Source organism: Camellia sinensis, chromosome 8 (assembly GCF_055761805.1).
Source record: "Camellia sinensis isolate YWXY chromosome 8, ASM5576180v1, whole genome shotgun sequence".
Classification (NCBI taxonomy): Eukaryota; Viridiplantae; Streptophyta; class Magnoliopsida; order Ericales; family Theaceae; genus Camellia; species Camellia sinensis.
Genome location: NC_138968.1, coordinates 55,638,259 through 55,710,347, shown reverse-complemented (window position 1 = coordinate 55,710,347; position 72,089 = coordinate 55,638,259). Strand labels below are relative to the sequence as shown.

Sequence of the window (72,089 nt, the reverse complement as noted above, 5' to 3'; positions counted from 1 at the left end):
TTTAATCCACCATTTGCATGAATTAGAATATATCCATCTGTAGCAGTTCCATTCCCTACAACAAACAACAACTCACAAGTTAGGATGCCAGGAAGTAAATAAAATGTGGAATTGTAATTAAACAATTGAAATCTACGTAACAAGTTGTGGTGTTGAAACTTGTGTGGACATACTTGTTTCCTTAGGTGACCGATCTATGCATTTGAAATGGTTGTCACTCATCGGCTTCCTCCAAATTTCAAGAGTCTAACAAGTAGAAACGAAAGTAATAGAGGGATCATAATTAAGTAATCAGAAATAAGATCCCAATTAATCAATTGGTTACTAATTCAATTAATCCGAATCATGCATTTCATTAAGAGATAACAGTTTATTTCTTGTCACATAGAAGACCTTTCTCCCTAAACTATGAACTAATAAGTAAATAAATAAATAAAAATTGACCTCAATTGTAACCACTAATGAAACAAATTAACACTATTTCAAGCCTAGCCCAAGGGGTAGACCAATGGTCATATAAGCAAAAGGTTTTAGATTTCATTTTTATTCACCATTAAGGTCAATTTTGTATTTATCTTTGATAATTGCTCGAGAGGTGTACGATAGGAAATTACACTACACGTACCTGGGGACTAGTCGAGCGAAGTCCTGAATGCCCCTGTGATAAAAATAAAAATAAATTAATTAAAAAGACAAGATTTCATATGAAAAGGACCTAAACCATAAAGTTAAATAACTTCCAAAAGTATAAATCAACAAAACAACACCGTCATAGCAATTAGAATTTAAATAGTGAAACGAGCACTAGTAAAAATATAAATTTCACTTTGGCAATCCAATCCATCGAGCATCTCAACAAGACAACCTTAAATTTTGTTAGTATGATCTAGTAATAATTTATCATGTAAATAGAAGATCAAATATTCAACACATCTTAGTTCATAATTCATCGAAAAACCTGAAAAAACAAATCTAAACTCATACCAAAATCAAAATGAAAACATAGTTGGCTATATAGAAACCGAACCAAAGCCACAATGCTGCATTACAAAAATATTAGGGACGCGAATATAAAACAAATAAATATTTTATTTATGGAAAAATTTATGATATGTACCCTAGAAAGGGGTACATCGTAAGAAAGTTATGATTTTTTATGATGAAAGTTATAAATGCTTGTGGTGTATGTTATGTCAATTTGTGATAAAGGTTACGAATGATTGATTTATTGTGCACCCTAAAGTGAAAATAATACTTTTTGTGGTGAGTAAAACGTTGTACATTTTCTAGGTAAGGAAAGTTATGTCGTTTTATGGTTTATATTACAACATTATGTTGTGCTGTTATAAAGTGCATACCATATGCGCCCTTCCACGGATGCGCATAGTAGCATCTCCATTTACTTATATATAAGTTTGCGAGCGCCTATAATTGGTTCACTAATTTATTTTTGTGCACTTGGATGTTAATTATGGAATATAAAAACAAGTAATTAAACAAAAAAAAAAAATTAGTTTTTTAATCAAAAATAATGTTATGATAATCACTTATTTATTATTATTAATTTATTAGCTCATGTATTACATTGCATTAGTAACATAGTGAACTATAAGAAAAACTAATGAAATCGAATAGAATCAACCATTAGAAACCAATCAAAATTTCATGTTTTGGTCAAATTGATTGCCCAAAAGATATAGCATGTTTCGGTTCTAAAAAGTTTTACAATAATACGAATCAAAATATTATATCCAAAAAAAATTATATTTTGATTCTTTGAGCATTACAAGATAAGTGACCAATGTTATATGTTTCAAAAATAAAGGTTAATGAAATTTTTCTTTGCTGATCAAAAAAAAAAATAAATAAATAAATAAATAAATAAAGGTTAATGAGGCACCATTTATAAAGTAGCCATGTCCTCTCTCTTCATTTATTCTCAATGTGGGATTCCATATGCCGTATTTTAATAAAAATGTTTAATGACTTCTTTGAGTATCTCATTTGCAATAAATCAAAAAATCAACAAAACTTCAACTAACAAAATTAAAGTTATTGGTTGAGTGCTAAATTTTTCTTCAACCTCGATGGAATTGAACTAATTACATCCTTTTATCATTGTGGATTAGGATTATCTATTTTACTTTTCTCTACAATGATCTTATTGTGATAATCTTACAGTTCATGTTTAAAGTTGAAACAAAATGGCATCGTTTTGGAATATATCGTTTAAAATGTAAGGGCAGTAATTTAACATTATTTTGATTTAAGGTTAAACTTGAACTGTTAGATTATGTATTTTGTTGACGTGTGTCAAGTTATAATAAAAACCATGGCAACATTATTATAGAGAAAGAACGATAGAGAGAATGTGGTAATCTTCTAACACCAAATAATTTGCCTATATCTACACATAAAAATTCAAAATCATATTGTAAAAAGAGTGTTTGACCGTAGACTGATTATTCATGAGATTGGCAGGGTGGCCACCATCCTCCACCACAACATTTTGAGGCATTGCAGAACCATCAATGGTCCCTGGATGTATCAGAAAATCATTCGCGCTCGTCATTTCATCCAATTCATGCATGCCATTCATGAGTGCAAATTTCACAAATGTGGTAGATGCCACCAACAACATTAGAGCTCGAAGAACCCACCGGTTCAGGTTTCGTCCTGGCCTCAAAAATTTTAACATGGAATGTACCCTCTTTCGCAACACGGTGCAACAACCCACCACCACTGGAGAGCGATGGGGATGGCTCTGCCCAACAACATACCCACTTCCCGTACCATCTTCTTCTACAAATTCAACGCAATCCACTGTTCTTCTTCTCGTCCTACTACCGCCACCACCGGTGGTGGAAGGCTTGTTGCTTCCACCCTTCGTCGGTGACATATAGAAAAATGTAAAAAGAGAGAGAGAAAAAGAGTCAAGAGGAAAGAGATGAAACGAGAGACATGGGATGAGGGAGTTGAAGAAGCTTGTTGTGAAGAATTGGTGATTGTTTTGTTTCCATATTCTATTTCTCTCGGTTATTACTAACTTCCAATTGAACTATTGTTGCACCTTTTTCTGAATTTGGCTCCGAGATATGAGGCCATGCATCTCTCTCTCTCTCTCTCTCTCTCTCTCTCTCTCTCTCTCTCTCTCTCTCCATTAGTTTTTTTTTTTTTTTTTTTCTTTTGTTGGCAAGCCAAAGAAAGAGAATCTTTAGGGAAGGAAGGCCATTGACACAAGTGGAGGCTAGGGTCAATTTATGATAACTAGTCATAGGATCATTTTTTTGTCCTCAAATCTACATTCATTGGATCATGTCTTGAGATTATCACACTTCTAGATTTTCAATGATCTAATAGATGTTAGTGTTTTAAGACAGATGGACAGAAAGATTTGGGAATAAAGGATCATTAGCCCTAGCGATAGGATATTCCAAGCATCATTGATTAACTTGTAAAGATCATGCCCAGGCACTCCCAAAATGAATAGTAGATTGATATATTTTGAGTTTGAATACTCTTGTGTTTTCTAGGGACTTCATTAGTATATATGATTTGTGAATGATTTTGTGTGTTCGAAATTTACTTTGTAGGAATGAATCCAATGTGACTTGCCACAGAGGAGTTTGTCATCGTAAAATAAAAAAAGGTAAACAAATGCTAAAGAGCAATTTCTATTATTTATGTTACATTTAATTGTATTTTTTTTTTTAATGTATGACATTGTCAGAAAAATATTTCCATTCAAAATACTACTATGTGGCCCCAAGAATGAGAGTTGACTATAACTATTCTATCCTTGGTTTTATATGATTCAACTTTGAGTGTATGTACAAAATTGTAAAAAATTAGCAATGCATTTCAACCTTATCTTTGCTTTAAAAAAATTCCTAACTTAAATATATGTAAGCTTTGAATTGGATTTTAGGTTGATTGTACATATTCAAATCTCTAATTTGAAATCTAAGAACCGCCAATTAAGTCAATATATATTAAAAAAATTTCATTTTATTGTACTTTTGATGTGAGACTTCACAACTTCACACACGTACTAACTAAAATTGTTTATTTTGTTTGTGGGAGCCGAATAAGAGAGGACTCAGATAGGCCGAGTACACATTTACAAAATCTAGGTATATATTATATTCGCCCGTCTCTTGCGTTCTAGGTGTCGAGTATCCTAATCAGCCATAAAGCTGGTTGAGCGGAGGGCCGAATAAAAGTAAGAATACAACAAATAGAAGGCCGAATGAACAATCACACGACGGATTAAGAGCAGGCTATATCCTGAGGACCAGAGGCATATATAAATAAAGGAAGAGCAACCAAAAAGAGGTATGTGAGAACTAATACGCTTAACTTAAGATACAAGTAGCCAAGAGAGTATACACTGATTTATCTGTCGGAGTGCTAATTCCGGCACCCCCAACCGGAGTGCTCATTCCTTTTCAGGTTACTAGCTGAGAATCTCGAGCGTCTCATTGGATCAAAAGAATATTTCCAAACCACCTTCCCTACATTGTTCAATTCAAATTTGAAGTATCATTAGAATCACCCAACTTATTAATCAAAATTTTATTTGGCTCCAATAGGAACTTGAGAAATGGTTTAGCACTTTCAAGTGCCCACAATATGGTGATTTTTGACAAAGATGATATCGTGATTCATAGCCTATGTTTGGATACAGTGTTAGAGAGTGAAAGATTAAATGAAAGAAGGGCTAGGCCCAAGGTATGCTTCAAACAAGAGAAGGAGATTATTCAGGATGCAAATCAGCACAGTCAAGCTTTGGGGTGTGCAAACTAAATGACAACCCTACTGCTGTTAAGGCTATTTCCACTTAAGATATATGGCGCTCCTTTGGCTCTTGTCATTTCATTCAATTTGATTGGCATAGATGTGTCTCTTTAGCTAACAAAACATGGTCGACTTAATTGGTCTTTATTTTCCAGTATATCTCTCATGCGCAACTTTCTCTTATTAGGCCTAAAAGGATTCAGCCTTTGGAATTGGACCTAGTTTTTGACCTGTTTCTTTTGATTAGCCCAATCTTGGGATTCTTACTCTCACTTTCAATTTCCGTCCAGCCACGACTTGCTCATTTTTGATAGGTCTGGGACTAACGTCAAAACAGTTGTCCAACATGGAATTTCGTATTTATAAACCTGATATTGGACTGATGCTTAATGATCACTTTGTGGTCATTATTCTACTCTCTTTAGGCCATGTGTTGAGCAAACCCAAAAGGTCACTCTTGGGTCATAATGGCATCTCTCATCCCTCTTTAACTTTCCTTAAAGAACCATTTCAGGACTGTACGTTTGTTTGGTGCCTCTCTACTCTCATTTTAAATTTGTTTTATCATATTCCAGGTGTACTCTTGTATGCATCTTCAACAAGCCTTCATATTTGTTGATTCCTTAGACTTAGTAGCATTCATCGATGTTGCTTCACTTTTTTCTTTTGTAAGTTGCTACTTCTCTCTTTTAATTTTAACATTTGAGATTATTCATTTTTCGCTTTGAATCATGAGTCATCTCATGAAGATGCTAAGTTTTTGTGATGAAATTGAGCATTTTAGGACTTGGTTCAATATCTTAGACGATGTCGTTATTCAAGAATGATAACAACATCCTTAAGGGCATTAAGGACCAGATGCCTTGGCCTTTAATCATTATTGTCGAGGGTAGTATGTATTTTCCCCTTCACCCCTTTTGAGGGAGGTCACGTCCTTCTATAGCCTTCCCAATTTCTAGTTTGTTTCTAATTTTTTTTCATATTGTTATGGGTGGTATTGCCCTAAGCAATCTTCTTGGCGTGATCTTGGTCTTCCTAAGATCTACTATTGCTACTATGGATATGCAAAATATCACCCAATCTACTAAAATTGCCCAATCCGCACCGATCTACCTGCTAACCATAGATTAATTTGATCCACAGTTTAAAATTTATAATTCGTCTTTGAAACTACTACGTCCTGCTATAGTTAACACCTATATATATATATATATATATTACTTCCAATGAAATATCAAAGTAAAAATCAATATGAGAGAGATTTGAGATGTGAAATTTGGTACAAATTACAGTTATATATATGAAAATTATTATGCAAAATTAGTTAGTGTTATATATATCTATATATAATTATACAAATTAGTATTATTTATTTTGTAAATACTTGACAATTGTTTAAGATTATTCTTCAATCAACTAATAGGTTGAAACAGTTCAAACCGCAGTTTGGTTATAGATAGCAAGTTTGCCAATCTACTAACAATGGTTTGGTTTTAATTTTATTCTCAAACCACACTGAATCGCACCATGCACATCTCTAATTCTTATAACCTTGGTTGGACCAACAAAAAGGGTTTGAAATATTATTTCAAATCCTAAGTGGTGAAATACTAGCTGTGGGCATCGTATCTTTTTCAAGTCTAAGGCCCATTTCCCATACAAACGTTGGACTAACTTGCTTTAACAACAAAGAGTCGCCACTTAATTTTTAAAGAGGAATTAAGAAACATTTAATGACAAAAACTAAGTTAAAGACCAGTCTGTCATAACCAGAAAATTTCAAGAGTCGGGTGCTTAGATACAAAAGGAGAAGATCATTTACATGAAAGCACCCCATTTTGCCTAATTCGAAGATTGGCCTCTACTCACTTCTATTTTATGATTTTAGTAGTTAATTATTTCATACAATCTAGTTCAAGCCTAAAACCTTTACTAACCCTAAAGCTTTGTGATTTGAATAAAAAGGAATGTCGTCTATTTTAAATTTAAGGAATAAAGCCATATTTTCAAAAAAAGGGTTTTTCAATGAAAAAGCGGATTTTATCAATCCATGGCCATAAACCTAACTCAAAATGAACAACATTCACAAAAAACATTCAAAACAACTAATTTTGCATATAAGAAGGATTTAACTTGGATTATTGAAAAGGACGATGCAACAAGGACATGCATATGTCATGAGGATTTAATGGACTTACCCAGATTCCCACCTAGGCGTCTTTCATGCAAAATAGAAAATAAATATGGCCTAAACATACAATTAATCATACAATAATGAACCTAGGCCCGTTTTGTGGCCACTAGCATGATGCTTATGCAAGAAATGAAAAGAAAGATAATGATATAAGCTATCTACATGATTATTCAAACCGAGCCTAAAACATGGTTTCTATATGATTACATGGTCCTAAATATGTTGTTCTAATGAAAAGAAAGAGAACATGCCAAATAAAACAAAAAAAACAAGAAAAATAGGCAAACTGCGTGATGAGATAATGGATGAATGCTTAAGCTATGACTAACTACTGAAAAATAGGGTATAAAGGCTCTAAAAATAGGAAGAGATGAGAGCTTTACCTGCTTGTTTTCAACAATTGAAGAGCACGAGAAGAGCAATCAAGAAAATAAGGATTTCCTTGCTTGTAGGCCTCCCTCAAGTTTAGGTTCCGAGCTTTGTTCAAGTCTCCAAGCCTTAGAAAGTTTTGATTACTTTAGGTTACTGTTAGGGTGAAGGAATTTTCGGAGTTAAGGGTGTAAGAGAGGGTCTCTCCCTCACAAGCTCTCAAAATGTCCTTCAAAGTTCAAGAATTGCTAACCTTTTAAATGAGGGAAAATGGTGCTTTTAGAAGCACTCTTAGCTTAGGGAGGAAGCTAGAGGAAGCTGCTAGGGTTGAGCATTGGTTTCTCCCTAGCTCCTCTCTTAAATTCTGCATTGCCATCCTTGCAAAGTTTACATTTCTGTCTGTCGGGGGAAGGTGCGACCACACAGAGGAAGTACGGCCGCACAATCTAGCTACGGTCGCACCATGGATGTGCGAGCACATATACGGCTAGGGGTCCAGGTGTCAACTTTGCAGGTTAGGTGCAGTTTTGCATGGCTTTTGCCTACTTATGGCCGAATTGAGCCTAAATTGTTCTTAGATCGATGTTTTTGATAAAATCAGTCAGTAATTTTGGAAAATACAATCAATCCAAGTGCAATCGGGCCTCTCTTACTTCTTAGGGTTTAAAATTTGGCTTGTGGTTGAAAGTTTAGGGGTATTTTGGCCATTTTTGCAAAAAAGTTAGTTTTTGGCTGAAATAAGAAGTAACAGAAACTTTAAGCAATTTTCAATATTTTAAGGATGAAGGTATTACCATTTCATTATTGAGAGGCCTACAAGCACCCAAAGTCTTAGGGTCAGTTAAAATTGGGTGTCACGATCAATGATGATGCTTTATTCAACTACGTCATCCTCGACGAGCTACAAAATTAGAAGTGTCTTTCATGCCATGAACATACCTTTCTTACTCTGAGGATTTCGAAGAAACTATCTTCAACCTTTCTTCTGACGCAACCAACACCCCAAAAATCAACACCTAAACTCCATGTCTTACAACCCCATTATCTTACAACCCCACCTACCTAAAGCTATTTCTTATGTCGCATCTAACTTGAATCAAATCTATTCATTAGGAGATGATAAGGATAACCCATTTGATTTCAAAGACATGAAGCAAGTTAGGGAAGATCTCGCTTAGCCTAAAGCTATAATGATGACTCAATAGACCCTGAATGGGACTTTAAGTACTATTTGCAAGATAAAAATATCCACAAATATAATTGGCTTGAATTAAACGTTATCATGCATACCTAAGAAGGCCGCAACTCAACTATGAACGAAGAGACTTCCTTTGAACTCATGAAAATCATTATTGCATAAATAGAAGGCATATTGAATAACCCTCGAATTCTAGTCACCATTTTATAATAATAATAATAATAATAATAATAATAATAATAAGAAGAAGAAGAAGAAGAAGAAGAAAAGAATCATGTGGGAAAATCTGAATAGAAATTAATTCCAATGTTGTATCTCTTAAGTTAAAAGGGTGTGTCCTTTTGTAGGGTCATAACTTTTAAAGAATAGTTGCAACTATTTTAAAGAATCACAGCATAATCTATAAATTCCATCCCCTTCATTTTAGGTATCGAATTCCAATTCGTTTATACCATCTTCTTCCTCCTTCTAAATTACTCTACATATTTTTAAAAGTCTAGAGAGTGAGAGTACATAATACAAATTGGTTTGATGTGCACACAAAAAGTTGTACACTTTTTGTGTGTGGTGATCATGTATCTTGGAGGCAAGACGCCCATCATCACAACTACCAGAGGTGTGGGTAAATTTATGTCTTAAAGACATAATATTCAAACACTGGCCCTAGTCACAATCTATTATAACTTTTGCAGAATTTTTGTAAGGAATTCTTTTGTTTTATTTTATTATTTATTTGCATTAAATTGATTTTTTCGAAAATATTTTTCAACAATTTTGAGACAAAAATTCATATCTATTTTACAATCTTTGTTTATACAAACTTCGTGATTCTAATTTAATTTTTTTTTGGTTAAATTTTTTTTTTTTTTACGAATTAATGTTCGTACAAAATTTGTTTCTTGCCTAATGTAAAACTTCAATATTGTTTACTGATTCTATTTACTGGTAATAGAATCCATAAACATTATTGGTGGCTTTTATCTAAAATTGTGTTTCAGTGGAATTTTGTTGCTTGTTTATCTTTTCATGTACACTAGTTTTTACAATAATTGTTCTAGATTATTTATTACTATTTTTCCAATAATCTTATGACAAATATACAAAATTTAATTATACAAATTTTAACATTTTGGATAAACAATTTTGTAAAAATGTTTTCCTGATGTTGTAGAACATAGAATTCATTGTTTTCTAATTTCCAATCTTTCATAATATAGTTTTCCAAAAGGTATTAGTAGGTCGCGGCTTCCCTTATTGTGTATATTTTATCAAATTTATTTGTGGTATCTCTTATTTTGGATGTTGAATTACTAGAAAGTCCATTACCATAGTTAGAACTATCGACCATATATAGCATGTAATGCCCCAATTTCTATAAGTATGCATAATGTTTACTAAATCCATCATCATTTCTTTATTTAAATATCCATTCAAATTATATATGCGGAAGCCAACATAGTGCTCATTATTCTCTGATACTCATAAATCTCCTTTCATATTCATCATTTCATCAAGTGAGATGAACAAAATATATCAAATGCATTACATATGTAATATAATTACAAAACAAATCTATATCTCAATCAAAATGCCCTAAGGGCTTACATTTTTCAAGGAATAGGACCTTGTTACAAAAACAAGGGTTTCTACTTGTACAAGTAAGCTCAAAATCTATACAAATCCAACAACAAAACAAATAGCCTTCTTGCTCTAAAACATCATTCTCAAGCCTTCAACGAGGCGATGTCATCTCACTTGTACCTAAATATGTTTTTCCACGAAGGGATGAGCACTAATACCTAGTAAAAATAATATTACCAATACATATGAGATTAACATGTGTATGATCATGAATTCAAGTGATTCCATTTCATGTCAAAACGTTTTACATTATCATGAATGCAATGATGCGAAGCTTTCCAAAATAATTCGAGTTCCATTCATTCCATAAACCAATTATTAAATCGTAAATAACACCCTGGAAATTCCTAGGCGATGTGTCTGTAAGTAGTCTATTCAGAACTACCAAAATTCACATTTACTAGCTATTTACTAGAAGGGTAATTGGACACCTATGTAACACTTCATACTCCTTGGACTAGTGGGATTGCCCTTGACTCTTTTATTATTGTAATTAGAGCCTCTTTGGTTGATTTTAGAGTATTGATTGGGGTAGTATCATAATGATAAAATAGGATTGAACCAAAAATATTGATTCGGATAATTATCCCATGGGTAGTCTTCACTCTTTTATCTTTTTATCCACACTTTGAAACTGGATGTGAGGCTAAAACAATTGGAAAGCTTGTTTCCGAGCTTTCTAGTCTTTGCATCCACTTGGCTACTCGAGTCTTGGCTTGGCCACACTCTAATAAGTTCTCATCCCATCTCCTTTTTTTTCATAAAACAATACTGGACTTAGCTTTGTTCACTCCACAATCATTGAATCTGAATTTGGAAGTGACTGCACCCTTTAAAAGTAAAATCAAGATGGGAATTTATGATTTAACCAACCAATCTGCACATTGCCCTAGTCCTGTTCTTCGAAGAATTGAAGGCTGTCCAAATCTTCTTCAAGATCCGCAAGATCATCCAACCCTTGGCTTGGGTCGTCTTCCCTAACCACATTAATATCAACTGAGGTCGGCAGTACTACCTCAGGCCTGGTTTGAGTAATGGGAGCAATGTAGTGGCTTGGGTCATACTCCCCCTTAGATAATTCCCCGGGAATTTCCAACGACAGACCGGCACCTCCCTCCGAGGTCAAAACCTCATTTTCTTCAGGCGTTGTCACCATAGATTTGTGAGGCTCGAATTATGGGTTGGATGTGTTCAACATGCACAAGTATGTGCCCTCATAGATGAACAACATCGGCTTTGGTAAATAGGAGGAGATAATGTAGACGCTTGGGTAGAAGGTGGGCGGTAGTATATGGATGAGGTTGATATTTCTGGGTGGGAGGGACTTGGTTATGGACAGGGAGTGGGTTGGTGGTCACATTTGGCTTTTGGGGTAAAGCTATGACTTTGTTGTCGATGAGATCTTGAATCTGATGACATAGGTGGAAGCACCGGTCTGGCCGTGCTGTTGATGGAAAACACAATATTTGGTGGGATCGTGTTTGGAGGGTCTGGAAGTGGTCCAGGGTCCAGGGGTTTCAGATGCCCTTTTTTGATTAACACATGCGTGACTCGAGATAGAGTCATGTAAAGCTAGTTGAAAGTTCTACCCAAAGGTCGAGTAGGGTTGGAAGTTTGTGGGCTCATATTGGCAAAGAGGTCGGCAGTTTTAGTGGTAGTGACAACACTCACCTCTGAAGGCCTCGCAGCTGTGCTACTTTCGGCAGCATTGGAACTACGAATAAAAGGTCTCTTGGCCGGCTCTTTGTCCTCTGTAATGATGCCATGTTTCATTTTGTCTTCAATCTAAACTCCCATTTCATGAAGTTCCTTGAATGTGAATAAGGGGAGAACGATCATCTTCTGCAGCAGCTTGCCATGAAGATATGGACAACCATCTGAATTTGGTCCTTTTCTGAGGGTCTTGTGAGAACCCGAATATACAAATCAAATAAATAATTAAGTAATAATTATTTTACAATCTCAAATATTTTGCTTGTGAATCTTTAAGTGCAAATTAAATATTATTGGAGGATCTTTTAATTAATTTTAAAACCTAAAATAAATTTATGGTGAAAGTCTTTAATTTAGAGGCAAGATTTATTATTTAAAAAAAAAAAAAAAGAGGGCAAATTAGTAAGAATATTTTAATCTAATAATATTGGTATTTTATTTAAATTAATGGTGAGAGAAAATAAAATAATATAAAGAGATAATAATTTAAAACCTTTTATTTAAATATATAAAAAAACAACCCTAGTTTTCCTAACAAAAGCCCTAACTCTTATTATAATTGTTTTTCACAACACTTTCAACATATAGCAGCCACGAGAGAGAGAGAGAGAGAGAGAGAGAGAGAGAGAGAGAGAGAGAGAGAGAGAGAGAGAGAGAGAGAAGGGGGGGAAAAAGTTGCAATCAAAGAAGAACTTTTGGGTGTGTGGTAACTTTCTTCTTTCTTTTATTTTTGTTCTTTATCCTTATTCTATTTTATGATTTAATTCATTGATGGAGAGGTTGTAGGTGTATATATTTTGTACATATATATACTGTTAAGAAATTTGAGGTGTTAAATTCATGTATAAAGAATGGGTGTAATTCTTAGTTCAAAAATTTTGCATAGAATCACAAACTTTAAAAATCAAGAAATCTTATCAAACGGATGAATTTTGAACTGAAATTTTTACAGTAGATTAATTACATATTGAATTGCATATCAGAATTTTCTAAAATTTTTGGGAGTCAAAATCTATATTAACTGTTGCATTCAATTCTGTCCAGAAAACTGGTGTTAAACAATAATTTTGGAAGTGTTGTTCTCTTTGGGTATAAATCCAAAAATTATAAAATCAGCGTCATTAGAACCGGTTACGAGTCTAGTTTCTTAAATTTTTGACCTTGTGTTGATTTCTCTTGTATACTAAGAGAACCATTAATTTCTTTAAAGTGTTGTAGAAAACAACCTGTTTGGATATAATTAATTGTAAATAATTATTTTGATAAGCAAATCAAGTGAAACTAATTGGGTTTGAAACTTAGGCTATATTAGTTGATATCTAAAGGGTTTTGGAATTTTTCGAATAGTGTGGAGTGGGTTTTGTAATTTTCAAAGTTAGCGAATAGATTGGAAAAGTTTGTTTAAAATTCTGTTTTATCTTAAAGTTGCTTTTAATTAAGTTTCGATTTGAACCCACGTCTTGGGTGATTTTAGACCTTGAAGAACATGAGCTTAGGTAATATTTAAGAGTAACGATGAGTTGGGTTGAGCTGTGTTAGTGCAGTTTAGTTTAGGGTTACTTAGTTTATTATTCTTTTGGTATGTTTGAATTAGTAACAACGTGTAGTTTTAATACTTTGTTTAGGACACTAGTTGAACTTTCATACTTTATTCGAGGATTATATTGTACCGTGTTCAGGTGAGTAGTTGCATGCTACATATTTTTATAAATGTTCCCCTACCTTGAATTGTTGGAAAATTAAATTGTTGTTTCAGAACTAAACTGTTTTGATAAATTATTATAGTATCAATACAATTAAATTATTTCTGAAACATGTGTAAACCTGGTATACTGTAAACTATTTGTTTTGGTCTCATATTTATAATGGTGAACTACCATGTTCTGCGAAAATTGAATTGTATTGATTATCGGGACCATCTGTATATTTAGTCCAAGGAAATTATTCCATTGTGTGTGGTAACTCTGGCCACTAGGGAAAAGATCTGAGCTGGGCCGTGATGACTCTAGTGCTCAACGATTGTAAGGAAAAGACCTGGGTTGGGCTAGGTGACCTTCAATTGGATCGTCTTAGAGAAAAGGCCTAGGTTGCCACCCCGAGGATGACTCTTGGTTCGATATTGGATCCAATGGGCTTACTGCCTTGAGAACTGTGTGGCATGTTACTTGTTATTCTTAGTACCCAGAAAATTATCGGTGTTCATGGTGTAATCTGTTTTAAGTGAAAAATGTCATTTATCATGTTCTTGAGAAACATGGGTATTTTAACTGTTGAACTATGGAACCTTCTTTTTGAAACAGATTATCTTTATCAAAATTGTATGACAATCTAGTTTCTGTGATATATATCTTATTTTGGAATTGAACCCTGTTTTCAAAACTGTTTTTACTATCCATGTTGCTACTCACTGAGCTATTAGCTGACTTAGTTGTTTATCACTTCCAGGTGTTTGAAGGACTTAGAGTGGACTTATGGCGTAGAAGGGACTCAATTGCATGGACCTCTAAGACATTCATTATTTTGTTTTAGCTTGTTATGTTAGTTTTGTGTATACATTGTGGTTGGATTTTGTTTAGAATTATTTTATTTTATGGGCGGTTGGTGTTCCATTTAGTATATATTTTTGGAAGTTGGTTATGGCTGGTTTTACCATTTTATCATTGTGACTTGTCACTGGTTTGGGTTTTGTTTTATTTATTTCTGGGCTATTGTCACATTTATTTTGGGTTCATGTTTAGGCTTACGTGTGCCTTGAACTAAGTCCCTGTGGGCCACGACCGATCATACCCAGGTTTGGGGTGTGACAGTCTAGTAGTCATCATTGATGCCTTGGCCTTCCACCTAGTTACAAACTTAGAGAAGCCCTCCTTCGGTTTCTGACGCGTTGCTTCAAGATCACGCGTTGTGACCTCGATTTGCGTGTTGTAAGAGTATTGAGTAATGAAAGACTCGGCCAACTCCTCCCAACTCTGTTTCACAAAGTCCTCCAATTTAGCGTACCAGATGGCAGCTATACCTGACATGGTTCGGCTGAAGAGTGACAACTTTTGAAGTTTGGCTAAACCCATTGGTCGCGGGATATCAAAAAACAGACATAGATGTACCATTAGGTCTCCAGCGCCATCGAAACGGTCAATATGCGGCATTTTGAACCGCTCCGGCAAAGTAATTGCAGATTCAGTATATCCATCCTCTATATCTGGACTGGAGTTAACTCCTTGTGCATTCTTGAACAATTTTTCTAGTTTGTTGACCTTGAGCATGGTAGAGTCAACCTAAAATTCAAAAGGTGCCTCAGTCTGGTAAACTGGAGCTCTAGACATCTACACTGGAATTGGGTCTGCCTAGACGGGAAAAGATGGAACAACCTCGACTTATGGATCCTGAGCTGTAGCAACATTGGCAGTGGTGTCGAGTATAGGGATAGCCATATTAGGCGTATGGGAAGTAGAAGCCGCAGTTGGCTGCTGCTGTTGTTGTTGCAACCTATTCGTGACCTCGACTTGATGGGCCATGTCGTTTTGGAGTGAGTCGACTGACTGCTGAAGACACATTAGTAAGTCCTCCAAATCTAATGACGGATACTAAGCCATTCTAGGAGTAGGTGATTGTGCTTGAGGTGTACTGAGTATAGGTGAGCTGAAGGGTGATTGCTGAAATAACTAAACTAGTGAACTTTGTCTGACCCTTCTTCGTCTTACAACTGGTGATAGTGAGGCAAACACTGGTTGTCCCTGAACAAAATCTCCGACCTTACAAAGTCTTTCAATACAGGTCTAGAGTATTTAAGGGATATCAGAACTTTCTAAAGCTATGGTTTTAGACTACCTAGCAAAAGAAATAAAGAAAAAACAAATAAAATCAGAAATCAGAAATCAGACAGCACCTCAGCCATAATTGTATCAAAACAGACATGATCATAGTTGTAGAACTATACTTCCCACTGAATTCTGCCCCATAAACTGACATCAACTGTACCACTGATATGATGCATTCCTGTACAGTTTTACTATAAAGCACATACCAGGTAAAGAGAGCCAAAACACTCCTATGAGGAGGTAGGATTACCCTGTCCTAGTTTTTGGCATGATCTAGGGTTTCACTACTTTAATCAAGTGGTTTCACAAAAACCTGCATACGGGTGAGCATCATGTCCTATGTTTGGAACAATTACTATGGCTTTACTATATGCACTAGGCTGAATGGTCAAATAAATACTTCAGCAAGATTACTTAATATACCTCTCACATCTAACACCGAGAAGTGCAAGGAGGATCAAGCGTTACGGCGATAATCCAGATCCAAGGGTTGCGTTTCCAACATGGTAGAGCTCGCGACTAGCCAGCTTTTTCACAAGCTTTTTAGGCAAGCCTCCAACATGCCATCTAAGAATAGCAGATGAAAAACACAGTGACTGAAGAGCACCATGCAAATACAATGCAATGAACATATATCTGTAAATAAAATGTCATATTATGAAGTTCAAGTAGAGTTCTCTAATTTCCTCACCAAAGTAGCAAAAACTGTAGCTGGTTTTTCGTGCTCCTCGGAGGGGTTTAGTCTCATCGAATATGATAACCCTATAGTTTAGACTCCTGTGGCTCTAAATCTGGTTTCATAAGTGCAATGTGAAACAAAAAAACACAAATGAGAGTTCAAATTTGGCAATTCTTTAGAAAATTCAATTATCATCAGAGATGCCAGAAATGGACTACATTGCTTGATTTCAGAGTCGCCACCTAAATATTTTTAAGAAATTTAGGAAACTCGTGTCTCATGTCAAAGGCCCCCTGTCCATCATAGCCAAAGTGTCTCGGCTCGGGAACTTAGATATGAGAGGGAAAGGTCATGAATTGAGCACCCCACTCACCCGATCAAAGATCGGCCTCTACTAATCATGATGTGATTTTTATGGACAATATATGCTCATGTTCTGATTATTATGCTAACTTACTATATAAGGCACTCAAGTATAGACTACATCACCCATTTTGGAATGCTTTGATTTCATGTTTGTTTTAAAAAAATAAAAAAATAAATAAAAAAAGTTTTGAATATGTGCTACTTGAAAAAGCAAGCTCATATATACATTAATCAAGATCATCCGAACAGTTATTTCAAATAAGCACTTAGCCTCATGGTAGTATGCTTGATATGGCAACACAAACACTTATGCAACATGCTAAAGCAAAAAATGCTCACTTAGTACTCAACCGAGACAAGCCAAAGAGAAGCAAATAATTAGAAAAATACATGCTCTAATATGCAAGTGACTAATGCAACACAACAAAATGCAACTGCTAGGTTTGGTTTATTTTAACATGTCATATGGATCAACTCAAAACATGTGACAACGCACATATTCAAGTAGGTAAGAAATGACAACAATGTTAGAGTGATGAATTAAGCATGGCAATGATATGAAATGAAAAAATATGATGCTACCACGATAAGCACATAAATAAAATGGAGAAAAAAATGAGGGTTAGAAGACATACAAAATATTACAAGTTTACCCTCGTACAAGAGGGTCCGAATGTATATCCTAATTAAGCTAATTATTACAAATCCCAAATGAATAAACTTCACTAATTAATGTTACCACTAATTAATTACAACATGCTAATAATAAAGTGCTAATTTAATGGACTTGAACGGGAGGCGAGGAGCCACATGCGCATAACTGAGAAAATCCTCCCAGAAACCTCTCTGTTTGCTGCCAGAATCTGCTCTGTTTGTAGTCAAAAAATTATTCTGTTTTGGCCTCAAATTCTGCGCTGTTCTACTGTAAAAATGCCACTGTCTGTACAAAATAGGTGGCCGGTTGGCCTTGAAAAGTGGTCGGTTGTACCGAATGATGGTCGAGCGGCCATTGCTTCTGGGAAATATTCTGCTGCCACAAAGCAAAAATAGAGTATTTCCAAGAGATGTTTATCCTCTTTGCCCTTTCTTATCGTGAAGATGATCAAGGGAGGAGTAAATTCGATTCACAAATCATCAATTGTAGCAAATTTGTTGCGTGATGATCTTAGAAACGATATAATAAGAGCTTAATAAATTAAACAAAAGATAGACAATACCTCCTCCCTATCATGGAGTTACCTCAAGAGAAGAGGTAGACATTGCTTCGCGGATCATTTAAACATCACTAAAAAGTATGCAATGATTCAAGATGCAATAGGCTCAATATAACATCTGATTGAACCTAACCTAATTTTATTACCTTTTTACCTATTTTTATTAGCTTTTTTTACATTACCTTTCCATTTTTTTTTCTTTTCTTCCTTTTTTTTCAAAAGTGATAATTACATCCACTAAGTCCAAAAGTAATAAAGAATAGCAAGCACGACTTAACCAGAGAAATAAGTTCTTCAAGCCCTTTTCTATGGGGGAAATTACAAAGGAAGAATCAAACTTATTTACAAGCCATAATGAATTCCGAGTCAAACCCAAATGAGCGATAATGGATATTCAAACTCGAAAAGAGCGATAATGCCTAGTCAAACCCAAAATGAGCAATAATGACTCTAAATCCAAACTCGATAATAAGCTATAATGAACATTTTCTTTGTGATTTCCAAAGGTCTAACTAGGAAGTTAGTCATTTAGAAGCAATGCACCAGTGATAAAGAAAAATATCAAACAAGAGGTCGCATTTAGCATAAGAGAGATGTAATGCCCTGGTAATGAACATCCGAAGAGATTAAACCATTTAGCATGAATGGTCTCTTTCTTATGCCTTGAGCGATAATCTTTCGTTTGATCTAACTTTTTAATCCAAAGAAACAAAAAATTGAGGGAGATTGCAGAGTGCTAATGGAAAGTGGGTGATTACAATAGTGTAAACATTGATGAAAGCTGTAAAAAAATTGGAAGAAAAGACTATCAACTCAAATAAATTTTAAGCTATGGCCTATACACCAATTCATGATGACTTACAACAACATAAGGATAATATTTAAAGCATAAATTAAATAAACACTTAAAATAGCCCCTAAATAACACAAGGATAGTATTCAGTGTGTTTGGTGTGAGTTTTCTGGATTAAGTTTTTTGAAAACTGAGTTTTTTGATTTTCGTATTTTTTTGTTTTTAGTGAATATTTTTAAAATTTTAAACATTTTTTTTTACTTTTTTAGATGTACCTTACTTAGATGTATTTAAAAAGTAAAAAAAATGTGAAAAAATATTTTAAAAAATTAAGAAATACATAAAAATATAAAAAATATACTGAATTATTGTATTTTTTTTATATTTTTGATATTTAGTGAATTTTTAAAAGATTTTTTTTTACAATTTTTTTACTTTTTAGGTGTATTTATGTTAGGTGTGTCTAAAAAGTAAAAAATTTGCATAAAATATTAAAAAAATTCAGTAAAAACAAAAAAACATAAAAAATAAGAAAGTAGAATTTTCTGAAAACTGTTTTTAGAAAAATAGAACCAAACATAGTGATTGATGCTAATTAAGTCATTAATTGACATTAATTAATTTGTAATGAAAAAATGAAATAATTTTATACTAATTGATACTATTAATGAAAATAATAATTTTTGTAATATTAATTACATTAACTTTTATTAATGAAATAACTTTTTTAAAATTAAAACTAAAAAAAAATGCCAAAATAATCATTTTTATATCATATAAGGGCAAAAAGGACAATTACACAGTAAAAAATTATTTTACAGCTTATCAACCAAACATTACTCTGCTGTTTAAATTCATAATCCCACAACTGCACCAAACAAGTTAGACCATCTCCAATGGTTCACCAAAACTGATATCAAATTCAAATTTTATGAAAAAACCACTGTCCACAGCTCCAACGGTGGTACCAAATGAATATCAAATTGAGATTTCATCAAAAAATTTATCAAACTGACGACGAAATATTGATTTCACCAAAACACTGTTGGTGACCGTTGCAAGGGGGACCGGGTCGACCAGTCGGTTGACTGGTTGGTTGACCAACCGGTCAACCAGTAAAAGATTCAAACAGTTCAGGAAAAAAAGTTCAAACCGTTAAAAAAAAAAAAAAAAAAAAATTTGCTTAACCGCTCAACTGGCCGGTCGACCACCCGGTCGTCCCGAAAAAAGTTCAGAAAGTTCAAAAAAAAGTTCAGACAATTCGCAAAAAAAAAAAAAAAAAAAAAAATTTTTGCCTAACCGGTCAACCGGCCGGTCGACCACCCGGTTGTCCCGGAATAGATTTGGTGAAAGGTGAACCGTTGGAGTGAGTGGTATCAAATTTGGTGAAATAGGTCATTTTTATCTCAGATTTAGTGAAAAATTTAAATCACCGTTGGAGATGCTCTTAATAGCTTATATTTAAAGTTATAATTTATAATCTATTAATTAAATTATAATTTATAATCACTTTTCTATAAATCTACTAAACGGAGTCAATGTGCTAATACCAAACAACCACTAAAATAATAGTGTGCAGGACAGAATTCTCGTATTTATATATTTTGTTTTTCTCCCTATTTTGATTCAAATTTGCCTTAATTCCTTCTATAATTATAAAGGGCACATGTACACATCCCATAGTCTTTTCCATATAAAAATGTAAGCATAGAGAGGATCGAGGCACGCGTTTACCTCAAAAAAAAAAAAAAAAAAAAAAATCTCTGGCTCTCTCTATTTTGCTTGCAGAGGACAAAATCGTCGTCGGTCGCCCTCAAAACTCGACACCCCTTTTAATTTCTCACATAAAAACACATACCTCTCTCTCTCTCGCTCGCTCGCTCTCTCTATTGTTGTTGTTGTGTTGTATATACCTCACACAGTTTGTCTTCCAATCCTCCTCGTCTGTGATCAATTTTTCTCTCTGCATTCACTAATGGTCTTGAGATCTGTCTTCGTCTTCCTCCTTCATTCGTTTCTCTCTCCAACCCTAGTAGGCAGATCTAATCTAATGATTGTCTCATCTAGTGTGTGGATTTGAATTTGGAAGAAGCCCTGCCCTGCCCTACCCTAGAGGAGAATTGAATTGGATTGGATTGGATTGATTAACAATCATAATAATAATAATAATACAATGTCATCAATGAAGGGAAGGAGCAGGGTGTTCACGATGGGGCTAGTGACGTCGTGGTACTCATCGAACATAGGGGTTTTGTTGCTGAACAAGTACTTGCTGAGCAACTACGGGTTCAAGTACCCGATCTTCCTAACGATGTGCCACATGACTGCTTGTTCTCTCCTCAGTTACATCGCCATTGCCTGGTTGAAGATGGTCCCCATGCAGACCATCCGATCTCGAGTCCAATTCCTCAAGATCTCCGCACTCAGCCTCGTCTTTTGTGCCTCTGTTGTTAGCGGTAACATCTCTCTTCGCTTTCTCCCCGTCTCTTTCAATCAGGCCATTGGTGCCACCACCCCTTTCTTCACTGCCGTCTTCGCCTATCTCATTACCTTCAAGAGGGAGGCTTGGCTTACTTATCTCACTCTCATTCCTGTTGTTACTGGTGTCATCATCGCCAGCGGGGTATCAATTCTTTTTCTTTTTTTCTTTTTCTTTTTTTTTATCAATTTTTTCATTTCTCCTTCCTTTTTATCCCTTATTTATTTATTTATTTATTAGGGTGAGCCAAGCTTCCATCTTTTTGGATTTCTAATGTGTGTTGGTGCTACGGCTGCAAGGGCACTTAAATCGGTGCTTCAAGGGATTTTGCTTTCTTCTGAAGGGTAAATCATTTGCTCTTCTGTTTTTACTTTTGCAATGCAATTTAATTTGAGATTATTTATTTCGCGGTTGAATTAATTCTGAAAGGATTATACCTGTGTTCAGGGAAAAGCTGAATTCTATGAACCTCCTCTTGTACATGGCCCCAATAGCTGTTGTGCTTCTACTTCCTGCAACACTCTTTATGGAGGAAAATGTAGTTGGTATCACCCTAGCCCTTGCTAGAGATGATATTTGGATCATCTGGTATCTGTTATTCAATTCTGCCTTGGCATATTTTGTGAATCTCACCAATTTTTTGGTCACCAAGCACACCAGTGCTCTCACTCTGCAGGTCTGCCTCCCCTTCTCAGTTCTTGTGATTCAATGAGGTTTCATGATTGCTATCAGTAGTTATTACTTGTTTAAGATTAGTTTCTTGAATCAAAATAATTAGTCTTTGCACACTAATCAGAGAAAGTTGGTATTCGATTGTATGAATTGTGAGATCATAGTATTAGTAATATATATCTAGGAATGCACTTCTACAGCCCTTCCTCTTATATGGTGGTCCCACACATGTGAAGAGGGGAAGGCCGTGGAATCATGATCAACTGGCTACACATTTTACCCAATTGATGCTTGTTTCGATTTGTTGATGTTGCCATATTTTTTATTTCCTTCATATGTAATTCTTTTTGCTATTTTAATATTTTTTTAATGATTATTGAGTAGATTGTTCTGTAATATTAATACTGGAAAGGAAATATCAAAGGCTGTATAGAACATATATCCACCTTAGTTTGTATAATTAGATTAGAATGTGTGCACAGGCAAGTGAAACCCAACAGAGATAAATGTATTTTTTAATATTCATTAACATAGTTAATTTTCCACGTTCCCATGTCTTGCTCTTGAAGACCTAATGGCCATGTCAACTAACCATGGCTGCAAGACATCAATGTGAGTATGAATTGTTGACCGCATATCTAAAAGGGCAAGTTAGGCTGAAAGGAGAGGAACCCTTTAATTGCTTGCTATTGACACGCTTTTCTTTTGGAAGAAATTATTATGTGATGAATAATCAATGAGTAAATCTTGCATGTAGGAATTATTTGTTACTAAGAAGCATGGATACGTGACACAACACGTACATGTTGACATGATTTTTTACTTAAAAAATGCAGGTCACGATATGTAAGGGATATTTACGAAATATATAGTTTATATATTTATTATATATTATATATAAGAATAAACAATTATTATGTCATGTATACTAACAATTGACTTTCTCTGATCAAAATGTATTTGTCATGTAAATAAATTTGTAATTCAAAGATAATAACAAAATACAATGTAACACTAATTTCTAATGTCTAAATGAGGAGAAGAGAATTAGTGTAAATTTACATTGTTTTTCTTTTATCATTGAATTCGCAGTTATTTTATTCAAATTTGTGGAGTGTAATGTGCTTCATATGTGTCTAAATGATAGATACATGTTTTTCAAATGTCTGAAATGTATTCGAGTTTAGAAACTTTTTTAAAAATTTAAGACATGTTTTGACATTTTGTTTGATAGTGTTGAGAATTGTCCAACAAGGGTCATGTCGTGTTAGTGTCAGGCATGGTGCCCAACACGACACACCACCTTCTTAGAAATGTCTATGCTATTAGGTATATTTCATATACACCCAATCTAGCTAATAAGCCATGTTCTGTGTTTAGGTTAAATGGATTTGAACCTAGGCATCCTAACTTTACAGTTGTCTTATAAGAATAACGGACGTGTCCATGTCAGACAATACATGTCACTCCCCGACTTTTATTATTCGAGTACATTACCAAATCCAATTATAATCATTCTATTTAGTTGAGAACAAGAACAGGAATAAATAATAACATTCTCTTACGACAACCATGATCATATAAATAAGACATCTTACAATGCCCTTAGGCTTACATTGAATAATAATAAATAAAGCAAAAGAGATTTACCCTTATACAATACATGGTACACGGCCAACAAGTAAAGGGCCCTGTGGCCAACAATTAAAAGACTTCAAATCATACACGATTCCCCCAGCCTTGTACCTGAAAAAGTTTATCAACATGTGGGATGAGCACTAAACCCAGTAGAGATTCCAAAGATCCTAACCAATCACAACATATAGATAAAAATGATCATGAATTCATCAAGACATACCATTTAAGTAGTGTGACATTTAATATCCAAAATATGCATATATAACTGTGTTTTTCTCAAAACATTTCTCTTGACACAATTCAGTATAAAATCATTTCTTCTCGTTCATATTCTCATCATTACTTCCAAAAGAAAATGTTATAAACCTCATTCTTTCTTTGATAAAACTTTCCATGTTTAACAAAAAAATCACTTAAACAACCGTTCTGAAAATATGACCCCACATGCAAATCATAATCCCCATCCGACCTCTCAATACACCACAAGCCTTCACATCCCAACATATATCTACAATCTTCCCTGACCATAGGCTCAAGGATTTAAAAAAAGACTGGTATGAAACCGTTAACACATATATACATTCAAACGAGATAACCGAAGTAATATATACTACCAATCTCATCTCCACAATATGCAAACCGACAACACATATATATATATATATCCAAAACGAGATAAGTGAAGTAATACATACTATCAATTCCATCTCCACCGACCTACAGCACGGATGGCAAATTCAACAATACCAATAACGCATAACACTTTACCGCTATGAAGCACGGACACCTCTCCGAGGGCTCCGTACCAGTGTCAGACATGTGTCGGACACGGACACGCGTCGGACACGCAGTGGACACGTGTCCGACACGCATGTGAGAGTGTCCCATTTTTTTTTTTTTTTTTTTTACATCTGGACACGTTTTGGACACGTTATAGACACGTTTGGGACACGCGCGGGGCAATTTCACAGTTTAATAAAAAAATTTGGGGTCAATCTGAAAATAAACAAAAGCAGATCAAATTTGCCCTAATCTGTTTAGCCCTAATCTCTTCGAATTGACTATGGAATAGAAGGTAAACAGCTGAGAAAGAGAGAAAGAAAGAAGACCTGACTTCGTCGTACGTCGTCTCTCGTCGATCGTTGCTCCACGTCGGTCGTCGCTCCACGTTGGTCGTTTGTCGTCTCTCGTCTGTCGTCGGCCGTCTGTCGTCAGTCGGCGATCTTCGATCTTCAGTCGATTTGCAGGTACGACTCTTCGATCTTCTTCGATCGCACCCTCTCTCTTCGATAGCCCTCTCTCTCTCTGTCTCATATCTCTCTTCGATAGCTCTCTCTCCCTCTCTGTCTCTGAATTTCTTTTATTTCATTTTTTTTTCCTTTTCCTTTTATTTCTTTCTTTCTTTTATTTCATTTTTTTTTCCTTTTCCTTTTATTTTGATTTTGATTCTGATTTTTATTTTTTTTTCTTTTATTTTTTTTCTTTTATTAATTTAATTTTTTCTTTTCTTTTTCTTTAATTCTGATTTTGTTTTATTTTATTTTTTTTTCTTTTATTTTTTTTATATTCTGATTTTATTTTTTCTTTTCTATTATTTGAGGATATAATTTTAATAATGTATGTTTATTAATTTTATTATAGGGACCAATTATTAATTCTGAAACAATGGCTACGGGTGGTAGTTCTAATGATATACCTGATGATGATTTTGATGAGAATAAACCATTGTGGAAGTATATAACTAAATTAGCAAAACCTGGGGAAGGAGGAGGAAATTACCAATTACAATGTAAATTTTGTAATAATACTTTCAAAGGTTCATATACAAGAGTAAGGGCACACTTGTTAAAACTCCCAGGAAAGGGAATTGGTGCTTGTAAGAAAGTGACAAGTCAAAAACTTTCACAACTACAAAATGAGAATGATGCTGCTGAGCTGAGAATTAAAAATGCTCTTCCCAAAAATGTACCATTGCCTCCTTCCACTGTATCAGTGGGTAGTAGTTATGCTTATGAATCAAAGAAGAGTAGAACATGTGAGAGTGGGAGTGGGAGTGGGAGTGGGAGTGCGCCTGGGAGTGGGAGTGGAAGTGCTATTGAGAAAGCATTCAACTTGAAGGATAGAGAGCAATTGCATTTTGAAATTGCTAGGATGTTCTACTCGGGGGGGGTACCTTTTAATCTTGCAAGAAATCCTTACTATGTTAGCTCTTACACATTTGCTGCAAATCATAATATTCCTGGATATTTGCCTCCCGGTTATAATTTGTTACGAACCACATTACTTCAAAAAGAGAGGGCAAACATTGATAAATTGTTGCAACCAATTAGGGGCACATGGAAGGAAAAAGGGGTGAGCATTGTTAGTGATGGTTGGAGTGATTCTCAAAGGAGGCCTTTGATTAATTTTATGGCAGTGAGTGAAAGTGGGCCTATGTTCATTAAAGCAGTTGATTGTTCTGGAGAAACTAAAGACAAATATTTCATTGCAAATTTGATGAAAGAAGTGATTAATGAGGTTGGGCCAAGTAATGTGGTTCAAGTCATCACGGATAATGCTCCTAATTGTAAGGCAGCCGGACAACTCATTGAAGCTCAATTCCCTCATATTCTATGGACTCCTTGTGTGGTGCACACATTAAATCTAGCTTTGAAAAATATTTGTGCCGCAAAGAATATTGAGAGGAATGAAGTCACATATGAAGAATGTAGTTGGATTACTGATATTGCCGGAGATGGTTTGATGATTAAGAATTTTATCTCTAATCACTCAATGCGATTGGCTATGTACAATGAATTTGTGTCATTGAAGTTGCTTTCGGTTGCCGAAACACGATTTGCCTCCACAATTGTTATGCTCAAGAGGTTAAAGCTTATAAAACGTGGTCTTCAAGCAATGGTAATTAGTGACAAGTGGAATTGCTATAGAGAGGATGATGTTGGGAAGGCAAAATTTGTGAAAGAAAAGATTTTGGATGATGTGTGGTGGGATTACATTGATTATATTCTTTCCTTCACGAGTCCTATATATGACATGCTTAGGGCTTGTGATACGGACAAACCTTGCCTTCACTTAGTATATGATATGTGAGACTCAATGATAGAGAAAGTGAAGATGTCAATTTATAGGCATGAAGGGAAAAGAATAGATGAGGAATCTACATTTTACAATGTGGTGCATCAAATTCTCGTGGATCGTTGGAATAAAAACAATACTCCTCTCCATTGTATGGCACATTCATTGAATCCAAAGTAAGTACCACATTTAAATTTGTTTTACATATTTCATTTTAATGGACTTATCTAGTCTTTCTTGAAATAATTATTTTTCCTATTTTGGATTGTAGGTATTATAGTGATGAGTGGCTCCATGAGGATCAAAATAGAGTTCCTCCACATAGGGATGAAGAGGTGACACGTGAGAGGAACAAGTGTTTTAAGAGGTATTTTGAAGATATCACGGAGCGAACCAAGGTGATAACTGAGTTTGGAAAATTTTCGGGTTATGTTGAAGCATTCTCAGAGTATGATTCCATTCATAATAGGTGGCACATGGATCCTTATACTTGGTGGTGTGCATATGGTGCATATGCACCATCTCTTCAAAAACTAGCTTTGAGATTGCTTGTGCAACCTGCCTCTTCATCTTGTTGTGAGAGAAATTGGAGTACTTACTCCTTTATTCACTCAGTGAGAAGGAACAAGATGGTCCCTCAACGCGCGGAGGATTTGGTGTTCATTCATAGCAATCTTCGTCTTTTATCAAGGAGGAGCTCCCAATACTTGCAAGGAGAGACAAAAATGTGGGATATTGCCGGAGATAACTTTGACTCACTTGATGATATTGGAATGCTTGGGATAGCTAACCTCTCACTTGATGAACCGGCTATGGAGGCGGTCCTATTTACAGATGAAGGAGAAGATGGAGGCGGTGGTGAAGATGTTGTAATAGTTTCCTCTACTTAGGTTGATATTTATGGATTTTGTAATAGTTGTTGGTACATTGGATAATTTTATATTTTGTGGTTTGATTTTCATGCATTTTTGGTTGGTAGCTTCGAATGACATGTTATGTATTGATGGAATGCTATTTTATATTAATTGTGAACGATATATATGATGTTAAATCAATTAAATGTTTATTTTTTATAATTTTAATAGTGTTATTTTGTATATTTTATTACCTTTATTTGATTTTTTTAAATAATTTTATGACATATAATAAATAAAATTAATTATATATATTGAACGTGTCCCCGGCGTGTCGTGTCCCCTATTTTTTGAAAATTTGCGTTTTTGCGTGTCCGTGTCGTGTCGCGTGTCGTGTCGCGTGTCCGTGTCCGTGCTTCTTAGCTTTACCGGCGTCATCCGGAAGGAGGTGCTCCTTAGGTCATACTTTACCGACCGTAAACCGGAAGGGAACGCAGAACCTATCACAATTCGCCATGCTTTGCCGGCTAAGATACAGCGGGAAATGGACCCCTTTTTCATACTTTACTAGGCGCAAAGTGGAAGGTACGAGAAAACCTCTGTCAAGGCACCACACTTTATTGGCTCAACATGGCGGGTAATAGACCCCCAAACATCATCACAATAAAATATAATCACGCTAACCAACATCAATAATACACAGTGTAATACATTCACCTAGTCCGATCACCACCATAACAATCACTATCAGTTAATTACGTTAACTCATTTCTTTTAAAATATACTCCGCGAACCACTGTTCCACACGGGTTTTCCTTTATTTCAAACATTCACAAACACATCATGGGGTACTAAACATCAAGACCATAAATATTCAACAATAGTCTCTCAACGGAAACAACGCTTACAAGCGTTCCAATTACCTCTTTAACAACATAATTCATAACTCAACAATGGAATTGTCTATTCACAATGTTCATTTATCATCGACAACACATCGTGTTACATCACATAGCCCATCTACAATAGCACTCATGACATACATCTAACAACAATCAATACCATCTTCCACCGATGGCCAAAGACAAACTCTAGATGCCAATTACATAATCCGAAATAATACACACCCTTAGGTAATTCTACATTTTCGTTCATCATAAACTCTCAAGTTTTATAAAAAGGGGTAATTAGTTCCATTTTGTTTTGAAAATAAAACCTTACTACTCTAAATCCCAACAAACACCACAATGGCCACGTCTACCAACATTAATCCAAAACCCCAATTATTCCTAAACAACCACATCATAACCCAATTTCCATCTAACATTACACTTCTCTTTAATATCCCAAATCAATAAACAAAATACCTAACATTTCCAATTTATATTCTAAACATGATTTATTACCCACAACCAATTATACACACAACCCACGAACTCACCAATATATGTCCAAGTCCACCCATATTCTTTTTAACAAAAACCAACAATAAACTATGTTTTTAAATGTCATAAAAATTACCACAAGTCTATCTATAGTGAGGTATTGAAAAGAAGCTCAAGAATAGGGACCTCTTGGAGCGAAGGGGAGAGAAGTCAAAAATCCACTGGCGACGAAAACACGATCTGCTCAGGTCAAAAGGAAGCCCTCGCGAAAAAGGAGAGAGAGAAAAGCAAAAAGTGACTTTTTAAACGCACTACGCACTACTATGGCCTTATATAGACGCGCGGACTGCTCAAGTGCAAAAAGTGACCCTCAAGTGTCCAGACACAAAAAGTGTGGCCGCTCGAGCGCAAGAAGTGTCACTCGAGCGTAGAATACAAACTCTCATAAGTTTGGCAGGCAAATGACCACCGCTCGAGCACAAGAAATCGCTCGAGCGAACACCGCTCAAGCACAAGAATGACCGCTCGAGCGAAGAATGACAACTCCCAGTATCTCTCTCTGCAGACCTGCAAAAGTGCTGGAAGTTCACAATGACCGCTCGAGCGCAGAAGCAAAATTTTGGATGACAACAATTTGAGAAACAAGTTACCAACATGTTCCCAACACAACCAAGACACCCTAATAACCAAACCCAATAAACAATGAGTAGAAGCAAGACATGAACCATCAAAAAAAACAAAGACGCCCGGATCCAAAACCTCAACGGGTCGAATTCAAACCAGGGTCGCTATAATACTGACACATGTTGGACATTGGCACTTCTTGGACATGTGTCCCGTAGTCATTTTTTCATGTCCATAATTAAAAATAAAAATCTTAATTTCAGATACACGTCTGACACTCATTTTGCAATCTGACGTTCCTGTCACTTCTTGTCCATGTCTATCATTAAAATATAAGCTTGAGACTAACAGTTCTTGGACATTTGCTAACATCTGATTGTCAAAATTTGAAAATTTGATATAAATATCTTGTACCCTTAAAAAATTTATAGTTATTAAGAATAATCTTATGGAAGTTTCACATAAAATTAAATGACAAATGAAAAAGATATGTAAATATATTAGTAGATGGCTAAAGAGGATGAGACAAATCGTAATTATATATGTTTGCTATAGTTTGTTTGATTTTGAACTACTATGGTTCAGTAGTCCAAAAATTCATATAAAGAGTTAGATACAAGATTTACTTAGGGTTGTTTTGGGAAGTAGCAATTTTAGTTGGCTTTTTAGTTTTTTTACGAATAGACGTGTAGAAAAGTAGAAAGAAGAGCTTGACTTTTTAGTAGTAACTTACGTTTTTTGGCTATTTTAGGTGGTTCCCAAAACAACCTATATAAATTATTTAATTTTGTATATAGGGCAAAATCCATTTTACCTCCCTATGGTATATCTTGATAGCACTTTATCCCATGTCTTTTAAAAGTTGTAATATGCCCTCCATGTAATTTTGGACTAAAATGCAACCGTTAACACCATTAATTATAGATGTGAAATTACTATAATACCCTCAAACTTTATATTTTTTGGTAGTTTCTTTCTCTCTCATCTCTCATACACATAATTTATAATGTCTAGTATTAATTTAATTAAATCACAATTAATAAATTCTTAAGTTTTTATTATAATTTTAATTTAATTATATTTTAAATCACAATTAGTCCTAAATATTTAACTATTTATTGTAATTACTAACTTTTCAATTTAATTATATTTTGGATCACAATTAATGCTAAATTCTTAATTATTTATTATAATTTCTAACATGTTAATCTAATTTTAATTTAATTACATGTTAGATCAATTCTTAATTATTGTTTATCTTATATTTTATATTTTAGATCAATTCTTAATTATATTTTATTTTATTTTATTTTAATTAACATATTTATCTAATTTTAGGTTTGGAGAAAATGGGGGTAAATTTGTCCTTTTATTGTATTAAATTTCATTCTAATTTTTCAAAAAGCAAAACCCACTCTAAAAAATGGTGTATGTACTACACCTTTTGTTAGTTTGGATGGAAAAATTAACAGTAGCACTTTAGTCCAAAACTACATAGGGGCTTTCTAGTTATATTTGAATGATAGGCTGGTAAAGTGGCCTAGCGCCAAACTACAATGGGGTAAAATGAATTTACTCCTTGTATATATTGTGCACATGAATAACCATATAATGTATTCCTAGATAATATAATATTAAGATATAATTATTTGTGGTGTGTGCGAACTGAATCTGTGTTGAACTTTTTTTGAATTTTCCATGTCGACATATTTGTGTCGTGTCTTTGTCTCTGTCTTTGTCTTTGTCTATATCTACGCTTCATAGGCTGTCTTGGATATTCTAATTACCTGTGAATCTGTGATATTGTAAATAAGTATATACTAGCTGGTAAAGTGGATGCTGAAATGGAAAATTAAGACTTTCTATGACCATCCTATCAGGTGCCCTTATGCAATATATTTAAGCAAATTAAGAAAAAGAACCAAAAAGAAGCTACAAAAATTGGAATCCATTGTGGGGTTCCTTAACAAGCACCTTGGGTAGATCCTTTTGGGGAAGCATGTTCTTTGTTTTTCCATTCTTATTTTTATTTTTATTTTTGCAAAGCCACCCAACTGTGCAAAGAGTTGCTTTGGTCTTTTAAGTTGAAATTTTGTTTCCAAATATGGCTCTTTGAAGGTGGTCCTAATGTAGGTGCATAAACGGTAAGTAGAAGTTGTACCAAACACTATGCATAGTTTCTCAAAATTTTAAAAAAAAGGGGAAAACAAGAAAAAAAGAAAGAAGATATAAGCATTTCTAGTAAGTTGCACCAAAAAGGTCTAGTGTCCCTGTGCTCTGCCTGGTGACTGGGTTGGTGTAAGAGGCCTTAGGTTGTCTAATGCAATCTAAATGCAAATCAAAAGTCAAATTGAGAGAGAGAGAGAGAGAGACGCGGACGCAGACACAGACGTGCGGACATGCGGACATGCAAATTTTCAAAAAAGGGGGGACATGACACACTAGAGACACGTTCAATATATATAATTTTATTTTTTTTTATTATGTCTAAAATTGAAAAAAAAAAAAAAAAAAAGGTTCATTGAAAGGTAATTAAAAAACGAAGGGAAAATTATGCAAATAGTCCATGTACTTTACACAATGTGTCAATTTGGTCCCTGTAGTTTCAATTTGCTCGATTTTGCCTCTTAATTTAACGGATTGTGTTATTTTAGTCCAATAAATAACAATTGTTAAGTTAATTTAACAGAAAGTCTAACAATGCGTCAATTTGGTCCTTGTATTTTCCACAATTTGTCAATTTAGTCCTTGTCCAAATTGAGAAAATTGAAACTACATGGACTAAATTGACACATCATGTAAAGTACAGAGACTAAATTGACACATTATTTGACCTTCTGTTAAAATAATTTAACAACCGTTATTTATTGGACTAAAATGACACAATTCGTTAAATTAAACGGCAAAATCGGGCAAATTAAAACTACAGAAACCAAATTGACACATCATGTAAAGTACAGGAACTATTTGCATAATTTACCCAAAAAAAGAAAAATGCTTCAGACCACTATTCAACACCACTAATGACAATGCAGCATGTGGACCCCACTATTGATGTGATAGTTTGGCTTTTATTTATTTTTTTCTTGCACTTGCCACCTCACTAGTAGTACTTTTAGAGCTTCCAATTTAGTGCTCTAAATCGGGACTGTTAAAAAAATAGAAAAAGAGGAAAAAAAAAGAGGGGCTCCGATATAAATAAAAAAAAAATAAGATTTTTAAGAAATTAAAAAAAAGAATTTTTAAACTCTCATAAGAGAGAATAATATATATATATATATATATATATGTAAATACAAAGCATACACAGAAAATAGAGGGGGAGAGATGAAACAGAGAGAGAAGACCTGCAAAAAAGCGAGAGAAAGAGAGGAAACAAAGTGCAAGAGAGAGAGAGAGAGAGAGAGGGCCGTAAGACACACAAATAGAGAGACGACGTGCAAACTGAAGAAAGAAGGAAAACGAAGCAAAGAAGGACACACCTCGATCTACGCTTCAACCGGTTCAGGTTCTCTGTTTTTCTCCTCTCTCTTCTTTGTTCTTCTCTTCTCCTTCGATTCAATTTTCTCCTCTCTTCTTTTTCAGTTTTGGTTTTTTATAGTTTGGCCCCATTTAGAAGTTTTAGAAATTACATTTTGTGCCCTGCGGTATCCGAAACGTATCCGAGTGTGTCCAAAACGTGTCCAGCTACAAAAAATTCATAAAAAAAAAAGAAAAAAAAGGGGACACCTCAGGGAGAATGTCAGACACCCGTGTCCACCGTGTGTCCAACACTGATACGTAGGCCTTGGGAAGGTGTCCGTGCTTCATAGCTATTTATTCTACTACATCAGATTCTCCCTCTTTAAGATACTTGTCCTCAAGTTTAAGTAGCGACTAAGTGAGCTCAATGTAGGGGAGGAATAGGTGTTGCATCTCATCTCCATGCTTGACACAAACATAGCGCTCGCAACTCATCCTTCCTTGAATACATGGAATTGCATCATTAGCTAAATAACCATAGGTGCAAATTGACAATTCCCATCATGCCCGTACCATACCCTCTTGCTAAAGCTTGGACAACCTCCATTTTCCTGAGCCTTGCATTTCTGATCAGCGCACTGGTGCAAAGATGAACTCATTCAATCGGAATGAGATCAATAGACTAGCAAACAGATAGTTTCCAAAGCAAGGTTGAGGAATGTGACAAAAGATGAAAGGATCCACTATGCATCCACTAGGTAAGAACCAAGTAAGAGAAGCTAGTTAGGAGTGAGTTCTGCATCGCGGTATGTCCTTCTGTCCCTGTAGGCACAATAGGGCATCGCAGAGTGAACTCATTCAAGTTTGATTTGGATTGGCATCCTCTCGATTTCGTCACCCAAATTTGGAGCATAAGGCCCATCACTACCTTCCCATCGACCTCACACCTAGTCAAACAAAGAATTCAAATCTCAGCTGGTCGAACTTTGATCCTCAAGAACAGGTCGTGAAATTTGCAAAGCGAAGGTTGCAAACAATCTTGAGAGGCACCAGAACTGAGCACCAAGCCAAATCAAAGAAGAAAGAGACTTGGTCTGGAACACAGAGTCAAAAGTCCAGAGCAATCAGGTGTGAAAGTCCAGATCAATGAGAAAGACCTATGATCATTCGTGAGGACACCCTTGCCAGCAAAGACCCGTGATCGATTCATGAAATTGATATGTAGAATAGAACCAGTTCAGTTCGTGACTTTAGAATCATGAAGAACTCCAAATCACAAGTCAAAAGTTGATGAAATCTGAAGAGCGAGAGTTGCAACTGTGCGTCGAAGCTTCGGAATTGATTCAAATTGACTGGAATCAAGTTTTTAGGTATCACCCAAAACTTTTGGGTTGGTTTTGGATCTTACCCAAGGTTTTAAAAAGTGGCCGCAACTGTTACGTAACGCTGTTACGTAATGGTTGTGGTGGTTACCGCAACCCGTTATGGCCGTTTTTGCAGTGTGATTGAGATTCACAGGTGTGTCGGCCGTAGCGGTCGTAAGCTAACGGTGCCGTAACAGCCGTAACGGCCTATTATGCACCGTTACGTAACGGTTTCGAATTGCTTCTTTCGAAAAGACAAAAAAAAAAAAAAAAAAAAAAAGCTGAAAATGGGGGAAGAGGGATAGAGAGAAGAGGGAAGATAAAGAGAGAAAAGGGAGGAGCAAGAGATAGAGAGAAGAGGGAAAATGAAGAACATGTTATTGATTTGTTGAAACTGTAAAACCTATGCTATTCTATTCAACTGCTGTCACTCATCCATTTTGTTTGTGTGTCTATCTATATATTGTTTGATAATAATAATAATAATAATAATAATAAGTGTGGTCATTATCTATTTGGCTTGGTTAAAATATGTATATATATATATATTTAGGCTCTTATTTATTCTTACTTTTGTCATTGTTTATCTTATATAATAGTTAGTGATTGAGTTTTTGTAAAATATAAAGTCATTAATTATTAAAATAAAATGTAAAAAACTCAGTTTATAGTGATTTAAAAATATGAAATATATTGGATTATACTTAAAAATTTGCAAAAATTGATTAATATTTATTTTAAACCCAATAAATATGATCATGGAAAAAAAATATGCGTATCGGCAAGTTTTTTTCAAATTGTGCGAAAAATAAAAAAATTCACGGTTTTGGTTACCGCAACCGTTACGCTACGGCCTTTACACCCCGCAACTGCAACTGTGCCACCGTTACGGCGACCGCAACCGCTTTTCAGAACCTTGATCTTACCCAATACTTTTGGATCAACTTCGGATCTCCTTATGGGTGTCGGATTCAAGTTCGAACTGTGATAAGGGCTGCGAATTGAAGTCAGATCTTTGATTATGGCTTCAGATCGAAATTAGAATTGAGTCTCACAACTTAGGGTTCACGAGTCTTCACGAACCGTCGCGACCAAAAATCATAGCAACCTACATCTTCAAAATCGTGATGTAATCGCGATGCGATGAATGAAATCAGAATCGAGTCTCACAACTTAGGGTTCACGAGTCTTCACGAGCAAGAACTTCGAATATAACCTAGGTGCTACGAACAGATGCGAACAAGAAGATATGAACCAAAACCATGAACATAATCCCTCTCTATCTAATGGAGTCGATGAATCGACCTGGGTTCAACTTTGCCATTTCAACTTAGACTTCATAGAGAGATCAAATCACGATGGCCATCCCCTGGTTTCCTAACAGATTCAAACAAGTGAAAGGCTGCGAACTGAATTGGAATCTGAACTTAAGTGAAGGCTGTGAACCAACTTGCAAGATTTGTCTTCGAATTGACTTGCGAGCCCAGATGTCGTGAACTCGAACAACTTCCACTTCAACATCAAATCATGAAATCAACCTAAGTTGCAAGATTCCAATTGTGAACAAATTTCAATTCGCAAAGGGGTATCAACTCGCGACCTCCCAACTTCAGTTCGCGAAGAGCCCTCAAATCGCGATTGTGTTCTTCGTCAAATGAAAGTTAAAACAAAATCAAAAAGAAAGTTGAACCAAGGTTAGCTGCGAACCAGAAGGGGAGCAAAGATGATTTGAAGCCAATCGTGAAACCAAAATCACGAAGTGGATTCTAGGTCAAGTTGTGACATTGACTGTGTATGTCGAACTCGAATGCGAGTCTCATTGTGTTGAATTTGGTGATGAACTATGAAGCATTGATACTTCAAATAGGATGACGTATTCGTATCAAATATCGATACTGCTGAAAATTTGTGTTAATATATATAATAAGATAGTGGCATGTATATAATATGATAGTGGTGTTGGTGAAGGATAGTGGCATGTATAGAATATGATAGTGGTGTTGGTGGTAGATAGTGGCATGTATATAATATGATAGTGGTAGATAGTGGTAATATACAATATGTAAGTGGCATATAATGGGTTATAATGATGTTTGTAATATCTCCTATATAAGGAGTGTCATTTGGTCTTGTAAGATAAGAAGTTTTGAATATAACAGAAATATATTCCTTTTTCCTCATATTTTCGGAGTTCTTCTTCCTCATATTTTCTAAGTTGGTATCAGAGCAACAAAAAACACAGCAGCCCTAAAACTGTCATAGCCATGTCGGAAGTCACGTCCGAAACCACTTCAACCCCTGCCGCTGCCATTCCAGTGAAAACGTCCAACTCTCACTCTGTCCAAATCACCACCATCCGCCTAAATGGTGATAATTTTCTCCGCTGGTCACAATCTGTCCGGATGTATATCCGTGGGCAAGGAAAGATCGGTTACATCACTGGTGACAAGAAGGCTCCTGCTGTTAATGATCCGCTGTTCGACAGTTGGGATGCTGAAAACTCCATGGTTATGACATGGTTGGTCAATTCCATGGAGGAGGATATAAGCTCTAATTACATGTGCTATACTACTGCACAAGAATTGTGGGATAATGTTAGTCAGATGTATTCTGACCTAGGAAATCAATCTCAAGTTTTCGAATTAACTTTGAAATTGGGAGAGATTCGTCAAGGAGATGATTCCGTCACCAAATATTTCAATTCGTTGAAAAGGTTGTGGCAGGATCTTGACATCTTCAACACATACGAATGGAAATCGGTTGACGACTGCAACCACCACAAGAAAACTGTGGAAGACAGCCGTATTTACAAGTTTCTTGCCGGCCTCAACATTGAGTTCGATGAAGTGCGAGGAAGAATTATTGGCAGACCTCCTCTCCCATCCATTGGCGAAGTATTTGCCGAAGTCAGAAGGGAAGAGAGCCGAAGGAGCGTCATGCTTAAGAAAAAAGGTACTGGTGAATCAATTGAAATTTCTGCTTTAATTAGCGATGCTGCGGCCAACAAGGCTGCAAATTACCAGCGCAGGTTTGATGATAAGCCACGGGTTTGGTGTGATTTTTGCAACAAGCCTTGCCATACACGCGAAATGTGTTGGAAGATCCATGGCAAACTTGTCAACTGGAAAAGCAGCAAACAAGGAGAGAAAAATCGTGGCTTTCCTACCGCTAATGAAGTCGATTTAGGTCCCTTCAACAAAGAGCAGATTGATCAACTCTTAAAGCTGATAAAATCCAACTCCTCATCCGGTACTCCTAGTGTTTTGTTGGCACAAACAGGTAGAAATCCTAAAGCCTTCTCTTGCCTAAACTTCTCTCCGTGGATCATAGATTCCGGTGCCTCCGATCACATGACTAGTTTTTCCCATTTATTTAGTACCTATTTCCCTTGTTCTGGTCATGACAAAATCAGAATAGCCGATGGTAGTTTTTCACCTATTGCAGGAAAAAGGATTTATTAAACTAACTGAGAAAATTAATCTCAATGCTGTTCTTCACGTCCCCAACTTAGCCTGTAACCTTTTGTCTGTCAGTAAACTATCTAAGGATTCTAATTGTCGTGTTACATTTTTTGAATCCCATTGTGAATTTCAGGACCAGAACTCGGGGATGATGATTGGGCGTGCTGGGATGCTTGAAGGTCTTTACTACTTTGATGAAGTACCTGTTAGTAATAAAAAAGCTCAGAGCTTTAATAGTACTAGTTCAATCTCTGTTCAAGAAAAAATAATGCTATGGCACTATAGGCTAGGACATCCTAGTTTTCTTTATCTGAAACATTTATTTCCAGAATTATTTAAAGGGATTGATTGTTCTTCTTTTTATTGTGAAAGTTGCATTTTTGCAAAATTTCATCGCTCTACTTATTTGCCAAAACCTTACCAGGCTTCCAAACCTTTTTATTTGATTCATAGTGATGTTTGGGGCCCTTCTAAAATCACTACTCTTTCTGGTAAAAAATGGTTTGTTACATTTATTGATGACCATACCCGCTTATGTTGGATTTATTTGATGAATAAAAAATCTGACGTGAAAAATTTATTCACAAATTTTTACAATATGATTGAAAACCAATTTCAAACCAAAATTGGTATTTTACATTCTGATAATGGAACAGAATATTTCAATGAGCAGTTGGGTGAGTTTTTGGAAAAAAAAGGGATTTTTCATCAATCTACATGTCGGGATACCCCTCAACAAAATGGCATTGCAGAACGAAAAAATAAACATCTACTTGAAGTAGCACGTGCTATAATGTTTTACATGCATGTTCCTAAATATTTATGGGGTGAAGCAATTTTAACAGCCTCTTATTTGATAAACAGGATGCCTACAAAGGTGTTAACATACAAAACACCTTTTGATTGTCTCAAAACTTTTTTTCCTGACACGAGGTTGTTTTTTGATTTACCCGCCAAAGTTTTTGGATGTACTGCCTATGTTCATGTTCCCAGTCAATTTCGTTCAAAACTTGACCCCCGTGCTATAAAATGTGTTTTTTTGGGTTATTCCTCAAACAAAAAGGGGTATAAGTGTTTCGATCCTCAAACCAAGAAATTTCATGTGAGTATGGATGTGTCATTTGTGGAAACAAAATCCTATTTCCCCAACACTTCTCTTCAGGGGGAGACAAGTGGAGTAGAAGACCGTTTTTGGGATATTTCTATTCCGCTCCCCAATGTCATTTATCCTACACAAAAATCACATCTGTCTGATAATGATCACTTAGGAGAACCAAGTTCTATGGTGCCTAGTCAAGAAGATTCTTGTTTAAGGGGAGAAGTACTACAAAATGATCTAAATCCTGAGCTTCAGGTTTATACTAGGAAGCGATTTCATCTGAGGAATAATGACCCGAATGTCCATCCTAATGACCCGAATGTCCACCCGAGTTCTGGCATCGAAATTTTAAGTAATCCTATTCCTTCTATTTCCGACCTTGATGTTCCTATAGCAATTAGGAAAGGTGTCCGAAATTGCATTAAACATCCTATTGCAAATTACCTCTCCTATCAAAGACTGTCTAAAAACCATAGAGCTTTCACATCTAGGATTTCACACTTGTTTGTTCCAAGGAATATACAGGAAGCATTGGATGATCCGAATTGGGAATTAGCAGTCATGGAGGAGATGAATGCTTTAAGGAGAAGTGGTACTTGGGAGATAGTTGATCTACCCAAAGACAAGAAAACAGTTGGGTGTAAATGGGTGTTTACGATAAAATGTAACGCAGATGGAAGCGTTGAGAGATACAAGGCGAGACTGGTGGCTAAAGGCTTCACTCAAACTTATGGGATTGACTATCAGGAGACGTTTGCTCCTGTTGTTAAAATAAATTCCATCAGAGTACTGTTATCTCTTGCAGTAAATTCAGATTGGCCTCTACATCAACTTGACATTAAAAATGCATTTCTCAATGGTAATCTTGAAGAGGAGGTGTTCATGAGCCTACCGCCGGGATTTGAGCAGAGACTTGGAAGCGACAGAGTATGCAGATTGAACAAGTCATTATACGGACTCAAACAATCACCAAGAGCGTGGTTTGAACGCTTTGGGAAGGCAGTTATCAGTTGTGGCTTCTCGCAGAGTCAAGCAGATCACACAATATTTTATAAACATTCAAAAAACAGTAAAATTGCAATTTTGATTGTTTATGTTGATGACATCATTTTAACTGGTAATGATGAAGCAGAGTTAGCAGCCCTCAAAGAGAAACTCGCAAAAGAATTTCACATTAAGGATCTGGGAGCCCTCAAGTATTTCCTCGGAATGGAATTTGCAAGATCCAAGGAAGGTATATTCGTTAATCAGAGAAAATATGTTCTTGATCTCCTTGGAGAAACAGGTATGCTTGGTTGTAAGATAGTGGAGACTCCGATCGAGCCTAACTTGAAGTTACAAGCTGCTAAGGCTGAAGAAGTCAAAGAGAGGGAACAATATCAGCGACTTGTAGGGAAATTGATTTACTTGTCTCATACGCGGCCTGATATTGCCTTTGCAGTCAGCATGGTAAGTCAGTTCATGCACTCACCAGGGGCAGAGCACTTTGAGGCCGTTTATAAGATCTTAAGATATTTGAAAGGAACTCCAGGGAGAGGCTTACTGTTCAAGAAACATGGACATCTTCAAGTTGAAGTATACACAGATGCAGACTGGGCAGGAAGTGTTACAGACAGGAGATCAACATCCGGATACTGCTCCTTTGTAGGTGGGAACCTAGTTACATGGCGGAGTAAAAAACAGAATGTGGTAGCTAGAAGTAGTGCAGAAGCAGAGTTCAGAGCTATTGCCCATGGAATCTGTGAAGTAATGTGGATTAAAAGAATTCTTAAAGAATTAAAGCTTTCTCACCCGACACCTATGAAGGTCTATTGTGACAACAAAGCAGCTATATCTATAGCTCATAATCCAGTTCTACATGATCGCACAAAACATATAGAAGTGGATAAACATTTCATCAAGGAGAAAATCAATGCTGGCATAATCTGTATGACCTACCTTCCAACAGGTGAACAATTAGCTGATGTGCTAACGAAGGGACTACACAAGAAGCAATTTGATAAGCTGACTAGCAAGCTGGTTATGGAAGATATCTTCAAACCAGCTTGAGGGGGAGTGCTGAAAATTTGTGTTAATGTATATAATAAGATAGTGGCATGTATATAATATGATAGTGGTGTTGGTGAAGGATAGTGGCATGTATAGAATATGATAGTGATGTTGGTGGTAGATAGTGGCATGTATATAATATGATAGTGGTGTTGGTGAAGGATAGTGGCATGTATAGAATATGATAGTGGTGTTGGTGGTAGATAGTGGCATGTATATAATATGATAGTGGTAGATAGTGGTAATATATAATATGTAAGTGGCATATAATGGGTTATAATGATGTTTGTAATATCTCCTATATAAGGAGTGTCATTTGGTCTTGTAAGATAAGAAGTTTTGAATATAACAGAAATATATTCCTTCTTCCTCATATTTTCGGAGTTCTTCTTCCTCATATTTTCTAAGTTCCTTAGATACTCACAGATACATATCGGATACTTGTTAATTAATTTTGAAGTATTGGATACTTAATTTTTAAGTATGGGATAAGTATTACTTGTTTTACGAAATGATAATTGTAGTATTTCTCGCATATCATTATAATTTAATATAATTGCAAGGATAAATACAAAAATATTTTTTTTTATAATTTGTTTAGTTCTTTAATATGAAGAAAATAGTGAGTTAAATAATAGAATTAGTCAAAATTGATGTGTCCTTATTGTTTCATGCATGATCCCTATAATTACATAAGTAAGGATTAACAAGAGAGTATAATAATAGTAAAATTAAATATCAATAAATAAATAAGCAAGTCAATTTGAATACAACATTTTTTACTAGTTCCAAAGGGAAAAGCACATGGACAAGTTATGAACAGTTCTATTATTTTAATATAAACATGTTAGACAAGATATTAAAATGAAATGTTTGCAAGACCTATTGAAAATTTGAAAAGTAAACAAGTTACTAACTTGAATTAATACCTAATTATTAAAAGTTAGTATTTTCCATTATAAAATTACATTGTGGTTTATTAACGTTCTTTAACTTATATGTAACTCATTACTAATAATTTAATAAAATATATTTGTTACAAACGTATGTTAGTCGCACCTGTATCCTATTTTTTTAGGTTTTCTCATATTGCCATATCGTATCGTATCGTATCGTATTGTATTGTATCCATGCTTCCTAGGTGATGAATCAATCAAAATTTGAGATAATCTGATGCTCTGATACCAAATAATGCAAATCCAAATGCAAATCAAAGATCAAATTGAGAGAGAGAAGACAAATGCCCCAATTAAGGAGTGAAACCCCCAAGGGCTAGAGAGAGAAACCAAGCTCTACTCCAATCACAATCTCTATTCTTTTAATTCAAAACTAAGTACAACTGTATTACATCACCTATTTATATAGACTACCACTAAGCTACAACTAATAGGCTATTTTAACACACTTAACCTATTTGTTCTACTACATCATTGTCATGGGCTATGAAGCACGGACACCTCTCTGAAGGTCACTTACCGATGTCCGACACGTGTCGGATACGGACACAATGGAAGGAGTCAGGCATGCTTGGACACATTGGGACTCATTTTTTTAATTTTTTTTACCAGAATAGCATGCAAAAGTTGATGAATTGGATGAGAATAAATATTTCACGTAGAAAAATTATATAAAATTATATGCTTTGCACTTGTCCTTGACATATCATGTCCTACATTTTTAAAAATTTGTGTCCGCCTGTCCATGTATGTGAATTTTACGTCATGGATCATAAGAGAATAGATGATTGACATGCATGGTGGTTGACGCTCCTAACAGTATGAACACCTTCCTTTTTAGTAAATAGTTTATGGGAATATATGGGGATAATAATTTTCTTCTCATTTAGGCATGAGCTTGGCTAGAAAAAGCAAATCAATAGTTCGGAGGTCAAGATAGCTGAGTGGGATAGCAATGAACCTTGGAATGATATAGTTGAATGGGTTTTAAGGTTGAGACGTTGCACAAATGCCACTGTTTAAAACATGATGAGAGGAAGAATGGTTGTAGTGCGCTCTAGTATAAAGAGTCAAATTGATTGAACTTGAAGGTGCTACAAGGATAGGAACAAGACTGTAAATTGCCACTGAAAAAGATTATTCAATTAGTTGACCTTAAGTCAATCCCACATTTCTCCAGTCAATTCCAATATTTCTCCAGTCAACCCATAGCATCTCCCTTCAAATTTATTAGTGGGATTGACTTGAGAAATATGTGCTTGCATTCATGGTTCTTCAAAATTGACACAATTCGTCATCATAGCATGCTCAGGAAAGTCAAGTCTCCGTTCAGTTATAGTTTATGTTGAGATGGCATTTATTTTTGACCTTTTAGCAGTAATTTTTTCGCTTGCAGACTGAGTCATCATATCAGTGTTGGTATAACCTAGTAACATCAAATGTGTTTACTTATTAGGGTCCTCTAGTCCATACTTAAATATTCCAATTGACCACCACCTTTTTTTTTTTTTTTTTAGTTAAGACTTGGGCTAATAACATTGAGGTTATGGGTTTAAGTCTTGGGACCACCACTTTGTGCATTATGTCAAAGGTTAAGTGTGTACTCAATCTTTTCCCTCTCAAACACACATTAATGTATACTAATTGGGCATTGTTTTTAGTTTTGTTTACTCTTTTATGGAACTTCTTTTGGATGCTTGGTTTCTGCTTGACAACAAATGTTGGGTGGTCCTTCCAGGTACTCGGAAATGCAAAAGGAGCTGTAGCTGTGGTGGTCTCAATATTAATATTTAGAAATCCTGTCTCAGTTACTGGGATGCTCGGCTACTCACTTACAGTCTTTGGAGTAATTCTATACAGCCAAGCTAAAAAGCGTAGCAAGTGACAGATCATCAGTCTGGAAAAAGCATTGGCTGCAAATTCCATCTATTTTGTTTTCTTTATGCATAGTCAGGGGATAACCTTCATGGGGGGTAAGTTTTTAGATGATTGGCGTCGTGGGGATTTGCCCTCTATATTCTAATTTTTTTGCCAGGAAACTTGGGGGAGCAGATTTCCATTCCATCTGTATCAGCAACAACCAACCACCACATTAATGCTAGAGTAGAAGGTTCAAGTAATAAATTACTGGTTCATCTTGCTCTTCCTCCCAGCTTTTGGGGATATGGATGCAGTCTTTTATTCTTTCAGGAAAGGATTGTAGAATTCAGACCTACAGAGAATGCTATTAACATTGCTCATATTGGTCCTCAAAAAAAAAAAAAAAACATTGCTCATATTGATTATTTAATGAATGACACTGCAATTTTACCATTTTACAGTAAGGGGTCTCCATTCTTGTCTTAATATATCCTTAATCGTTAGATAATTTTCTTTTTTAAATAAAAAAGGTATTATTCTATTATTGAAAGTGCATTAGAACAGAAAATTTTGAAGACAGTAGATCTTGTTTTAACTTATTGTGGTCTTCTGACTTTCTTTTTTTTTTTTTTGGGGGGGGGGGGGGTGTTGGTTTGGAGTCTCGTCTCACCTCCCTAGATTAGATTGATTAGACACTTGTACTGTAAATACTATTATTCTATTTTATTTTTAAAAACAAAAATGCTTTAGAGCTCTAATATAAGAGTTCTAATATAAGAGCTCTAATGGAAAGGTGGGATCCACCCTGATGTGATGTTTGTGCCTTGTTTTGTTTGTTTTTTTTTTTTTTTTTGGCTTTGACACATCACTAGAGCTCAAATTAGAGCTCTAGATTTAGAGCTCTCTGACATTTCCCTTTTAAAAAATATTACCTTCAATTTAGTTTTTCTTGATGAAGAGCTCAACTTCAGTCCCATAGTTAAACAATCTCCATGCTCTTATTGCTTTGTTGCTCCTATAAATTTTAGGGAAAATTACAGTGAGCTTTGTTTGAAATACGGATTGTTTTTATGATTTTAAAAATTATAAATATTCTCTTATTATAATTTTTATTTAACAAAATTAATAGAAAAAATAAAATTTCTAATTACTCTCTTATATAATGATAAAATTACTTGAATTATCAATTGAAAAAAATTTCTAATATTAAAAAATGTTGATTGATTTTATGATTTATTAATAAAATGGATCATTTGTTACGAAATTAAAAATTTTAGAAGACGGAGTATAATTTTTAGAATTACAAGAGAAAATTGTATTTTAAACAAAACTCAAAGGGTATATTTATAATTTATTCCAAATTTTATAATACCCCAACAAAGCTGGAAAAAATTGCATTTTAAATCACCGATTAGAACCTAACACATCATCCCAGCGTCAAATTGCTGTGCACCAAATCTATCTTCAATATAAGGTCAACAAATAGGGATCGCAACGGATTGAATTTTTCAGATTTACATGCAAATTCTTACTTTCCAACTCAACTATTTTAATGATATAACTGCAACGAATCAAATTTTTCTGATTTTACACATGAATTTTTACTTTTAAACTCAATTATTTTAATGACACAATTTCATTCTTTACTATAAACTCGACAATGTTAACCTAGCTGCCAGTATACTTTACCCTACCAAAGAGACACCATGCAATGACACTGAATTATTTGACCGATCAGATCAGGCAAAAGGAGACCAACCAAGTTGAGTCAAATTAACTTCACAAATCCTATGATTATGGCTCTTATTAATTTGAGAGGCACCATTTTAATATAATATTAAGTTGATAATCCAAAGCTACATGATAATTACAGCATGGCATCAATTTGATAAGTGTCACATTCTCAGAAGTTTTGCTATGCAGCTGCTTAAATATTTACTGCAGCACTACTAATCAGTTACCGTAACTGACAACAGCAATCCTACTCGCAGTAATCTGAGATTTTGCATTTTTGGTCATGGAATTTTTTTATTTTTTTAGTTTTGTACATCAGAATACAAATATACAACTCAAAAGGGGGGAAGAGTCTGAAACATAGGAACATTTGGAAACATGATAAACAATTCATTTTGTACCTCCCATTATTTTAACAACCAAACCAGAAAAAGGAGGAAGAAAAGGCCAAGAACAGCCACATTAGAAGGTGACTCCAGCCAAAATGTTATTTCAGAAATATAAGGAAATGTGGATATATCCCATGTATCAATCAAACAACCAAATGCCAACCGAACCGCAGAAAATAAGACACGGATGACCCAAATAGTCAGTTCTTAGAAATCACAAAGATACACACAAACAAACAATCAAACAAAACAGGTCCACGCAAAAGTAGATCATAAACAATGATATAGAGAGGCGTTTCAAGCTTCTGGAACAGAGGCCGTTGGGCGCTTCACTGATGCAGACTTGATAAGATGGTTGTAGCTCCCTTTCTCCTTAAAAAGCTGGGAGAAATGGTGTTTGCAATACAAAATCCCTTCAAGGGCTGCATAATTTGATGGAGATATAGCACAGCCACCGTGAGAGCACTTAAAACATGACTTATGGTAGGACTGGCTCTCCACAGTTACCTGAAAATAGTTATTGAAACAAACCCTAATAATATAAGTTGGCTATATTGACAAGACTGCAAAAGCACAACAAACTTAATATATAACTAGAGAGCCTGATTGTCTTAGTTCAGATGGTAACCCAATTATAGGATTTGCACATTTCAAAAAAATATTCACTAAAAACCAAATATCAATCAACTCCATATCATAGACAAAGCAGTTTTGGAATTGTCTTTCAATCCAAGGAATAACCTATATCATTGCGCTTCGTAATAGTGGAAGGGAAATTCTATTTGCATATCACTATTACCCAGAGTTTACACCACTATCTTATATTTTTTTTATTACCATTATGCTCCTCAATGAAATTACCTTTTAGGACAAAATCCTAAATCCCCTCAACACACACCAGCCACCACCACCACCATAAACACCAGCCACCGGTAGGGGTGTTCACGGGTTGGTTTGGATCGGTTTCACTATCAACTCGCCACCCAAACCGACCATTATGGGTGAGCGAAATGGACATTCGATTTCGACTGAGTGTCTGTTCGAAACAGCATACATTGGTTAGATAGTTTGCCAGTCGGATTCGGTTGAGCTCTCGCATGAGTCTTCCATCAACAACTGAGCTTATCCCCTTTCCCACACAAACATACATGCATATCTGAGAGGGACGAAGAAAGCAAGAAGAACATTGTACTCTAATGTTGAGATTCACAGCTAATTCGATCCAACTCAGAAGCATCAAAATAGAGTAATCTAGATGTTGATTGTTGATGACCCAAATGAACTAGTTGTCGCTGCAAACCATTATGATCAGAGAGGGGATGAAAGAGGGGAAGTATGGTGTTTCAAGCAAACGATGAAAGGATGAGAGAGCATAATCTCAGATGTGTGAGAAAAAAGAGAGAAAATATTAGTAACACTACCTCTATATATGGATATATATATATATATATAAACTCAAAGCTATCACAGCATTATGTATGGATGTGATGTGATCATGATCATGTATATATATAATGCATGTATGGAAAATATCACCAATCACCTAGGTCACTGTGTTATGTACAGAAAGGTTAGTCACTATACTACTCTCTTATATATAGGCATTTATTAATTTTCTTTTTTGCATATGAAATCTGAGAATATGAAAAGTTTTAACACCTTTTGAGCCTTGTGCTACTCACTCCTCTCTATATGTATATAATTACTGATACTTTTAATGATATCATGTGAATGTACTTTATCTTCTATCAGATAACTTTTTTCGGTCAGTTCGAGTTGACCGGTTTTCATAAGAAGCCTGTGCACCAACCGAAACATTCCCAAATCTTACATATTTCAACCAAGCCGGCCGTGAAGACGCTTTGAAACCGACCACAAACACTCGGTTTGGTCGGTTTCAACGGATGGTTCGGTTTTTTGAACACCCCTAGCCACTAGTGAACATCCTCCCTCCTCAGCCCTATCGCTGCCTCCACCCCGCAACCACAACCATTACAACAACCATCCCTGACGACCCACCACCATCTCACCTCTCATCACCCAAAGATCACTACCATCACAACTCACCTCTGGCCGTCGACCGATCATGCACAGTCCGTAGAGAGAGATAGAGAAATCTATGGCACTAGGAGGCACCAATGGGACCGCAATAGGTAGGTGGTTGTGCGTCGCGACGGTGGGGGGCAGTGGCAGTAGGAGGCTGCAATGGTAGAGAGGCAGCGGCGACAGGATCTACAATGGTAATGAGGCAGTGGGGGTGAGGGGTGGTGACCAGAGGGGCTGGGTAGGCAACCGGTGGTTGGCAAGGTTAGGTTTTGTTGGAGGAGATGAGAGTAATATGATATTATATGAAAATTGGTGGTGTGTATTGAGACAAATTCAACATATTCAATTTGTGTGTGGTGTGAACTGAGTAGATGGTGTGTAAATAGAATTTCTCATAATGGAATTTAAATTTTGTTTACAAAATATCATGAAATTTTCCCCAACTCCCTATAAACTCTATGAAATGCATGAAATTCTTATGGAAGAAAAAAAAAGAATTTTCTACTAAAATTGAAATTTGCAATAGATACTAATGGAAAGAATTTGATAGGAGTGTAAGAAAGATGACACAACCTTTTATTACTACTACTTGTTTTGGCACTAAGAATACTTATTTGAATCCTTATGATAGGGTAAATTTGGTTATATTTTTAGTGTTATATCGGCGAAAATCTCATTTCTTTTGGAGCGAAGTCAGGTTTAGCATCTTATCATTCAAAGCCCGAAGAAAGAACAAAGGTTGTGGTAGAACGGTGACCAATACAACTATAGTACACCATCTGTAGATTCCCCTTCAATTTTCCTACTCATCCATCCAAAGGACCTCCATCTCAACAATGACCTAAGTCAATAAAGATGTTGCATTTTCGCTGCCAAGAGACAAACAAATTGGTTTTTATACATTCTATCTCTTGTGCTTCAAAAACTCATTCTCAATGATCTGCTTTGTATATTGATCACAACTCACTCAACCTTATCATATCTCTTGATGAACCATCCACTAACATGGATAACTAGACAAGGACACACTAGCGTCAAAACAAAAGAAGATTCTTAAGCTCACCCTTGGTAAATTTCATTGAATTCCATTGAAGTTGTATTTTTGGCGGTGCATCATCAAGATAGAATCAATTGAACTAACCAAGTCTTCCACAGATCCTAGATAGGAAGAAAAAAATTCTAATACCAGTCACTTCTACTCTGATGCCCACTAGCTAAGTTACAATTTGCAACCACTGTTGTTGTAACAAGCACATGAACCAAGGAAACAGCCCTGTTGATTGACCAGGCACAGATGTGTTCATTCATGTAATTTATCATGTACTGCATTTTTGGCAGCAAACATATCGGCAAACTTATATTTCCAACCAAAATCTTGTGCATAACAAAACTATAAAAAAACAAAAACAAAAACAACAAAACATCACATTCACAGTGCTGCTTGAAAAAGTTTCTCTGCAAAAACTAACACACAAAAAGCAATTGGAAGGTTTTTGTTTTTTTTCCAGAAGATAGCAGTTAGCATGTTACTTGTTATATCACCACACAGGCCAACATCTCCCGATAGAGTTGAACTTGAGACCTCACCCCCTTGGCACCAAAGTGCCCTCTCCATGACCACTAGAGCAATTGCCGGGAGTCAAAAGCAAATGGAAGCAGAAAAGAATTAATTTGTATTTTAAATACTACATAATTTGATCCAACTGAAGCACCAACACCTAACCCAAAATACAGCACTAAAGTAACAACCAGATCCTCCCACACATGCATGCTTTTGATGCAGGACTCAGCACACACCAGCCTAGATTGAGATCTCCTGAGAAACCTCCTTGTTTCCTCTTTCCAGATAGTGCCTGAGTTCTTCTGCTATGCTCTGCAACTCCTGAGAAAATGCTTGCTGCGCGATAGAAGGATTGGGTGTGTCTGAACCAGAACTGTTTGGTGATCCCTCACCAATGTGCTGGCTTGTTGCAACATTCTTTCCTCTACCTCTTCATGACATTTTCCCCTAGTAACTCCTTAGGGTCCCGCAGGGCATACCAAAAATGTTTGCACAAAAATGTGATTTTGGCTAACACAAAAGGATTTGAGTGCGGGGCATGCCAACGCAAAGTATGCCTACGTGTATGAAAATGTTTGGAAAATCTGACTTTGCAAAATAGGGGATTGTGTGACATCCAATGGGATAAAACCTCCTGATTCTTGTTTTGCCTCAATGAAGAGGACTTAAAATTTCCTAAGAGTTTGAAAAATCAGGAAGAGATATAGACAAAAGGAAATAAACACAAAAAACACTAACTTTATATATTCAAGTGGATTAAACATACTAAAGTGCAAGAACAAGTGTAAATACAATAAAAACTGAGTTACACATGATTGAACAGGAGCGGAAGCGAAGGAGCCTGGCCATTTAGAAGAATAGTAGTTTGGGAGCGCTTATATAATATTTTTATTAAAAATATTTTTAATTTATCTGTATAATTTTTTTTAATTTTTAATTGACATATATATATGTTATAAAGGAGTTTTAAATTTTTTATTTTTATATAATATTTAATTAATTAAATACAACATAAAAAAGTATTTTTTAAAATTGAATAGTAGGTAAAAATTCATTCTAAATATAAAAACAAAATAAATTAATAAATTCAAATATTAATTTAAACTTTAAATTACAAAGACCAAAAAAATAATGAAGCCATATTATTAAATCTTGAAAACATAGAGACCAATAAAAATAATAGAGTTATATTCTTGAATCTATAAAAACACATAGACCAATAAAAGTAGTGGAGTAAAAGAAATGGATTAATATTATTTAAAATACATAAATTCATTACCTTTAAATATAATATAATATAATATAATAAATTCATTACCCATTAAATAAATCCTAGAATACCGAGAGAGAGAGAGAGAGAGAGAGAGAGAAGAAACCACCAAGAGAGAAAAGAAGAAGATGGAACTATAGAGAAGAAGTTGAGAGAGAGAGAGAGAGAGAGCAAAAGAACGAGAGACAGTGAGATTGAGAAAGAAGACGACACAGACAGAGAGATCGAGAGAGGGAAGAAGAGATCACGATCGCGATAGCTTCATTGTTGGACAGATTTGCGTTTCTCTCACATGAGAAGCGCAATTCTTATGCGATTCTTCTTCAGAAGCACAGAATCGCGATTCTTCCTCAAGTGCGTCTTCATGTTACACGATTCTTGCTACTAAGATAAAAATCCCACTAGTGGCCAACACAAACTAACTTAACACTTAACTAGGGCTAAATTATGGCAAAGATGCCTTTTAAGATGCTAAAATATGCTAAACTAGGGCTAATAACATTGATGCTAAGTGTAAGTTGTCGAGTTTGATTGATTGAGTGGGGCTTGCTTCATCTTCAAAAGGGCCATTTATAGATGCCAAGTCCTCCTGAAAATCGTGAGCAGCCTTCTAGAAATCAGCAACTACCTCATCAAGTATCTCCACTATCTCTAGATAATGGGGTGTTGGAATGCCTCCAGGTCTACCACCTGTCACGCCAACCTCCTTTCATGCAATTTGTTAGAGTATTCCCCAAGAATAGGTCTGACTAGATCCACCTAACAATCTGGGCCGTTGGGTGGAGGGTAGGGATGTTGGATGATTAACAAATGTCCCATGCTTGGTCAAAGTGACGCCTTTAATATAGGAGCCGTTGGGCACTTCAAATTATAGCCATTGGATAGAGTAAATAGTGGCTACCTCACCTTCTGGATCAATGTCACGTGTTCCACTAGCTGATGCATTTAAACTCAAGAATATCTATATAATTAATATAAATATATATATATATATGCCTACGTGATCATGTTCCCTAGTTTCTAGGAATTAAGCTAATGAAGCTCATGATTGCATCATTGCACCTATCCATCAAATTCCTAAATTTGTCACAACTTGCATATGCTAAAGTGACAAGCCTTGAGTCACCAATTGGCCACGTGGTAAACCCTTAATGGTTTGTCATTTTTTGTACAAACACTGCCCCCTCAAGCCTTACTCTTGAACAAAGGGTGAGGCTTGATTGGATTTGAAGTAATCACTTCTGCCGCCAAGATCTCCTCCTCAATTGGGATTCCTTAGCTTTCTGGTGGCACATCTTTCATAAATTTAAAATTCGCATTGATTCTCCCCCAATCGTTGAACTTATCAGACCGTTATAAACACCTAAGGACTCAGCCATTTTTTCCCACTTTCTTTTTCTTCACACTCGTCTTCTTCCTGTTAGAATAGGAAATAATATTTTATTCTTATTTGATTTTATTTTCCTTTAATTGATGTAATGGGCTGACCCATAATTTATACCTTATGGCATTCGTGTAATTACTCATTATTATCAATATAAAAGGGGATGCGGTTTAACTCATTCCCTATCACTTTCTCTTCTCTAAACTTACATGGTATCAAAGCCATGCCCTAGCCACCTCTTCTTCTCTATTACCCATCACTACACGTGATCTCCTCTCCTATATACCATACGACAACTCCCAAACAGCCACCCGACAGCCTCGTCTCTCCTTCCTCTACCCTCGACAGCCTCCACCAGGTCTCCCAATCTCTTCTCTCCCTTCGACAGTCATCACCCAAGCTTCCCTTTCCCTCGGCAAGCCTCTCCAGCCACTGTCGAGGGTTCCCAGGGTGCCAACCAGCCTTTTTGCTAGTCTGGTCAAGGTCGCCAGTCCCTCTCGAGTCGCCTGGGGTGGTCGCTTTCATTGATGACTGTTCTAGGGCCTCTTATGTATATCTGCTGAAAGATAAGAGTGAAGTGTCTTCTGTGTTTTAAAACTTTCCAAGAATGGTTTGCACTCAGTTTGGGGCCGTTGTAAACATTTTGCGTTCTGATAATGAGGGAGAATATATTGACTTTGGTCTTGCCAGTTATTTTGCTACTCCTGCATTATTCACCAAACTTCTTGCACTAATACTCCTTAACAAAATGGTGTTGCAGAAAGAAAAAATCGCCATCTCCTTGATGTGGCCCGTTGTCTACCCTTTGAAATGCGTGTCCCTCGATCATATTGGGAAGAAGCGGTTCTCACTGCAACTTATTTGATTAATTGTCTTCCCACCCAAGTCCTTAAAAAATGAACCCCTCTTCAGGTTTTGTTCAAGCCCACGTCTTTTCGGTTCTTCCCCTAAGACCTTTGAATGTGTTCGTTTTGTCCATAATCATTCCCCACTTGTGGTAAATTGGATCCTAGATCTCTTAAGTGTGTTTTCCTGGGTTACTCTGTCACCAAAAAGGGCTATAAGTGTTATCATCCTCCATCACGTAAATGGTTTGTCTCCATGGATATCACTTTCTTTGAGTCTCAGTCTGTCTTTCCAACCTCCTCATTGTCACAGTCATCCCTTCAGAGGGAGCCTTGGTGTGAAGAGATTCCTGTGCCACCAGTGGTAGAACAGATAGAGGATGTTGAACTAGCAGAAGAAAACAACAAAGTTTATGTCAGGGACAAAGATAGACAGAAAATCACCTAGATGCAAGAGACTACTTTCCCTCTTCTACTGCCAACCTCTTCTCCAGATGAGTGTCCAAAGTCACCCCCCTCTCCTAAGAGTCCAAGTAATTCTAATCCTAATGCTCCTATGCCTGAGTTTTCAGATCTTGATGTTCCCATTGCTAATAAGAAGGGAGTTAGGTCATGTACTCATCATCCTATTACTAATCGTGTCTCTTATTCTAATCTGCCTCCCTCATATAAAACTTTCCTGTCTAAAATTTCTTCTGAGCCTACCTAACAATTTTTAGGATGCTCTCCCTATTCCTGAATGGAAACATGCCCTGATGGAGGAGATGAGAGCTCTCAGCAAAAATAACACTAAGGAGTTAGTGGAGTTACCTAGAGACAAAAATCCAATTAGGTGTAAGTGGATGTACACTGTGAAACACAAACTACACGGTTCCATAGAACGGTACAAAGCAAGACTGGTTGCTAAGAGTTTTACTCAGACTTATGGGGTAGATTACCAGGAGACATTTGCACCGGTTGCTAAGATGAACAATATGAGAATACTACTCTCTCTTGCAGCAAATTTAGATTGGCCACTTCATCAGTTTGATGTGAAGAATGCATTCCTTCATAAAGACCTAGAAGAAGAGGTCTATATGGATATCCGTCCTGGTTTTGAGGATGCTAGGTCCAAAGGCAAAGTGTGCAAGCTCCGGAAGTCACTTTATGGGCTAAAGCAATCCCCTAGGGCTTGGTTTGAAAAGTTTGCTCAAGCTATGTTGAGATATGGGTTCAAGCAAAATCAAGCTGATCACACCTTATTTGTGAAACACTCCTCCCTTGGTAAGACCACAACTCTTATTGTCTATGTTGATGATATTGTTATGACAGGAGATGATGTTGAGGAGATTCCTCGGTTGAAGGAATACTTAGCCAAGGGGCTTGAAATCAAAGACTTAGGCAATTTGAAGTATTTTTTGGGCATTGAAATAGCTCAGTCCAAGGATGGCATCTTCATATGCCAGAGGAAGTATATACTTGACTTGCTAAAGGAAACTAGAATGCTTGGAGGTAGACCATGTGATACACTTCTAGAACCGAGCCAGAATCTAAGTGAGGATCAATTCAGTGGACCCAAAGATACCAAAGGCTAGTGGGTAAGCTCATATACTTATCACACTCACGTCCAAACATTGCCATTGCAATGAGCATGGTTAGCCAGTTTATGCATGCTTTTAGAAATTTTCACTTAGAGGCAATTATGAGAATCCTGAGATATCTGAAGGTTTCTCCTGGAAAGGGTCTCTATTTCTCAAAACATAGACATCTTAGTGTGGAGGCATTCACTGATGCAGATTGGGCTGGATCAATCACTGAAAGACGATCAATTTTTGGATATTGCACATTTGTTGTAGGCAACCTAGTCACGTGGCGAAGTAAGAAACAAAATGTGGTTGCTAGATCTAGTGCTGAGGCAGAGTTCAGGGCTACGACTCAGGGTGTACGTGAGTTGCTATAGATTAGACTATTGTTGCAAGACTTAGGGATCCATCAGACCGATTCCATGAGATTGTACTGTGACAACAAAGCCGCCATCAACATAGCTCATAATCCAGTTCAACATGACAGAACCAAGCATTGGAGATTGATAGGCACTTCATCAAGAAAAAACTTACTAGTCGCACCATATGTATTTCATTTGTGAAGAACGAGGACCAACTAGCAAATGTTCTCACCAAGGGAATAGAGAGCAAACCATTCAACAAGCTGGGCATGAGAGATATCTTCGCACTAGCTTGAGGGAGAGTGTTAGAATAGGAAATGATATTTTATTCTTATTTGATTTTATTTTCCCTTGATTGATGTAATGGGCTGGCCCATAATTTATACCTTATAGCATTCCTGTAATTACTCATTATTATCAATATAAAAGGGATAAGGTCTAACTCATTCCCTATCACTTTCTCTTCTCTAAACTTACACTTCCTCCAAAATTTCTGAATCTTCAAAGTTTTGCATCCATCGCAACAAAAAGGTTTACTTGTACACCCAAAGACCTCAAATGTGTTGGGAACACCATTGCAAAGCTCATCACTGACCACAAACGTCCTTCGTTTACAGGCTACCTCATCTCGGTCCCCTCTCTGCTTGCTTCGTCAACTTAGGGCCCATATGGCCTTAGGCCATCTCTCCAAAGTCCATATTACCATTTCTGGAAGCTTACTACCTTTCTTTGGAGGGACATGTTCCCTTTGCTTCTAAAATCCTACCAAAGTGAGAGAAGTACTGTACCAACACTCCCATTCGACTTTGGCCTTCAGTTACTCCACCATACATTGAGTAGCTCAACGACGTTGTTGCTACCAAGGGAGAGCTTTGGAAGGAGATCGGCATCTATGATTTGATCACGCTAAGTCGTTCCACCAGGAAGTTAGACAAAGGCTGCCTCCTTGCCGCAAGCCAATTCTAGTCAGTTTCTACAAACTCCTTCCACTTCTGTTTGGGGTGATGCCACCCACCATCCAGGATTTGGGGTTCTTGGCTGGAATTCGCCCTCATGGCGAAGAGGCCAATGCACTAATCTCCTGCAAGAGTATTTCTTTTTCCTACCCAGATCGCAACTCACTCTCCTATGGCTTCTTTCTCAAAGATCGGAAAAAAGTTAAGGGAGAAGTTACTGAGGAAACGCATGTCTCCTTCTTAACCTATTGGCTAAACAAATTCATCTTCTATTTGTCGTCCCACAAAGCGACTAAGGACTACACAGACTTAGCCAAGTCCTGGTCTGTTGGCAGAAAGTTGGCCTAAGCTCCTATCATCTTAGCTCACTTGTACCAAAGCATGAAGGAGCTTGTGGACTCCGAATTCACTGGATGTGTTGGGCCACTCTAGCTTCTACAATTTTGGCCATAGGCTTATTTCCCTTAATTCCGTCTAGAGAAACCTTCTGTAGAGGCTGCTTCAAGCTGTTTTGGAGCCTCCTACATGAATGTTGAATGCTGGAACTTTTCTTTTAACAAGTGTTTCACCTTCTTCAACCAATAGTTGGTTACCATAAAGAGCAAGCAATGGCTCCCTTTCAACCAATCTGAAGCTCCTAACTGGAAGCAAACATTTCCTGGCCAAAATGCTCCTTCAAGTTCTAAACAAAAGGAAGTTTGGGCCAGCTTCCTTGTTTCAAGAGATTTGCCCTGCGGAATGTCATACTCCCCCAACAAAAAATGTGGGATTGAATATTACAACGCTGCTCAACTCACCAGGCAGTTTGGCTTGACTCAGTTGCTTTTGTTTCCTCCTTTCCAATCAAAAAATGACTCCTTCATTGGAAGGCCTGTTCTAGATATGCAAGAGAATGAGAGAGTTGTTCAGACCTTCTTCCAGCTGAAACAAAACTTCAACCTCCTTCCCTTTGATGAGGCCACTGACACCGCTAATGAATTCCACGTGTGGTGGAGTCTTCATGTGTCGAAGAACTTTTCTACCCCTATCAATGATATTCAGTCCAAAATCTCTCCTAAAATGACTCCTTCATTGGAAGGCCTGTTCTAGATATGCAAGAGATTGAGTGAGTTGTTCAGACCTTCTTCCAGCTGAAACAAAACTTCAACCTCCTTCTCTTTGATGAGGCCACTAACGCCTCATCTTCTTCAAAAGGTATTCCACGTGTGGCGGAGTCTTCATGTGTCCAAGAACTTTTCTACCCCTATCAATGATATTCTGTCCAAAATCTCTCCTAACAGTGCCCACAAGAAAAAGGAGAAAACTGTTGCACCCTCTACTTCTTCAAAAGGTAAGAAAGGTAAACCTCCCTCCTTTGAAATCTATGCTTCCATACTTTGTTTTGAAAAATTCAAGTGTAAATAGAACCCTCATGACCTGGAAGGTATGGCACGTGCAACGAAAGTTCGCCTTAAGGAGATTGAAGATGAACAACAAAATAAGGCCAATGCTGCTTTCTTCAAGGCATTTCTAAAATTTGGCTTTAATGTTCCTCCTATACAAAGTTTTTACAAGCCTTACGAGAGGACAATTCCTTGAGAACGAAGGAGGATTATTGTCAACGATGAGCTTCGCAATGGTGTTCCCAACACTGTTGGGGTCGTTGGGGGTAGAGGTAAATCTTTTTGTCGCCATGGATGCACAAACTTTGAAGTTTCAAAAATTTTGGCAGGAGAGAGAAGATGAGTTTGAAGAAGAAGAAAGTGGGAGAAAGTTTCTAAGTCCTTGAGTATTTATAAGGGTAGATGGGCTCAAGGATTTGATAAGGATCATTTTTTAATTTTAAATTCATGAGTCCGGCCGCCAGAAAACTAAGGAATCCTAATTAATTAGGACAGCTATCAGGAGATCTTGCTGGCAGAAGAGATAAATCCAAATCCAATCAAGCTTCACCCTTTCGTCAAGAGTAAGGCTTGAGGGGGGCAATGTTTGTGCCAAAAATGACAATATAATAAGGGGATGCCACGTGGCCAGTTGGTGACTCAAGGCTTGTCACTTTAGCATATGCAAGTGGTGGCAGATTTTGGGATTTGATGGATGTGGTGCAATCATGAGCTTGATTAGCTCAATCCCTAGAAACTACGGAGCATGATCGCGTGGGCAAATATATATATATATTATTAATTATATATATTCTTAGGTTTAATGCTTCAGCTTGTGGGACACGTGGCATTGATCCAGACACGTGGCCTTGATCCAGAAGGTGAGGCAGCCACTATCCACTCCATCCAATGGCTATAATTAGAAGTGCCCAATGGCTCCTATATTAAAAGCGTCACTTTGACCAAGTGTAAAATTAAAAAATGATCCTTATCAAATCCTTGAGTCCATCCATACTTTATAAATACTCAAGGACTGAGAAACTTTCTCCCACTTTCTTCTTCTTCAAACTCATATTCTATCTCTCTCCAAACATTTTGAAACTTCAAAGCTTGTGCGTCCATGGCGACAAAAAGATTTACCTCTACCCCCAAAGACCCCAACGATGTTGTTGGGAACACCATTGCGAAGCTCATTGTTGACAACAATCCTCACAGGTTATCTCATCTCAATCCCTTCTCTCCTTACGTCGTCAGCACAACGGCAATATGGCCTTGGACCAACTCTGCAAGCTCCATACCCTCCTTTCTTAGAAACCTACTACCCTTCTCTTGAGGGGCATCTCCCCTTGAGAATAAGAAACGTATCTTAACATTTATTCCAAATCTTGAAAAATCATCTCGACCAACTAGATTCAGCAGATGTTAAAGGGAAATATTACCAAAGCAATGGTTACAAAGTACAACCAACCATCCACCAAAAAAATTACAAAACCAACTTCGACTTTTACCTATACATAAAATAATAACAGAGGAAGAAGCGTGATTAAATGCCATCCTCCAAGAGCTATAGTATTTGAAATCTTTGTTTTTGGTATAACATTTTTCATTTTCACTTTAATACCAAGACTCTAACTACTAAATTCCAGAACAAATTGGTACTAAGCCTGTCTTGTCTTGCCAACAAAATCAAGAAGCTGCAAAGTCATTGTAAATATAGCTGAGACCTCCATTGCTTAGAAATTAACCTGGCTGTATTACCAAAATCATCACCATCCCCTAAGGCAACCATCTCATCATGATGTATTGAGGTAATGGCACAGGATCCATCAAAGAAAATTCAAATCGATGGGGTGTGTGCAACTTAAATTGCTTCTTAATAGGAAACCTAAGATTTTAATATTATATAAATATAAGAACTTAAATGGAAATAAGTAACTATTTGACAAAATAACGTCTCCCCCTACCATCTATACCTCATATAAAGCAACAACCATTTAAGTGAGCTTATTTCATTCAACTCATGGATTTGTACTTGCACCTCACATGCATGCACACACCTACATACAAAGGGCATGCACCTAAAACCAGGGGAGAAATTTAAACAATGAGACTGCGTGCAAAAGCAAGTCCTGAAGTATTCAATCATTATTTAAGACTAAGATAAGAGTATCCAACCAAACTTAATGCCCTTAGTTCCTTCGTTTTGTGTTGTCTATGCTTATAAAATAAATATAGAACATAAACTCAATTAAAAATTAAATACTTCAAAGTCAACTCACTTTTATAGGCATTTCAATATTGAAAAGAAGCAGAAGACTATGCGCTCAACCCCACCCCTACACACATGTAGGGCAATCTCAAAAATGGCAATAAAATGACAATTACCTATAATGCCCCTAAGAAGCATTACCAATTTAAAGCCCATAATTTTAAAAGGGTTTCAATTTAACCCGTCCGTAGAAGTTCGTTTATCACATTAACGAAGAAAGGATAAATTAGTCCTTTTACCCATAATTCCATGAATAATTTTGTAAATTTACCTATATAATTTTGTTACTAAATGCGCACACCGATTTTTGTCTACAGCCTCCTACCCCCACCTCCCCACCTCCTCCGCTACTATCCACTACCATCACTTCCCCCACTATGCTGCCACTTCCCCTACCCCTACTCCCATCTATATATTGCAGCCTCCCCCATCCCAAACTTCCCTATCTCCCCCAACCTTTTCTCCACAACCTCCCCACCTCCTCCCTACCTTCCCTGCAATATATAGTTATGTGTATATATATATACACACAAGTTATAAATCAAAAAGAGAACATGAATAGTATTGCAATTAAAGTTCATTCAAGGCTTAGTACGCTGTTGTATTCAAGTTGATTACATGCTAGGCAACAATCCGTTGGAGCTTCATTTTTAGTTGATGCATTACTAGCTGTAGTGACAGGTACGTATTTACAAACTACAAGTTAGATTTATTCGGTGATAAACCCTCAGATCTCCAAATAAAATAAAAGAAAAACTCTCAAATTGGACCACTTTTGCGCGACCCAATAACTTGGTAATGGCGATTACAAATGCAAAGAGGGTGGCACACAATTGCGAAGGAGGAAAAGAAAGGCACGAGGCAGTGAGGAAAAGGAAGAGGATAGGCAATGGTGGAAAGCAAGACAACACTGGATTGGGGGGGGGGGGGGGGGGGGGGGGGCGAAGAAAGGCACTAGGCAGTGGGGAAAAGGAAGAGGATAGGCAATGGTGGAAAGCAAGGCAACACTGGAATTTTTTTTTTTGGGGGGGGGGGGTGTGTGGAAGAAAGGCACTAGGCAGCGAGGAAAAGGAAGAGGATAGGCAATGGTGGAAAGCAAGACAACACTGGATTTGGGGGGGTGGGGGGGTGTTGCGATGATGAGTAAATGGGGAGAGAGTGGCTGATGAAAGTAAAGAAAGAAGGGAAACGGTGACATTGAGTGGGGGTGAAGACACTAGTGGTGCAGTGACAGTAGCGGTGGTTGTGGCAAAGGCAAAAGCGGAAGCGAATGCGAATGGGAAGGGGAAAAGGAAGGGGAAGGGGAAGTGGCTGAAAATGAATGAAAGGTGGGTTGATTCAATCTGGTGAAGTGCATAGTATTGTTTAAATGTGTGGTTAGGATTAGATCACATGGTACTTATAATTTGGTGTAAGTGAAGTGAAAATTGAATTGCCAATCAGATTTAAAGAAGGAATAAAAAATTGCCAGGTATTATGTAGAATCTTTTCGTCGTTAGTGTGATAAACAAATTTGGATGGATGGGTTAAATTGAAACCTATTTAAAAGTATATAGTTTGAATTGACAAAATTAAAAGATTAGGTTTTAATTTGTTACTAAGATAAAACCTTGCGATTTTTTTTCCCAAGATTTTATTTATAATTTTCTATTTGTGTTTATTTAACTTTATTGGTAGTTTAATTAGTACATAATATTTATTGGTAGTAATTAGGATCTTAGTGTATTTAGTTCCTTATTAGATTAAGTTTCGAAATAATTATATGATCTAGTTTCCTATTTCTAATTTGGGGTTTCTAGCCTATATTTGTTAAGGTTTTGCATTGTAATAGTCAGCTTTGGTTAATGAGAATTAATAGTTTTTTGTTGTGGCCATTGTGTTAGGGTTGTGGCCATCTTCTTCCTCTCCTCTCTTTCTTCCCTTGCTCTTTCTCTATTGTGTTCTAGAACACATGGTCACAAATATAGACACAAATATGGCTATTTTAGCAGATAACTTTAAGTAATACTCCAAATTTCTATATTAAGAATTTCATTATGTAAAAGATGAATTTCAATATCTAGTTGGCCACCATGACTTTCCTAAAGGCTTAGTCCCTAGGGATAGGTCATGGGTTCAACTCTCCCTAAGGGGAGTTGAATTAAGGGGGTAAGCACTTGGTGTTTTGCAAAGGGTAGGAAGGCTAACTCTCATAGGTATTAATCTAGCAACTAACAACTGACTTTTGCCCATCAAAAATAAAAGGATGAATTTCAATAAGTTCTTTTTGATTAATGTATTATGTATGTTACTATTGTTCTCTTATTAAATTTTTAAAAATTTACAATTGTGTTCTTGTCCTATATTGCCCGTCACATATTTGACTTGTGGTTGCGATGAGCAACATGTCAAATTTTCTTAAAAAGAAAGAAATGTTGGACACACTGGCCTATGTTAGGGAGCATTTGACTCTTGAGATGTACAGCCAAAGTGCTCAAAATAATGAAAAATATTTTTGAATTACGGACACATCCACAAGTATTAGACATGCATTTAGGACTACTTGTCAGTCGTCAGCGTCAAACATGAAGACAACACCATCATAGAAGTGTCCATTCTTAGCAAAATCAAAAGAAGAAGAAATAGAAGTTTCCATGGGTAACCTGCAAGTTTTTTCTCCTTCGTTTTCTTTCCCGCAAACCTTAATTGTATGTCCAACCGCGGTGGATCAGATTAATGAACTAACATTCAAATCGAGTAGGATCTAAAATATTTCCAAATGAAACACTAGAAAATGTGCAATAACCCACAAATACACCACAGGTTAGGCAGTAGTAGTATAAAAATTATAAATAAACGAAAAGACCATCAGGGAATACAACTGGAGATGTTTTACAGCATCTTTTTCTGAGTAAGTACCACAAAGGGTTGAATCATACCTTCTCTAGTGGATAAGCCGTTTTACCACATGTTGCGCATTTTTCTTGCGTACCAGAGAACATGCTGGCAGCTTTGCTAGGCGACCTTGTCTACAAATCACACAAGTTACTAAGAATCAGAGATGACATATTAATAGCTTAAAGAAAAACTCATCCACTTCTGAGTAAAACATGCAGTGGTTGTAGGGAAATTTACCAACTCTGGAGTTAACTTCTCAGCTGACTTTGCAGCTGTAGAAAATGAAATACATTGGGGATTACAAAGATAAAAGGCAAAACTTTTTCAAAACCATACACTTCCTTTGGTGAAATTGAAAGACCTACGTGATTGGAAGTTCTTGTTGAAATTCCCCGACTCCTTGAAGAGCTGATCAAAGTGAGGCTTACAGTATAGAACACCTTCCATTGAGGAGTAATTGCTCAGCTGCAAACAAATTCACCAGGTAAAACAATTGGAATTATTGACATCCACAATCAACAAAATCTAGGTTAATGGCCTGAAAAAGACTGCTCCACAAATCTACCTGTATTTTTCTATTTTTGATGGACAATATATATTGACAAAAAGTCGAAAGCAGACTAATGTGGACACAATAATTACTTTTAATTTCCAACAAAGAGGTATTCAAAAAAATAAGTATATTGAAAAGCGTAGTAAAATAATAATTGTGAAGAAAGAAGCAGATTTTCTAGGTACCTTGAGCGTTCCTTTGCAGTGACTACACTTAAAGCATGCCTTGTGATAAGAAACTCCATCCGCAGACAACAGCTCAACTTGATAAACAGTCTTCTCACAGGCCTTGCACTTCTGCTGTGTGCCGGTGAAAGACATAATAACGAACAAACGTACCTGCTTGCCTGCCATTACAGATTGAAGCACACAAAGAGATAGGAAAATCAAAGTTAAGTGTCTAACCATTCAGGTTTAAAACAAGATCTGATACAGAATCAGTAGAATCAATGAGCTATTTTTTATCCTGATCAGATTGCAACATGTATTGATCCAGTAACTTCGACAATAGAAGCATAAATTGGTAGAGATCTGGTACGGAAGACAATGATTTACTCAATTTCGACTAGTCAAAGACACATACCTTAAGATAGTCAGAAACCGTCGATCTGGGAGCTTCTTGGAGATACAACTCTCGATCAAAGTCAAGAATTCGAACCAAAGACAATTGCCGATGCGAAAATGGAGACCTTTTACAGCCGAAGCTGTGTGTGTATATATATATATATATATAGAGAGAGAGAGAGAGAGAGATTGGGGCTTTTCTACACTGCAGGAAACGGATGCAGCGAACGAGCGAAGCAAAAAATAAAAGAACGAGCGAAATGGAAGATGACAGGGATAGAGAGAGACAGAGAATGAGACAGTCCGTATAAATAGCCATTTAATTTATAATTGGGGGATTTGGTCATAGCCGGTTACTATCTAATTTCTCTTTCAAAAGGAATAAGAATTGTATAAGTACTTTTAAAATTTTTTGATATTTTAAAATTTATTTTTTTTATTATATTATTCTCATATCTATCGGCTCTTTTATTAAGATATTTTTATTATGTATTTTAGAGTAAAATTTTACTCTGTATAAAAATAAAATTTTACTATAAATGAGAGTAAAATTTTACACTCTGAAACTAAAAGTAAAATTTTATTCTGTATAAAAGTAAAATTTTACTTTAAAAAATAAGTAAACTGTAAGACTCTGAAACTAAAAGTAAAATTTTACTCTGTATAAAAGTAAAATTTTACTCTGATTCTGTCAAATGAAAAAGACAGAGCAATAGAACCAGAGTAAAATTTTACTCTGGTTCTATCAAATGAAATTTGATGTTTACTCTGAAAAATGGATGAAACTTTGAGTTTTGAGCTTTGAATCAGACCTATAATCCTTGAATCAATCGATGTTTACTTTGAAAAACATTGAATCATGCCTATAATCCTTGAATCAGGCCTATAATCTGAAAATTTTAGAGAAATCTCAATTTTTCATATCCCGATTCTTCAGATTTTTCAGATTTTACAGATTTTTAAAACTTTGAGCTTTCAAAAATCTATATATTCGAATTCAAATCTTAAAACACACAAACACACACATATATATAGATATATATATATATATATTACAGATCGGAATATGTAGATATATATATATATATTCAAATTCAAATCTCAAAACACATATATATTCGAATTCAAATCTCAAAACACACAAACACACACACACATATATATATATATATATATGTATCAGCGCGATTTGCAAGTTCTCCACAGCTCCGGCCATGGAGGAAGCTAGGATTAGAAGAGAGAGACGAGATAGAAGATGAACAGTTGAAGGAGAGTTGAAGGAGGAGAGTTGAGAAGATGCAGAGAGAGATCGTCGGAGCTTAGGAATGACGCAGCTCTGGCCATGGAGGAAGCTAGGGTTAGAAGTGAGAGACGAGAGAGAAGATAAATTTTGTATCTGGATTGTGTATATGTGAGGGTATAATAGTCTAATAAAATATTTAAATAATAAATTTTGTTTTTTATGCAAGATTTTATAATTATGATGGGGTTTAGAAAGTATAATTTTTTTCTTGGTCCTTCTAACAATGAAAGGAAGGTAAAGAGGGTTTATAGCCAAATTTCCCTTTATACTTTCAAATTTTAAAACCCACACACTCTTACTCTTCAATTCAATAATTTCGGGCTGGAGGTCTATTGGCCTCTTCGGTTCATTTTTATGTTTGGTTTTACTAATTTAAATTATTTATATTTTAAGATTTGTTAAATATATCATTTTTATAAAAATAAGTTGATTAGATAACAACAAATAAGTGTTTGGATTAATTTTGTATACAAAAAATAAACAATAAAAAAATGAATGATTTATACAAAATCAATCTAAACAAGTGGTTTTCGTTATTCGATCAACTTAATTTTTCATAAAAATAATATATTTAATAATTTTAAAATATAAACGGTTTGAATTATCGAAACGAACTTCAAAACCAATCCATTAGGTCAAACTGAGCCGTTCAATCTGGATTCAAACTAAAGACAGTCCATGTCCATGCATAAATATCTTCGCTGGAAATGCATTGGCTCCGTTTTGACTTCTGGACAAAAAATAAAAACAACAATGATTCATCCCCCTTTTCCTCCCACCCCTTTGACCCCCTCTCTCTCTCATTGGTTACATTTTTTTTTTCTTTTTTTTTTTTTTCCTACTCCTCCAATCACCACCCACCACGTAGCAAAGGGGGGTGAGGGGTGACCCCCAAAAGGGGGTCCCAAACATTATTCAAATAAAAAATGGATTCTACAAGTTTGGATTAGACATAAGAGCAATTTTAATGGGTTCATTTTCCTCATTAGGGTAAACAAATCACTTTATTGTTTCAGTTTATTTCAAGTATAAGGTAAAAGTTTACAATAACGTTATGTGCACAACTTGTGTCTAATATCTAGGGTTAGCGATTTTCGACGCTTAAAATTTGTTCCTTTCCTCGTCTCTCTTCGATTATCGTCTCCAAGGGGGAGGGGGAGGGGGAGTTGTGGAAGTTGGTTACCACAATCTGCGGGCATTGATCCAACCTTCTTGTTCCCTTTTTCCTCTCTCCCTTGCTTTTCTCTTTCTCAAACCTGCTGAGCAGTTTCTTCTAGTGGCGGAGCCACCATGTGACCTGCGGAGTCATGTGTGTCTCTGAATTTTTATTTTTTTATTATTTTTACATATGTACATAATAAAATTTTAAATAAAAATAATATTTAGAATAAAATGTTAAGGGTATTTTTAAAGTTATGAAAACAGTAGTAATTGTTTTATTGAAAATGAAGCAATTACAATAAATTATATTTTAATGTATGAAAATTTTGTGAAAAAATCTCAATATAAAGGTAATATTCATCATTATTGATATACAAATATAATTAATCTCACTATATATATATGCAAAAATTACTAAAATATTAGTTACATTTGCATGTAGAGTTCACCCTTCATATATTGTTTTACTATTGGTTGGTGATATCATATATCAATAATGACGTGATATCACTATTATATGAAATTTTCACTCAAATTTTGTAAAAATTTTATTTATCTTACCATTATATAATTTATTTTAAGACTTAAATATATGATTTTTTTTATATTGTCAATGATACACTAATTACACGAAATACTTTCTTTTCGATTTTACTCGAAATTAATTGTAAAATTTTATGTGAAATACTTTTGTAATAATTTATTTAAGTTTTTATACTTAATATTAATTCAAAGATTATTATTATCTTCTTATTGTTGGTTATGGAGAAGAAAAAAAATTATAATTAATAAGTGTTCCTTCTGATTTAATTTTCTGACTCCGCCACTAGTTCCTTCTATCTTCCTCTCCTCCCTCTAATTCGATCCAGGTCCATTATGACTCCCCTAACAAGCCATTAGTAGCAGTTTTTATTTTAATAGTGTTGATTGACTATCAAAACAAATTTGTTGCGAGGGAAGTAAAAATCTGATTTGTACTTATCTTCTCTATTGTAGTTTGTGAGTTTATTTCCTTTCTAAATTGTTATAGTGGTTGTTGCTGATGTGCTTTTTTTCAATATTACTTTGTTGTTTTTGTTATTCTTGTGTTCTTGGTTGTTTGTGTGCTTCTTGTTTTTTGGGGCTGCAAATATGTTGAATATGATTTTTTTTTTCTTCAACTCCTATAACTCGGTTTTTTATTACCCGAATCCATTACCAAAACCTTTATTAAAATCTATTTGTTTCATAATATAAATGTTGAAGCAAAAATAAAAGAATAAATAATAAACATTCTCTCTCGATAATAATGATGATATAATGATAATATCAGTTACAATGGTCTTAGGCTTACATCATAGAAAAATAAACAAAGGAATTAACCTTGTATGCATAGCATTGGCATTCAGCTTAACAAATAATGGGCCTCGAGGCCTACAGATAAAGATGATTTCAAGTCTAAAATAAATTTTCTATGTACTTGAAAAATTATCAATAGCTCATGAATGCTCCAAATCATAGGTATATAAGTAATACCGACTTTTATATCCAAAATATAGATGTATAAGTATACTTTTCCTCAAAAAAGTTCGTTTTTTTAACAATTTCAAGAAATAATTCTTATCTTTACGATTCCTCAATTTTGATTCAAAAGAGTTCATCAACTTCACTTACTTTCATAGAAAATCCACATTATTACCATACCAAATGTCTATATCATCCTATAACTAAACATAATCCCACATGTTACTGGTTACCGAACACGAAGGGTCAATTGGACATCACATACATTTCCATCAACAACATATGCCTCAACACATAAACTTATACCAACTATTAAGTTGCAACACGTAAACATCTCATGGTCTCGCCAAGCCCCAGAACACAATTTACTGGGCGCGAACCGAAAGGAAAACTGGAACCTATCTCAAGGCACCACACTTTACTGGACCTAAGTCGAAAGGAAATGGAACCTCAACCTACGCTTTATGGGCGCAAGCCGAAAGGAAACGAAACCTATCTCAAAGCGCCACACTTTATTGCACCTAAGTCGGAAGGAAACGAAACCTCAACCCATGCTTTACCAAGAGCGAGCTGGAAGGAAATGGAACCTATGTCAATGCGCCACGCTTTACCAGGTGCTAACCGGAAGGAAAGTGTAACCTCTATATAGCACTTTCATCATCCAACACATCACATAACACATCATTCTGGATTACGTAAATAATTCATCAACACATAACACAAGTAATCTATTCAACAACAATCAATACCATCATCCACCAATGGCTAAGGGCAAAAACTCTAAATCATAAAGACGCAACTCTCATAAAGAAACAACTCACTTCTCATAATTAAGAACAGTATAGCTCTCATTATATTCCACAATTCAATACTCTTAATCTTGTTTAAGTTTTTATCAACAGTTGTACATTACAAAACTTCTATAATTTAAATTCCATTAACTCAAATTCTGAAACCATTTCAGCAATTGTTCCATTTCCAGACCAATTGAATTCAGATAAACTCTTTCATTTTTTTCCCATTCCATTTTGCAATTTCGGTACACAATAATCCATAAGGTTCAACAAATATCAAATTCATAAATTTTATCTCATTCTCAAAATTATTAAACAAGTAAATAAAATAAGGGCTTTTTGCCTCAATGATCATATACATGCTCCAATACCTTGAAATTTTAATAATCAAAAACAAAACCTAAAAATAAACTCTTAAACTTCGAAACCCTGACTTCTATATGTTCTTCAAAAAATTTCTTCTCAACCAATTTTTTCATGCAATAAAAACTACCACATATCTATCTATAACAAAGTATTGAAAAAGTATTAAAAATGAGTAAAGAGATCCCTACCTCTTGAAACAAAGATGAGAAACTTGAAAACCCACCAGCGATGAAAATACGATCCAACTAGATCAAAAGAAAGCCCCCAACTTGCTCTATGTTTTGATATGAGGAACTAGGGTGAGATTTTGACTAGAAATAGATGAAATCAAGTCGAAGAGCTTGGAAGCTCATCCATGGAAGAAAGAGAGAGAAGAAATAGAAGAAAAGCTAAAAAAGTGACTTTTCATGCTCACTTAGCACTTAAATAGACTTACCATCACGGGTGTGCATTAGGAATGAGCATGGTTCGGATTGGTTCGATTTGGGGTAAAACTAGGACCAATCTGTTGTCTACGGTTCCATAAAAATTGGAACTAAACCAATCCATTTAAATCATGGAACCAATCCGAACTAATCTATTTAAACATGGTTCGACTCGATTTGGAACCACGGCTTTATATAACCTGTTCACAAAGAAAAGTCATATAACATTTTCATTTCAATATTAATATGCCCATGATTTTTTGAAACATGAACATACAAATTGTTCCACCATTAACTTAAATAAGCATAATATCTAGTAAACAAACATATTGTTCAACATATAGTAAGCATAAAACCCCCCATTAAACAAATATTTTGTCTGTGTCAACAACAATTACAAAACTAAAATTAAAAATAAAAAAAATAAAAAAGAATAGCATAAATAACAACATTGTTTCACAGGGTGTATGGTATGCATATGGTTTAAGTTACATACAGTCCGAATCAGTTCTAATTCGGAACCATGAACTTCAATCCATAACCGATCCGCAAAGAACATTTCTTCAATTGTCCAAACCAGAACCAAACCATGGATTCAAAAAACTAAACCAAACCTGCCGGATTAGGCTGGACCGGTTCGGTTTGCAAATTTTACGGTTCCTTTGCTCAGCCCTAGCGCGCATGTAATGGTCACTGGTGTGACACCCCGAACGTTTAATTAGGTACCACATAAATATTTAGAGTTATATATAATTATGGTTGCATGTGATAATAGACTATTAAATAAATAAAAATATAAATCTAATTTGACATTAGGTTATCAAATATAGAATTAAGTAAAAAAAATTATTTGGGAATTAGTATTTGGGAGCAATTAACACACTTGTAGAATTGTAATATTAATTGGGTCAAACTAAAGATAGTAAATAAATAATAACTTAACACCAAAACAAATAAATAAATGAAAAAAAAAAGAGAAAAGAAAATGAAAAAAAAATGTTATAAACTAGTTGCCCAGCAAGATTGTGAACTTCGGCCCAAAAGAAAAGAAAAACAAAAATAAATAATAAAAGTCTAAGCTAGTGTTGGCCCAGCAAAACCCTTGCAAATATTGGCCCAAGCAAAACAAAGGCCCAAGTATATATAGATATATATTGAGGAGATTTAAACTTATCCAAATCTGTGAATTTGATCTACAATTAAGGCTCAAATCTACTAGCTTAATGATGGCCCCATATAGAGAGGATATGTGGCACTCACATCAAGGCTCGGGTTATTGTATAAATAGGGGCAAATGTGTTGTAAATAAGAGAAGGAATAAAAAAAAACAAACGACAAAAAATAAAGGAAAGGAAGAGTGAAAAATCGAGAGGAAGAAACTTATAGTAGGGAAGTTCTGATAGTAAAGTAAGGCTAAGGGTTATAATTAAGATGAGTTATGTTATACCTTGATTTACCATTACATGTTTTACGAATGTTTTGAGTTATCATAACTTATTTTATACAAGCTATATTTAAGTTATACAAATAAAAGTTATGTTTTATAAATATTTTAGTCACGTGGGTTACTTTCTAAACTCTATTTACTTAAAAAGAAATCCATGGATATGTTTGTTTAAATTTTAAATATATTTGACTATAACCTTATAAACAATTATGTTTTGTAAGTATCACCACGGGAGTCCCATGCCTTGGAGGACTTAAATAACCACTGGCCTCTGTTTGACCACTTTGTGGTCCTTTGTTTGTCATGGATTCATTGACCTCGGTTCTGACTGTCACTTCTGTGACCTCTGCTCTGTTCTGTTTTATACCGTGGTTGTAATTATTTATTTACATGATTTCTGTATTCTGCTGCGTTAAATAAATTGTCATTTAAATTAAATTATGCAAATATTTTAGCCTAACCAGTTATCCATGGTTATTTTGTATTCCCTACACTCTTGGCATAATATTTCTCACTCTGCTGTGTGCTTATAGCTGTTACCCTTTCAGGTGACGAGATGTAAGGGAAACCCATAACCCCACAAAATGGAACCTGCACATGGACTGATGTTGAATCACTATTTTATCTTTCTTTTTTTTTATATTTTTGCTCCCTTTTGTTTCTATTCGAGGCTGGTCACTGAAAAATAAAATAATGAAAGCCCTAGAAATGTATTTCTTCTTTTTTAAACAGTAACATGACGTAAAATTTCTGTTTACTTATTTTTATTTCCGCTTGCGCAGCTTAATTTGCTACAAATAAGAATAAGTTAGTAAGTTGCGATTCCAACCCTAAGCCCCTGGGGTTGGGTCATGACAACAGGTGCAACCTACCCATCACGGGTGACAAAGTTTTCTTCAGGCAAAAGTATTGAGACATGGTTTTGGTCACAGGTGCAAACAAGCTCAAGCAGAAATGCTGGGTTGTTGTTCTGAAGCTAATGTTCCAAAGTCCAATCTCAACAAGGTAAAGTCAACCAAAACAAATACACACTCCAAACAGAAAGTCAAAATGGGTCAAGTTTTGACCCGGGCCACTATAACTCTAAGTTGATTGAGAGGCAAGTGTGGGATCTCCTCTGGAAAGGTTTTTCGAAGCACCCGACAGTTCACCCCCATCTGGTTTCACGAGTATGCAATGTAAAACAAATGAGAGTCTAAATCTAACAAATCCATAGAAAAAATTTACTCATCACAAGAAATGCCAAACATGGACTACATCACCAGACTTTGAGTCGTTATCTTATCTTTTGGGAAAGTTAGGAAACCCATGACTCAGGCCAAAGGTCACTGTCTGTCACAACAAAAGTGTTTAGATTCAGAAACTTAGGTATGAGGGAGAAGGTCATGAATTGAGCATCATGCTTAGCCAATCAAATATTGGTCTCTACTAATTCACAATATGAGATTTATTATCAAGATATGCATATGTTCAGATTATTAATGCTAACTTTACTACGTGAAACAAACAAGTATAAACTAAATCACTTACTTTTGATTTCATGCGTTTTGAAGAGTCCACATGCATAGAAATCAAAATCATCATAGAAAAAGAAGAGT

The 72,089-nt window shown here is 35.7% G+C and overlaps 4 protein-coding genes across 5 annotated transcripts in view; 2 read left to right on the top strand and 2 right to left on the bottom strand.

Annotated features, from left to right (window-relative positions):
- LOC114286640 (O-fucosyltransferase 28) overlaps positions 1-2,899 on the bottom strand; it is a 5,198-nt gene extending 2,299 nt beyond the window's left edge. Inside the window, exons 1-4 of the mRNA XM_028229818.2 lie at positions 2,453-2,899; positions 626-658; positions 174-246; positions 1-55 (exon numbers count right to left, since the gene is read on the bottom strand). The exon at positions 1-55 is cut by the window's left edge and continues 16 nt beyond it. Of these exons, the coding sequence (XP_028085619.2) occupies positions 1-55; positions 174-246; positions 626-658; positions 2,453-2,899 (608 nt within the window). The remainder of the gene's footprint in view (positions 56-173; positions 247-625; positions 659-2,452) is intronic.
- A 17,547-nt stretch (positions 2,900-20,446) lies between these two features.
- Positions 20,447-44,218, top strand: LOC114286668 (putative sugar phosphate/phosphate translocator At3g11320). Its single transcript, XM_082882673.1, has 4 exons — positions 20,447-21,405; positions 21,502-21,605; positions 21,709-21,937; positions 43,639-44,218. Exons 1-4 carry the CDS (start codon positions 20,956-20,958, stop codon positions 43,783-43,785), a joined length of 930 nt encoding a protein of 309 aa, XP_082738799.1. The 5' UTR covers positions 20,447-20,955; the 3' UTR covers positions 43,786-44,218.
- Positions 24,459-27,671, top strand: LOC114321673 (uncharacterized). Of its 2 annotated transcripts, XM_082882671.1 has the most exons (3): positions 24,459-24,818; positions 25,213-26,822; positions 26,918-27,671. In XM_082882671.1, the coding sequence occupies exon 2, from the start codon at positions 25,237-25,239 to the stop codon at positions 26,659-26,661; it is 1,425 nt and encodes a 474-aa protein (XP_082738797.1). In that variant the 5' UTR covers positions 24,459-24,818; positions 25,213-25,236; the 3' UTR covers positions 26,662-26,822; positions 26,918-27,671. The 2 variants fall into 2 exon arrangements, with proteins under 2 accessions (XP_082738797.1, XP_028124679.2); XM_028268878.2 differs by lacking the exon at positions 24,459-24,818 and having other exon boundaries at positions 24,990-26,822.
- Positions 44,219-45,931: 1,713 nt separating the features above from the next.
- Positions 45,932-63,866, bottom strand: LOC114290305 (LIM domain-containing protein WLIM2b). Its single transcript, XM_082882670.1, has 6 exons — positions 63,512-63,866; positions 63,115-63,275; positions 62,742-62,841; positions 62,614-62,648; positions 62,418-62,507; positions 45,932-46,390 (listed from the first exon to the last, which is right to left on the bottom strand). The coding sequence occupies exons 2-6, from the start codon at positions 63,247-63,249 to the stop codon at positions 46,181-46,183; spliced, it is 570 nt and encodes a 189-aa protein (XP_082738796.1). The 5' UTR covers positions 63,250-63,275; positions 63,512-63,866; the 3' UTR covers positions 45,932-46,180.
- Positions 63,867-72,089: the final 8,223 nt, after the last annotated feature.

Coding starts and splice junctions, on each gene's coding strand:
- LOC114290305 (XM_082882670.1), bottom strand. CDS start 63,249: ATGTCTTTCACCGGCACACAGCAGAAGTGCAAGGCCTGTGAGAAGACT. Junction 62,842..63,114: donor ACTGCAAAGGAACGCTCAAG/GTACCTAGAAAA, acceptor ATTTGTTTGCAG/CTGAGCAATTACTCCTCAAT. Junction 62,649..62,741: donor CAACAAGAACTTCCAATCAC/GTAGGTCTTTCA, acceptor CATTTTCTACAG/CTGCAAAGTCAGCTGAGAAG.
- LOC114286668 (XM_082882673.1), top strand. CDS start 20,956: ATGTCATCAATGAAGGGAAGGAGCAGGGTGTTCACGATGGGGCTAGTG. Junction 21,606..21,708: donor ATTTTGCTTTCTTCTGAAGG/GTAAATCATTTG, acceptor ACCTGTGTTCAG/GGAAAAGCTGAATTCTATGA. Junction 21,938..43,638: donor CCAGTGCTCTCACTCTGCAG/GTCTGCCTCCCC, acceptor TGGTCCTTCCAG/GTACTCGGAAATGCAAAAGG.
- LOC114321673 (XM_082882671.1), top strand. CDS start 25,237: ATGGCTACGGGTGGTAGTTCTAATGATATACCTGATGATGATTTTGAT.